Genomic DNA, 72,089 nt, shown 5'->3' with positions numbered 1-72,089 from the left:
TGAATACAATTCAGAACAGCCCAATCTTTAAAAACAATCTGACAGATTGCTTTGGGAAACAGGATGCTAGACTGGATGGACCATTGGCCTAATCAAGAAAGGTCCTTCCTAAGCTCTTAACTCAATATGGCTGTGCATATTCACTTCATCCATATAAAACTTTAAAAGTTCCATCATGTGAAAAAAACTATACAGTGTACAAGACATTGCTCAGATAAATTTTTAAAAAGTGGGGGGAGGAGGAGGAATAGCATCTGCATACCTGCAGCAATATATTATGCCAGTGGTTCTTAACGTGGGCAATAATGCCCCCCAGGGGGCGATTTCATTTTTCAGGGGGGTGGTAGAACGAAAAGGGGCAGCGTGGGGGCGCTGGAGCAGAAGGGGGGCGGTAGGGGGGCACTGGAGAAGCCAAACCTGTGAAGATGGCTGCAGCCTTTTTACAGTGTGCATGAATATATATTTTCCTCCAATTTTAATTTAGTTTCAGACTTTTTGTCTTGAAATTTTTAGTTCCTGCATTTGTTTTTATGCCCTTTCTATATTCCTTTTTGCGTCTTAAAATTCACTTGCAACTAAATCATTAAATGTTACTTTTTGAGGGGCATTTCATTTTCTTGGAATTTAATTTTGTTTTCAGGGGTCATTGGATTTTACTGTCTTAAATAAATAAATAAATAAATAAATAAATATCATCACCGCAGGGAGGGGGGCGATGATAACTTCCTCAATGGCTCAAGGGGGCGTTTCTTTCAAAAAGGTTAAGAACCACTGTATTATGCAGTCTCAGCTACTGGGGACTGAGAATGCATAATATATTTGAAGTCATCCACACATCCCTTTTTGGCCCCCTCTTTATGGTATGGAGGTCATTTTGGCCTCTTGAACCAATGAAGCATAAACTCTGGCAAGTTCCAAGCCAGTAAGGCTTTGAGTACCACCCCGGGCAGCAGCACGCCTGCCTTTTGTCTCTTCCCTTGCCTATTTAAATAAAGAGTCATTAGTAGAGGGTGGCCACCAAGGGAAGCAATTTCCACACCACCACCATGGAATTGTTAGGATCTGTATCCTGGGGTCTGCCTGCACTGATGAAATCACAGGTATCCAAGGTACATTATCACTATTTTCCCACCACAGGATACTATCTCAAGCTGATGCTGTCAGCATTTGGACTGACAATTCTTGAGCAATTCAAAGTATTGGCTTATTAATATATAATATAATTAGAGAGGTTTTTTCTTAACATCTTACTTCATAGAGGAGCAGAATATGAACTGCCTAATTCACTTCAGCTCCACTTGACTCCAAATGGCTCCCCCCCCCAACCCATTACACTTTTCCTCCACAACTTCCCAACCTTACTTTTCTGACATTCAGGCCCAAATGACATGGTAGAAGCAAATATTTTGAAGATGCCTCTGTCCTGCAAGGAAGGTCATGGTTCCATTACGCCTGTGTAGTTACATCAACGTGCTACACCCTACATAGACATTTACTGCATGTGAATGTAGGCCTGAAAACACAGCCATCAAGTTTAATAATCAATAAAAGAACAATGTGGTCAGGCACATAAAATTGAGTGCTCCACAGTCGAAGTATCACTACAAAAAGCTTCCTTTCCTTGTTAGCCAACATCTAGCAATCTCCCGTGCCTGGGGCACCAAGGAGAAAGGAGCCTGATGATAATGCTAACTGGCTGTCTGATTCATGCGGAAGGAAGAAGTCCTTTAGGGTAACTGGACTTGTCTCTTCTTCTAGCACCTAAGTTTGAGAAACAGGTTTAAGCTATTAAAGTATAATAGAAGTCAGTACCTCTTTTAACATAACCACAATCATCTGGAACATTAGCATTAGGGCAGTGAAGCACATTAGGAGACATTCACTCAAAATTACAACAGACACCAGTAATGGGCAAAGTCCACACTACAGTATTTCAATTTTTTTTAAACAGAAAAAGTGAAGCCAATCATAAAGATCATAACCTTCCAAGGTACAGAACACCATTTTTGCATATCACACAGAACTTTACAAATTGCAAAATAAATGTCTAGTATTGTTAATCATTCAAACCATGTTCAGAAGTGAGTTAAGAAAAAGGAAGTGTGAGCAAACAAGGATAACCCTGCACTCTTTTCAGGTTCTCCCAGGCTCGAAGCTGGGTTTAAGCCCAGCTCATGGAGATGGGGGACCATTAAGGGCAGCCAAAACACAGCAAATAGAGAGGGGCCAGTACGCCTGGCAGCCACTTGTTTTCACCCATAATCAGAGTTCAAATTTTATTTAAGCAACCCAGCACCTACATTTGAGCACCTGTTCTGAATATCAAAGAGCTTTGCAGTGAAATAAATAACTTGCAAATATAGTGCCTCTGACCACATACAAAGTGCATTTCCGTCTTCGCTCGCTCACCCCAGATCCCAAACATCCAGAAGACAGGGAGGCCCAAAGGGTCCACATCCTGCCTCTACACACCAATCCCGCCCCACAGAAGGGACCCTTTTAAGCCTCAGGCGCCTATCGGCTGTCTGCTGTGAAGCAAGAAATGGACTTGATTCGTGATCCAAAAGTAAATCTTCCGTCATCCCCACCGTTGGCGGGGCTCAGGCCTCATCCAAAGGATAACACCCTGGAAAAGAAGGCATCGGCAACCTCCCTGATCTCTATCTAGGCTCCGGGACGAAGTCAAAATGCGGGGAAGCCCAGCCCGGCCGTAAGCCGTCTGCTGGCACACACGCCCTGGGCGACGCGGCCCCGCCTGCCAGGTGGCTGTCTGTCTGGCTGTCTGGCTTGCTCGCCCGCCCGCTCGCCCGCCCGGGGCCACTCACCCCAACGGCTGCAGCAGCAGCATCTCCATCGCGGCTCCTCCGCTCGGGCTGCTCCCTCCTTAGAACGCCGGCACCGAACGCCGGCGCCAGCACCATTCCAGCCGCGAACGCGAGGACACCCCCCGGCAGAACGCCCAGAGCGGGGCAAGGCTGGCCGGGAATGGAGCAGCCGAGCCTCTCCCGCGGGCGAACGAGGCGCCGAACGAGAGCCAGCCAGCCAGCAGCGCTGCCACCGCCACCGCCGCCTCTTTCCTTCTGCCGACCGAACTGCTGCTGCCTCCGCCCAAGCGGAGACGAGACGAGTCGCCCTCCCTGCTGCTGCTGCTGCTGCTGCTTCTCCCCTCACGTTCTTCTAAAAGACTCTGCCAAGCCGCGACTTCCGGGGATCGGGCGCGGGAGACCGAACCCTTTTACCCCCCCCTCTTAAAGCAGGTGGGTGACGTCAACACGCAACTTGTGTGGCGGCTGTGGGGAGGGAGGGAGGGACGACTGTCCTCCGGGCGCCCCTTTCCTCCTCTGCGTGCTTCGTCGAGCGCGCGCCGGCGGTTTCGCGTGGCGGGGGGCGGGAAACAGCTGGTGCCGGCGGGTGTGTGTGTGTGGATGGACAGGGCGGGCAAGGCGTGAGGGAAAGGCTGCCGTGACAGAGCGGTGAGGTTGGGGTTGCACTTATATGAACTGCGGGTTTGGGAATGCAAGCCGGCCCCTTTCGTCCTGACCCGTTTCCCCGTACCGACGTCCTTCCACATGGTGTGAACTACGATTCCCATCAGTCCCCGCGAGCAAAACCAATAGGGCGGGGGGGAAGCAACTCGGGAAGACACACTGGCCTGCATTATATTTGAACTGGGGGAAACTGATATAGGCCGGAATGGCTTTGCTCACTTTTGAACCGGGGCAATAGGCCACCAAGCTCAGCCTTGTCTCACCGGTAGCCAAGCGTGGGAATACAACCCAAGTACTGTACCAGTGTAGTGAGAGGCGGATTCCTGGGGAAGACATCATTTTCTGCTGTTACTTTTGGCTTTATTGTTCAAATCACACAGCAGTTCATTTTCCTCGTCTCTGCCTTCATTCCACTCCCTCTCTCCATGTGTCTTTGGGCCAGAGACTCACTTATTTAGAAGAACAGAGTGTACTTTTTCTTAGTAGACAAAACATTTATGCAAACATGGGGAGGATGGCAGTATATAGATATGTGACATCTAATGGGGGGGCAAACATCTAATTTTTGGGGGGGACTTCACATATTGGAATTACACCACTCCTTCCTCTAGTTTACTGTTGTCTGTAAGGCATCATATGTGCTTAAGCACACTCAAAATCGCTGTTGATTTTGCTCCTGTTCTCTATCCAAAGTCCTAAGGATTAAATACTGTATAGACATTAAACAATTTAAGACAGCATAAAACAGTTTGACAAGGTAGAGCAATAATATATTGGGTAATAGCAAAGAACTATAAGGAATAGGTGAAAATGTTCCTCCGTTTTATGCACAATCTAGTGAAATGCACATTATGAGACAGAGAGATTATGCCTTCCTGAAGGCCACCCACTTCATGGTCGAACATAAATTTGAACCTTACTGCAACTTTACACAATGTGACTGCAGTCATAAATAGTCTTTCTGTGAAGTAAGCCGGGCTGCCTGTGAGATTCAGTTTCAGGGTAATCGTGCACAGAATTCCATTTCACATCCGAATGAAATCGGTGGATCTTACTTTCCTAACAGCAGAATCTTCTCCATGTCTACTCAGAAGTAAGCCCTACTGGATTTCATGTGGCTTATTTTCAAGGAAACATAACAGTTTTGGCGCACCCACAAACTCTGTACTCCATGTTTTCCTACTCCCAGATGCAATCCCACTGTTGTTCACACCATGACATTGTCGATTGTGTAGGAATCCCCCCCAAAAGAAAGTACAGTGGACCCTCGACTTACAGACGGCTCGATTTACAGACTTTTCGAGTTACAGACTTCTCTGGCCGCAGAATTTAGATTCGACTTGCAGCCGGAGAATCGACTTACAGACCAGAAAAAAAACAAAATGGAACAAAAACGGGCAGTTATGGGATTAATTGGTTTTCAATGCATTGTAGGTCAATGGAGATTCGACCTACAGACTTTTCGACTTGCAGCCACCGTTCCAATACGGATTAATTCCGTAAGTAGAGGGTCCACTGTACAGGTTTACAGGATTTGAATGTACAACTGAGCTAATCAAGAGTCTCTTTGCGATGACTTTGCTTGGAACTACAATGGTAGCAGTGGACAATTACAAATATAGAGAACAATGGCACAGAGCATGATGAGAAGTGGTGGCCTTTGCATATTATCAAAAGGACAAGATTCCTTTATAAATGAAGAAAAACATTCACCAAGAGGTCTTCTTGCACAGGACCATTGAAATGAATGGGCACTGAACAGAGACAGTTCAGGTAAGTTTCTTGAGCAGCATTCATTTCCAAATGACTTTCAGGGCATAACTTGCAGGTGGCCTATGCTCTGGTTTAAGGGACAAACAATGAATATCAGGGAAATATTACTTTTTCCATCAAGGGAATCGTGATGGAAGCAGAGATTGAACTTGGATGAGATCCACTTTGCCTGTACCAGATTAACTGAAAATTTCAGCAACCAAATACTGTACAGGTAATTCATTTATTGCACTGTGAATCTGATATAATAAAATTGTCAAATCATTAATATTAAAATTGACATAGAATAGGACACAGAATAAAATGCAATTCAGAAACACTTTCAGCCTTCAAATAATACATTTATTGCATTCTGAAGTTGATATAAAATTTTCAAATCATTAATATTAAAATTGAACAGGACATACTATAAAATACAATTCAGAAATAAATTGAAAATAATAAAAAGAATAATTAAAAGCAGAGTTTGCATAAATATGGCAACGCCTCCTGTGGTGGCAGGTTCAAGACTAGATTTGGCATAACATTTCATGAACTGTATTTCACTTCTTCAAATGATTGGAGTGTAAACCCAGTGGACAGACATTCGTACAAGCATGGAGAGGTGTGCATTGTGTAGATACATTACTTCTTGCAAACATTTCTATTTTGCACTTCATAAGTACTGCCCAGATATGAAAATTACATCACTTCTCCCACTAGTTAACTGTTTTTATCAAGCATGTAAATGGTAGTAGCAGTATTCATTATTTAATGTATTCATGCGCCACATTTCTGGCATAGAGCACTTAGATTTGATTACATCAATGGAAAACAGCCTGAATACGACAATTATGTGACTAAATGAGAAAAACACATCAGTTAAAACAATAAAATAGGAAAAAAGCCAATAAAAATTTAATTCAAAAAGCCAGCAACAAAATTACAAATACATGCCTATTAATTTTTTTAAAACTGTCAAGAGGGTAGTGAGGCAGTCTGTGACATCTCACTGGAAAGACTATTCTCCATCTGCAACTCCATAAGGGAGAAGGTTTGGTCTCCTTAATGTTTCTGCTTCCTAGTTAGCATTGACCAGATCTCCAAAACAGATATAAACAGATATAGAACTCATAGTTCTATGTGGGAATAGCCGATCCATAAGGCAGAGCAGGGAAGTGTATTCTGGGGCAGTGAATCCCCTCCCAGTCAATATTTATTTTATTTATTTGTTTGATTTATATCCCGCCCATCTGGTATATTCTACCACTTAATATTTATTCCTAATATTTTGATGTTCAACCCCACTACCTCTCATATTAGTTTTCTTCATGAAGTGCCAAGGTATACCTCATCCCATATATCAGTGTTTTATAAACCTGTGTAATTGTGTTGCAGACCACCCTGAGGTCCAGTTTTCAGAGAAGACAGAATATAAACTAATTAGCTACCCATTGCAATAAGCAGCAGTAAAATTGTATTTGCAAACACTGCTCCAAATTTCACAAACCTAATGCATTATTTTATGTTTGTTTGCAAAGGTTTATTTGCCACCCATTTGCAAAGGTGCTATTGTAAGAAAAGATGGATTCGATTCCGAAAAAGAAGGAATAAAAATTGGTGGAATAAACATTAGAAATTTAAGATATGCAGATGATATGTCACAGGTAGAAAACAGCAATGATGCAAAACAACTGAGGAAGTGCAAAGGCAGGGTTGCAACTATTAAGGCACAAATAATGACTACAGAAGAAATGCATAATTTTACAGTTGACAATGAAGAAAATGGAAGAAATGCTCTGAATCTACTCTGTATTAACTCATATGGAGACTTCAGGCAAGAAGTCAGAAAAATGAGATTTAGAAAAGCAACTAGAGGCAACCCTTAAGAGTAAGAATGTGTCGCTGGAGACCCGGACCAACATCTTCTGTACTATGGCATTCCCAGTTCGTAGGGACAGATCAGAAAGCTATACAGGGAGGAAAACTCAAAGGGAAAAAGTTGATTCATTTAGAATGTTCTGTTGGAGGAGTGCTTTACAGATACCATGGACTACCAGAAAGACACATTTGTGGGTTCTGGAGAGCCTGACCTCTCTAGAAGTGAAAAGGACCAAGCTGAGGCAATCATATTTTGAGTGTATCAGGTGAAGATAAGACTCAGTGGGAAAAGACAATAATGCTGGAAGGGCTAAAGGCAGCAGGAAAACAAAATGACCAAATATGAGGTGGATCGTCTCAAGAGATAAGAGTTTGCAAGACCTGAGGAAGACTATTAATAATGGGACCCTTTTCATTCGTTTAGTCATGTCTGACTCTTCGTGACCCCATGGACCAGAGCACGCCAGGCCCTCCTATCTTCCACTGCCTCCCAGAGTTGTGTCAAATTCATTTTGGTTGCTTTGATGACACTGTCCAGCCATCTCATCCTCTGTTGTCCCTTCTCCTCTTGCCTTCACACTTTCCTAACATCAAGGTCTTTTCCAAGGAGTCTTCTCTTCTCATGAGGTGGCCAAAGTATTGGAGCCTCAGCTTCAGGATCTGTCCTTCCCGTGAGCACTCAGGGTTGATTTCCTTTAGAATTGATAGGTTTGTTCTCCTTGCAGTCCAGGGGACTCTCAAGAGGCTCCTCCAGCACCACAATTCAAAAGCATCAATTCTTCGGCGGTCAGCCTTCTTTATAGTTCAGCTAAAGAGTCCCCCTGTATGGGACCCTTTAGAGGTCACTAATTCATAGGGTCTCCAAAAGTTGGTGGTGACTTGACAGCACATAACAATGGTGAGTTTTGCATGTTCCGCACAGTAATCATATGCGTGCTTATTTGTAAATACAGTGGTGCCTCGACTTATGACCATAATCCGTTCCAGAAGATGGATGTAAATCCAAATGGTCGTAAATTGAAGCACCATTTCCCATTGAAATGCATTGGAATGTGTTCCAGCATTTAAAAAAAAATAACCCCCCCAAATGAATAAAATAAAACACTGCAAGCCCCATAGGGGCACGCTGGGGCTGCAAAAAAGAAACTAACGCCAAAAATAAACATTAGAGCAAGTCCCACGGCATCGTGGAGGGTGAGTGGCTGGAGCGTCCCAGTGCTGGGCTGCTGGCGGACCCCTCCCCCAGACCCGGTGAAGCCTCTCGCAGCATTTCGACAGCAAAGCAAAAAAGCAAAGCAAAGCGTGCTGCTTATATACCGCCCCATAGTGCTTCAAGCACTCTCTGGGCAGTTTACAAGTTAATTATACAGGCTACACATTGCACACACCCCCCAGCAAGCTGGGTACTCATTTTACCGACCTCAGAAGGATAGAAGGCTGAGTCAACCTTGAGCTGGCTACCTGGGATTTGAACCCCAGGTCGTGAGCACAGTTTTAGCTGCAGTACAGCGGTTTAACCACTGCGCCACGAGACAGCGAGGCTGACAGAGAAGGGGAGCCACCTCCACGGGGCCAAGCACTGACCTTTGGGATGAAAGAGCTACAAAGAAGCAGCCTCTTTGCCACCAACGGTTTGAATTTCCCGCCCTTTCCCCCCTGCCTTTTCCTGGTCGCAAGTCTAAGCTCCGGCCACAAGTCGAAGCAAAATTTTGCGGCCTGAGCTGTTCGTAAGTCGAAATGGTCGTAAGTAGGGATGACCGTCAGTCGAGGAACCACTGTAAATCAGATTTTACTTACTACCAGATACAGGTTCAAATGCTTGCAACTCTAATAATAATTATGTTCTGTCAGGTCAATTCTTACTTACGGTGATCCTTGCCAGAGTTTCTTAGATAAAAAGTACTTAGACATGGTTTACCATTTCCTCCTTCTGCAGCTCCTCTGGGACTGCATAGTTTACCCAAGGACATCCAGTCTGCTTTTCTCCCAGGAGGCACAGTAGAGAACTGAACTCTCAATCCCTGGCTCTGCTCTAACTCATTGATTTATCCAGCCAACTACTACCTTAGTATATAGGCATTTCTGGCACCATAAATAGGGTGTCACTGAAACAGTGATAGCAGAGATAGGATGGACGCTGATTGATTGACTGGACATTAGGCAACTGAGAGGAATGGCAGTATTTTCAACTATCGGAATGGCATCCAAACGGTTGGAAACAAAGTCCTCTAAGTTTCCAAAAGGAAAGGAAACCATCATTTCTATAAATGTATCTAGTTGTTGGTACCTTACTGTTCACTAGGCAAGGATGGGAAGACTTTGCCTATCTGGATGTTTTAACTGCACTGCTATAAGCTCTTACTTTTTACCCTTCTGGGTGGGGCTTCTGAGTGTCTGGGTCTAAAAACATTTGAACAGCTGAAGACTCCCAACTACTGATATAAGCATTTATTTACAATCAGTGCAGTTACTTATAATCCCATCCACATTTATTTATTTATTTGATTTATGTACCAGCCCATTAGTGCACACACTATGCTGGGCAGTTTACAAGTTAAAACTTACAAATTCTGGAGACACCACCCATTTCTTAGAATAGCTATTCTAAGAAATCAATTTCTTTTAAAAAAAGGAAAGAGAAAACAGGAAAAATAAAATATTAACAGCATCTGGGAGTCTCAATGTTCAAGGCAGCTTTGAATAGTTCTGTTTTTAATAGTTTCCTGAACATAAAGAGGGAAAAAGCCTCCTGTATCTCCATTGACAACCTATTCCAGAGAATGGGAGCAATCACTGAGAAAGCCTGATTCCTCGGCTTCGCCTTTCTGGACTCCGTTGCTGTGGTCACATTTAGCATCATGGATTGAAAAGAGTGAGTGAAATGGGTACAGTGGTACCTCGACTTACGAACTTAATCCATATTGGAATGGTGTTCATAAGTCGAAACGTTCATACGTTGAAGTACCATTTCCCATTAAAATGCATGGGAATGGAATTAATGCATTCCAGCATTTAAAAAACAAAAAAACAAAACAAAAATAAAAATAAACAGAGCAAGTCTCACGCTGGGACTGCAAAACAAAAAACCACACACAGAAACATAACCCCCCCAGTCCAAACTCACCCTCCAAAACCCACCCAGAACAGTTTTTTTAAAAGGACTTACCAGTCCGAAGCCTCCCGGCGCTCCGCTGTGGCCAGGGTCAAGCGCCTGGCCAGCTCAAGCCTCCCGGCGCTCCACTGCCTCCGCCACAGCCACGGGCGAGCCGCCAAGTGCCCAGCCAGCTCAAGCCTCCCAGCTAGCTCAAGCTTCCTGGTGCTCCGCTGCCGGGGGCGAGCGGCCAAGCGCCTGACCAGCTCAAACCTCCCGGCACTGGGTGACCGCTACCTCCGATCGCGGAGGCAGGGGACCCCTAGGAGGTCTCCGATAGCGGCGGGGAAGCCCTGGGAGCTTCCCTGCCGCCATTGGAGACCTCCCAGCGCCTTCAGGCTTTCCCAGGGGGTAGACCTTAGGAGGGCTTCCCCCAGTAGGCTCGGTCTACTCCCCGGGAAAACCTGGTAGACCTTTTCCAAACTGTTGGGGCGAAAGAAATGCCTCTTTGCCACCAACGGTTTGAACGGAACAAAAAAAGGCAGGGGAATTTTGAATTTCCTGCCCTTTTCCCCTGCTCTTTTTCACTTGTAGGTTGAGGCTCCGTTCGCAAGTCAAAGTAGAATTTTTCAAACGGAGCCATTCATAAGTCGAATCGTTTGCAGGTAGGGATGTTCTTAAGTCAAGGTCCCACTCTATCTGATCTCTAGGAGAGTCCAACATGCATAACCATACAATCCTATACTTGATGAATTAATGAAGGTGATGGTGGGTATGAAGGTTAATTTTCCAATGGATACAGAAACATAGATAAATTTGCTCTTAAGTCTACAATGAACTCTTACAGATGAAGGTATATTTTGTGTGCATGACACTGCCATCTCCTGGTCACTGCATCACAGTGCTCTTCACTGCAGCTGTATTCCTTTCCAGCCTTCGTTCTTCGGCATTTCTGGCAAAAAAAACAAAAACAAACCACCAAAAAAAAAGGGGGGGGGAATAAACGAGAGTGGGGAAGGGAAAATATTTGGCTCTTTAAATAGATATATTTCAGTATGAGCTTTTATGGCTCATAATCCACTTCTTCAGACACAGTAGAAATATCTTTTCTCAGCATTTATTGCCATGGTGGTCAGAGTCATGTCCAAGTGAGAGTAAGATAACAAAGGGACAGTGTTTCATTTACACAGGAATAGGACTATCAAGCAGTTAATTAGCAGATCCTAGCTACAATATTTTTGCCTTCTTCCAGGTATTTCCCTTTTTTAACTTTTGCCAAATTGTTGAGGCAGACTAAAATGGCGACTTGTTTGGAAACTGATATTTTCATATTCCCTTCCAGTCCTCACTCTTTCACTGATGTGTCTGACTCTAGATAAATAAAAAATAATCAACAAGCTGTAACATCAGGCCTATCCTACTGCCAATCTATGGCACATTAGAATTCTCAAAGAGTCAGAAAATATCACAGAATTCATTCAGTGCCAAGTTGTTATTATTCTTTATACTGGTGGATGAAGGTTAAAGCCAAAATAAACAAATTGGGACATTGGACAGTCTGTTTTTTCAGCCAGTTAAATCCAATGGAACAGGCAGTTTCAATAGCCAGACTTCTCTTTTGGGAGTAAGTTCCACTGAATGTTCTGAATAAACAAGCTTAGGATTTCATTGCAAATGGCTTGTACAACACAGCCTATATTAAATTGGCAAGACTCTGTCTTTAGAAAAACGTTGGTATGAATATGTATGTTCCTTATTAGCAACCCAGTGCTGGCCTCAGAGAGAAACTGACAAGGACTGAGTTTCATGCTATGAGGAGATTAAAGAATTATGAGGGGGAAATCACACCTGTCCTCATTTGAACTATGGATTTAACTGTGAATCCATATTTAAATTTAAGCAAAATGTTATTCATTTAGTCAACAAATTTTAAAGCCTCAATAAGAATACATTTCAGAGTGGTGTATGCAATATTTGTTTATTACACCTCTAAACTATCCACTCTAAACAATTCAGAGACAATGGATAATGTCAGTGAAAATGTCAGGACCAATGAATATCACAGTTGAGAAAAAAAGATATACAATCAATCAAAAATATAGTAGGACACCTGTTCCAGAGTTTTGAATTTCTGATAAAATTTTCTTTTCGCTACTCGGTAGAAGTACAGAGATATACAGAAGAGAATAGCTACAAGTTCCCCAAAGTGAACCCCTTTCCCATTAACTGGGACTTAAAGTCTCAATAACTCCAAGTCACTTGTAGAAGGAAGAATAAAACACTCCTTATTTACAGTTGCTTGAAATTACAAACTTGTATATATTGCGTGTGTATACTACACCATTCCACCGTTGCTGCGGGCTCCGCACTCCCTTCCTATCACTCCGGAGCTCGCAGCCGACTAGGCACTCTTCGACCTGGCAGAGAGGCTCGTCATCGTGGCTTCTGCTAGGAGTGGCTAATCCACCATGAGCTCCAGAGTGATAAGAAGGGAGTGCAGAGCCCGCGGCAGCAGCAGAATGGTGAGTAGTTGAGTAGTGCGTGGGGGGATATTCATATACAAATACCTCCATCTCTAATGATCACCTAGCTAAGAAAAGCACCTCCTAGTTACTCAAACCACAGACAGCATGCAAGATTGTAAATAAAACGCCAACAATCCCAATAACCACAGGATCAGTATCTGTGGCTTCGGTTACCTGTGGTTTACTGCAGCCCTGTATACAACATAAAAGGGAATGGGCCTTGTGGTTTTTGTCCCACCTCTTTGTATGTTGTATATAGGGCTTGCTGTTATCTGCAGTTTCAGGCATTTGCAGTATAGAGTGACTCTCCAGCAGATACAGAGGTCCTTCAGTACTGTACTTTTAAATGCTCTGACTTTAGCACTGAGTTGGAGTATTTTTTTTTCTCCTTTGTTTGCTGTGATGTTTGTTTCCCCTTTCCTGATAAATAGATCTTGTAGGCTTTCTACAAATTTTTGGATCCCTTTGATAGTTTAATAGTGGTATTACTAATAGGATTTTTTCTTGCTCCCAGCACAAGTACCATTATTTTATTTATATATATATATATATATATATATATATATATATATATATATATATATATATATATATATATATATATATATATATCCAATAATAGACTGAGAAATAAGAAATATATGTATCTCACAACAGAGTGCTAACTTATGGGCTTTTTTACCTTACAGCAATGACTAAGCAATAAGGCTATTTAGATACAGGAAAAACGTTCTGTGATTGTGCATGAATTCAATCAATGCAGCACTTACATGCATGCAATTTATACCCCACCGCATGTACCAAAAAAGGTCTAGCAAATGGCCAAGATAACGTTGTTAAAGTAGTACACTTCTGTTAAAAAACAAAAACAGTCAAACATTTCTTTTTATTACCTTTTTTCATATACAATTGTGCAATGTTTGATACAAATAAAGATTTCAAAGTTCTAGCTAATCTGCATTGGCTTCCTGTGCTTCTCTGAGCCAAATTTAAGGTACTAGCACTTAGGTACAAAGCCACATTGCCTGTCAAAATGCCTCCCCATTAAGAACTTTTGCTTATCCCAACTGGTCTTCTCAAGCCTTGTTATTGTGGTTGAATACCCCTAGGGACTCAGGTGGTTGTTACTAGAAATCAAGCCTTCTCAGCTATGGCCCCATCCTTATGGAACAGACCCCTCTGGAGATCTGTTTGGCCCTTTCTTTGATGGCATTTAAAGGTTGCTGAAGACTGTGCTTTTTAGGGAAGCATTCTTCCTTGATGTAATACAGTAGCGGGATTTGGTTTTACTCTGTTTTACCACCATCACCCTTGTTTGGGAGTAGTTTTAGGTTTCTCCTTACAGTATTTAACTTTTAGTTTGCCTGCTTTGGTTGTTGGGAACTGGGGGAGGGATGTGTTTGCTTTGATTGCTGTTAACTGCCCTGAATAGTGCATAGCAAACATCATAAATAAGATTAACTGTGTGTGATTTTGTGGATCAAAATCTACTTCTCCAAATGGTTAACATAGAAAGTGGTAGTGGTTTGTTTATAGGACAGAGGTCAGAGTGAATAAAATGACACAACCATTGTATACCAATAAGATGTTACAGAAAGCTGGGTTATGAATAGGTATAGTGTGCTAAGCAATCTTGATCTCTTTCAAATCCCTCAGAAATGCAATGCAACTTACTTATTCAGCTAGTTTCTGCTGTTCCCCTCTAGAGCCTGTCCTTTCAACTTCTCTTTTCTACAGTAGCCATAGCACCTATGATAAATAACTTTTAGCATTCCTATGACAGACAAGTCTGTGCGATATACAGTTTGTCACCCTGACTAGGGTCTAACTGACAGAGTGACAGTCCCATATCCATGTTAATAAACCGCTGCCATTTTGTCTACTATCAGTATCCTCACTTGGCAATTAACCTAAATCCTATGGGAAGAAATACTGGGCAAATATTTGCAATTCCTGTATCTGAAGAAGTAGATGAAATAAACCTTATTCTTTAAGGGGGAACAATAGTTTGTTTTTTTATTTCTACCCTTCGCTTCTGCATACATGATTACATTGTACATAATAATAACCATGTGCTTTCAAGCGAATTCTGACTTATGGGGACCCTTTTCAGGGTTTTCCAAGCAGATAGTATCCAGAAGTGGTTTACCTTTCCCTTCTTCTGGGGGCACCCTAGGATTGCCCAAGGCCACACAAACTGGCTTTTCTCCTGGGAGGCACAGTAGGGAATCCCAACCTCTTGCTCCAGAGCCAGACACATAAACCACTGAGCTATCCAGCCAGCATGATTAGATTAAATGGTTTTTAAACAGGGTTATTAGATACATTCATGGTTTGTAAATTTATCTGGGGATTCCCAGTGTGGTGTAATGGATAGAATGACAGACTAGGACTCTGTAGAAAAAGGTTCAAATCCCCACTGGGCCATGGAAACTGACTTGGGGAGTGGAGCTGGTAAAACCACTACTTAAATACAGTATCCCCATTACCTTGAAAGTCCTGTTAGGGTTGCTATTAAGTTGGTTCAGACTTGATGGCCCAGAAAAAAAAAAACAGACTTATCAATAACTAATTCCTATATGAAATCTCCCTAGCTTCATAGCTCTGACTACAACATAATTTTGTCCAAAGAAAGAGAATATAGTGACCGTTATCATATTCTTTTGATCTAGTGTTCAAATTCCTAGAAAAGCATCTATGCCTTTATCCACTCTACCCTCCTCCTATTCTAGGCTGGCTCCTATTTCCTGGATGCATGAGCAGAAGTCCTTCTCCACACCCAGAATAGTTATCTTCTTTACTGACAGCCAATCTACAGCCCCCCCTTCCCCCCCTGCTCTCTACTTGGCACAGGTGACACACCTGGCTTCCCTGCAGCTGCATCAACTCAGCTACTTCCCAGTGTTTCTGGCAAAAAAAGGATGATGGGCGGACCTATGGAGGGGAAGCGGCTCGTTTGAGAGTGACGATTCTCCAATAGTAGCTCGAATAAAGGAAAGGGGGTGGGGTTTTGGGCGGAAATAAAGCCCAAGGTGGCAGTGAGTAGAGGGAGACCGTTTCTTGCAGTTACCTGAGAAAGAGGGGGAAAGGAAAGCGGGCGTCGGTCGTTGTGGGAGACCGGAAGTAGTTGCCGAGGGCGACGATGGCGGGAGTCTTGACGCCGGGAGGGCGGCCGCAGCAGCAGCAGCTGGAGCAGGATAATGTGAGTTGCTAGGGTTTTCGTGCATTCAGGAAGCCTAGGAGCTCGGCTCTGTGGGAGCAGTTTGGAAAAATTTGCAAAACATGACTAGCAAGGCGGCTGGTTTAAGCTGTGATTCCCCCCCCCCAGGGTTCCTTATTGCTTTTATATGCTGTATATATGTACGCCCGATACTGGGAATGATGCTTTATGCGTTTACTAGAGTAGGGTGCTGCAAGACGTTCCTATTATTGCAGTGAATTAAAGCTGAAGGTGCTGCAGCAGGGGATCTTTGAGGTTTTCAGGGAGAACGCGTAGTTGTAGGAGCGAGAGGGGTGTGTGTTCTTGGTCATATGATGTGCGCTGTCTTTTTTTTTTTAAGCTCCTGAGCAGAGTAGTTTCTGTTCTAGAAATGGGAAACGAGAGCCCCAGAGGGGTGCATGTGATTTTTTTTTATTTTTAGCAATGCAAAATAGGTTGTTTAGGAAGGGTTTGGGTTCCCTCACTTCATTGGCCTTTTATTTTAGGGATGGTAAAAGTTTAGCCTGACACATTGAGGAAGCTGCCATGTGAGAATTCAGTGCATGATTTAGCTCTTGCCAGTCCTTTATTTCCTAGGGTGAAGGTTGAGTGTTAAGGTTTCCTTCAGAGTTTGTTCCCACCCTTCCTCCTCAGATGTAAAAGTCTTGCTACTTGTCAGCTATGTGGAAGCTATTTGTTCAAAATGTAAGAGAAAAGCTTCTTCTAATTTGAAAAAGCTGCAGTGGCTAGGGAAATGACCCAACTTATTTGCAGCAGTTTCCTTTTCAAACTAATCAGCAGTGAGTCTGCTAAAAGCAACATGTGGTATTTAGTCCCTGCCAATGTTGGCTGTGTGGATTAAATGCACTTACAGTGCGTAGTCCCAATTGCATGAGGTATTTTGAATTAATACAATGTTGGTAAGTCAAAGTTTCATTTTGATTTACCAAGACTATTCTGGTTGTGGCTAACAAACGGGATTTAGTCCACTCATATGTAATCACCAGGACTGAGGTGGGACCAAGAGCAGCGGTTTTCTACCTTTAAATTGTTCCTTTATTTTGAAGCTCTCAAAGACATCAAAGGGGATCCCTAAACCTTATGCCAGGGGAGACCAGAAAGCTTTTAATTACCCCAAAACACATGCAACATGGCTGTGACTCATAATGTCATCAGTTACTTGGCATCATTTATACCAAGTAGATTCTGCCCCATATGTGTAAAGTATCTACCATTACTATACAGTGGACCCTCGACTTACAGACGGCTCGACTTACAGACTTTTCGAGTTACAGACTTCTCTGGCTGCAAAATTTAGATTCGAGCTGCAGCCAGAGAATCGACTTACAGACCAGAAAAAAATCAAAATGGAATAAAAATAGAATAAAAACCACTGGTTATGGGATTAATCGGTTTTCAGTGCATTGTAGGTCAATGGAGATTCGACTTACAGACTTTTCGACTTGCAGCCACCATTCCAATACGGATTAATTCCTTAAGTAGAGGGTCCACTGTAGTCTTGTATATCATATGATAGACAATAGTAACTTATGGTAGTAGAGATAAAAGTTATAATGGAATTGGATGAGTTTAACTGAGTATAGATAGTCCATTTTATTCTAAAAAGCATAATCCCAGAGCTTAATAGTCTTTGTATTAAATGTTAACTAATTAGGTAATCAGAACACCCTTCAAAGTGTGGTTATTTATGGGATTTTGTGTACAATACAAAGAGCCTGTTCTACAGAAATTTACAGTGTTTTCTGTGCATATCCAGTAGGGTTTAATTCCTAGTATACCTGTGCAGGATTGCATTCTTACCAAGCTTTTTTAACAGTAGAGCTTCCATGCTTTGGGATCAATTTACTTTAATGCGATTGAGTTAATCAAAATGAGATGCCTGTCTTGGTTCTGTCTTGATTCCTGCAGAGGAAGTGAGTTAATCAGTAGCTAAATGTGATGGAAACCAGAAACAATTTACAGTGCTACACAGAGATATATTTGTAAGGTTTGTGAGCAAAACAAGACACAAGCTTCATATGCCCAAGCAAACATTAGATACATAATGCCAACTATTTTTTGAATATCAGGGACCTGTCTGCTGTGCTGACAGCTTTGTCATGTTAGTAGGAGGGAACCACCAACATTACTGTTTTTATATAATATTCGTGCTAACACAGCCTTCCCAACCTGATGCTATCCTGCCAATTAGGGCTATGGCTTAAAATGGTATGGTCAATGATTGATGATAAGTGTTTTGAAAGCATCATTCCTTTTACCCCAGTTAAGTTAGTGGGAAATTTTATGTTGTGTCATGAACTTTGAACAGAAAAAAGGTAATCAGGATGTGAAGTGTTTGCTCATCTATATAGAGGAATATGGAGATTTATTCAGTAGTGTGTGTAATATGCTGATAAGTTGCATCACACTTACAATGACCTTAATAAGGTTTTCAAGGTATGTGAACTTTTTAAGGACTGGTTTTACAAGTGTCCCCTCCCCCCATGAGTTTCCATAACAGAGCAAAGAATTGAATCCAGGTCTCCTGGTCCTAATCTGTCACTCTTATCTGTTACCCACTCCCTACTGTCTTTTGAAGTAGGGCTTACAAAAGGAATTGCTGTATGAACCAGAGGACTAATAAGTTAATAGTTTTGTTCTCTAGGGCAGAGGTCCCCAACCTCCGGTCCGTGGCCCAGTGGTGGTCCATGGCCTGAGCTGAACCGGGCCGTGGAGACAGACTTCCTATCCCTCTGCGCACGCATTCACCCCCACACAGCTGATTTGTGCATGCTGTGCACGCCCATGTGAGCTCCACACCGCTGTTTGCACATTTGCACAAGCGTAATGCACCCCATGTGAATGCCGCACCGCTATTTGTGCATGCGTACGAGTGAGCATGCATAAGCACTGTGCCACCGTTTGTGCGCGTACACGTGCTCATTCACATTCACTCATTTGCAAATGCCCACAAGCTTGGGGGATGCTCCACCTTCCGCAGCTGGTTCATGGGGTGAAAAAGGTTGGAGACCATTTATCCATAGGGAATTGGTTTTATGATCCAAATAGGTTTGGCTCCTGTGCAAAATCAGTGCAGGAAGCAACTGTTGTTTTTGGATGCTATTGTATGGGGACTGCTTCGTGAAACCTTCTGGAGGTCTCTTGACTGTTGGACCAGACCTTGATGGAAGTCATTCATGACCATTGTTGTTGAAGAGTGCATAGCATGGTCTCTGGGTCCCTCACCTGACCAGTTCTGGTGATGCAGGTGAAAAAACATATTCTTGGATTTGATTTGGTTTTTTGACCATGCTGGGTATAATGTTCACGATTATCCAGGGTTTTCAGCATCTGCGAGGGGGGCTTATAACCATTCCCCTGCAGATACAGGGGTCCTACTGTGCTTTCTGATCCAGAATCTTTACTTCTATAGTGTGTTATGCATACTCATACAAATTGCTTCCTTGCCAAAATGCTGATATCAAGTCACAGCCAGCTGAATTCACACACCTACTCACACAAGTAGAATAAATTATAAGGAGCTGAAATTCCCAAAGCTTCCCAATATAATAATATAGGCATATTCAGAGTTAACACCTCTGGAGTCAAATATTAATGATGTTGTAATCCCTGTCACCATGTGATTGTGGAATTCATAGAATCATAAAATAATTGAGTTGGAAGGAGTGTATAAGGCCATGGGGTCCACCCCCCTGCTCAATGATGTAATCCAAATCAAAGCAGATCTCACACACGGTTGTCCAGTTTTCTCTTGAATGCCTCCAATATGGGAGCACTCACCACCTGTCAAGGTAATTGGTTCCATTGCTGTGCTGCTCTAACAGTTAAGAGATTTTTCTTTATATTCAGCCTAAATCCAGCTTCCTGTATTTTGAGCCTATGGTTACATGTTCTGCAGTCTGGGATGACCAAGAATAGATCATACCTCTCCTCTGCATGATTGATTTTCAAGTATTGGAAAAGTTCTACCACATCTCCCCTCTATCCCCTTTTCTCAAGGCTAAACATGTTCAGCTTAAGTTTCTCCTTACAGGGCTTTGTTTCCAGTCCCCTGATCATCCTCAGGGGAGTAGAAACCATCATCCTGGACATGATACAACAGAACTCTTCAAAATGTTGAGAGAAAACGTCTTGCGTTGTGGGAGAAGAGTGAGCAGAGTGAAGTCTGAATTAGCCCCAGAATAGACCTGTAAGGGAAAAAATGGGGTGGGAGAGAAAAGAAACAGAGGAGAAAGGGAAATTATTGGGCATTCTAGAAGAGGAAAAAAAGATTCATGTCAGCTGAGTGGAGAAGAAGACTGGGTCCTGCTTTGCAGATTCTTTACCAGCTGAATTCACTATGCCACAATGATAGTTATGTTACATTTGCTACATTCATAGACACCTGAACCACTAGGTGCTCAGAGGCAGCCACTTGCCTCAGACAGCAGATTTTGCAGTACCAGTGTATTTTTGCAGTCTATCCAAGGCATGGATCCACATCAATTTTAATGTATGGTCATCTCCAAATTATTGCCTATCTTCATTTCCTCAGTTGTGGCACTGGCGTGAGAGTTTGGACTGTAAACTCCATTGAAGTGGCATATTTTCTCCCCACTTGTACTCTGCAGGCAGCTGTCCATGGAGTGCTCATGGTACTGATGATGAAGATGAGGCTTGCCAGGTCTCAGAGAATGCACTGTAGTGCCAGGAAGTGGCTATGCGTCCCTGAATCTCCAGGCCAGGCAGGAGCAGTGGTGGAAGGGAAGAAACAAATCTCGTTTATTGTTATGGGGTGGTCATAGTGTTTGGGTACCCAGCTCCAATCCTCTCCAAATGGCACCAGGCCTCACTGGCTTCCTGTGTCTGTCCAACATGACACATAATATACTTGCTTACGAGCTCAGACAGGGAAATCACAATGCCTAGCTCACTCCCTCAAACATGCGTGGAGAAATGTTATGTTCCCAATTCCTGCGACATCACAAGGCCCCATATCATCAAATCACAAAGATCCACCCCAGGCATTGGGCCTCAGATATAATGAGGGGATAGGGAATATAATCCCATGAGAGCCACTGACAAACAAGACAACACTTCAAAACCATTCTGGAAAAATACTTTTATTGGTTTTTGAAAAGAGATTGAACGGGTATCCCGGTGCTCAGCGAAGACAACCTGGCTCAGCTCCATCGGGACGCCTGCCTTCTGGTCCCTCGCATCACTGGGGAAGACACTTCTGGCCCTGCAAGAGAAAGAGAAAAAACTACTAAGTGGCGAGCTCATCCACATTCACACACGCATGCACACACCATCCAGCCCCCCGACACACACACACATTCACTCCCCCTCCAACACACACCTGGGTTTCCATCCACCGACATCCACACAGCTTCCGCCAGCTGGTTTCAGGACGCTAACGTCCACTGCTTCATCCGCCCACCTCTGCCGGCCTTCGCCTTGTGGCTTCAGCCAGCATGCGTAGGCAGGTTCCACCAGTTTCTATCTGCCAATGTCCACCAACTTCTCTCTGGTCCATCGCGAAAACCTCAAGCAGCTTCAAGCCATGGATCTCCACCAGGCTCGCTTTCTGAGCTTGTCTTGGGCAGAAGGGCTGGGTCCCTGCAGCAGCAGCAGCCTCCTCTCTCTCTGCCAGACTGCCCTCTGGCCACTCGCCGCCCTTCTGGTCTCTTGCCCTGCCCAACAAGCCCCTTTTATCAGCCAGCCGAGGGGTGGGGCCCCTGTGAGGTCACAAAAGACCCAGGAGGATGCAATTGGGTTCCCAAGGCAGCACCACCACCACCACCCTTGGGATTGGCTGAGTCATGAAGATGATGTCAACAATCCCTCTGATCATGTGATTCACCCACAAAAGCTTGCATTTTATATGATTTTATATATTTTTTAATTAGTGGCCTATAAATGTATACCCTGTCGCCAAACCCTCTGTTAAATCTCCCCATGTTGGCCTTCTAGGCTGGTGCTCCAGAAAGTTATCTTCCAGCATTTGCAACAAAAGGAACTTTACTAAGCTCTGAGCTAGGAAAAAAATGAAAGTACTAAATAAATAAGGATGGGCACAGTCACACAATGCAGCCTTTGACGCTTGGGGGGTTGTCTCTTTTTTTGCTTCTTTTTAGACATTTTTTTCTTGACCTTGCAATGAAAAAGATATAATAAGGAGCCTGTTTAAAAAAATTAAGTTTTTGAAACATATACCAGTATTTTAACACCATCCCTGCACTACCAAAGATGCAGCTGTGTTTCAAAGATGCCCCTATCCTTTGGAACTCTGTCCCACTGGAAGCCAGACTTGCTCCATCTTTGCTGTCCTTTCATGTGCCTGAGTTGTTCAACCAGAATGTACCCCAGCACTTCATCAATCAGCTACCCATGGCAAGTTAATCAAATCTTATGCAAGTGCCAATAAGATTTCAATTAAAATGTCTTTAAATAGAAAGTCCTTTCTGTCTCCCTTTCAGCGTTGAACACATTACTGCAAAAGTACTGCAGACAGTTGGGTAGACATCCGTTTCTTTCAGGCTGGGCGTACAGTAGAATCCCAGTATCTGCTGGATGAATATCCATGTTTTCACTTATCTGTGGTCTGAAATTCTGAAAATGATTGAAAGGAAAAACAAACAAACCTAGAAATAAGTATTTTCACAATGTATTTACCTGAACTGGCCACTACAGGGAGCCAGAGACAGTGCTATGTATTGTCGTGGTGGTTCAGTTGATGGCTTAACTGAAGTGTTCAAGGGAATCAGTCAGGGAGTGCATCTGGAAACAATGACTAATCTACAGAATAAAATCAGTAGAAACTGCAGATTTCACAATGGTCCCATTTCTTTCTTTCTTTTTTTTTAAAACCTGTCTAGTTCCAGAAAGTATGACAATGCAGTCAGCATTCCTGCTTTGCAGATTTTTTACCAGCAGAATTCACTGTGCCACAATCATAGTTACGTTACATTTGATATGAACTTTTGGAAAACTGGATGCCCCCAAGCTCACATCTTTGTCACTATACAGTAGGACCCTCTATCCATAGGTCAGAGGTCCCCAACCTCCAGTCCGCGGCCCAGTGCTGGTCCATGGCCTGAGCTGAGCCAGGCCACGGAGAAGACTTCCCCCCTGTGTGCATGCACTAACCCAGCACAGCTGATTTGCGCATGCTGCGCGCACCGTGTGTGAGCACTGCGCTGCCATTTGTGCATGCGCACGAGTGAGCGAGCGTGCATAAGCGCCGTGCCACTGTTTGTATGCATATGCATGCTCATTCACATACACTCGTTCACACATGCCCACAAGCTTGGGGGGTGCCCCACCTTCCACAGCCAGTCCATGGGGTGAAAAAGGTTGGGGACCCCTACTCTAGGGCAAACCCAGCTTCTAAGATCATATTGCTTGCAATTAGAGATAGGAGTATTTGTATATGATTATCCCCCCACAGGTGGAAATAAGAAGGGTCCAGCCCCATGGGGCTGGACTGTCCACTCACCATTCCTCTGCTGATGCCAGCTTGACGGAGCCTATCGCGCCATTGTAGGAAGTAGATTAGCCACTCCTGGCAGGAGGCTGGATGACAAGCTCCTTTGCCAGGCCACAGAATGGTTAATCCATTGCGGACTATGACACGATAGGAAGGCTTTGTTGAGCTGGTGTCAGCGAAGGAATGGTGAGTGGACCCTGGGTTACCCAAGATAGGAACCACTATGTTAGAGGAACATTTAAATTACATTACACCTACCAAATCATCGTGGACACAGGTACAAGCATGTCAGTCGTTTAGCATATAGCTGAAGCAGAATGTGAACATGAGTGCAATATTATACCGTCGTGATTCCCACCTTTGGGGGGATATTGGTATACGAATACCCCATCTCTACATGAAATGGTATCTAAAAGTGAAGGGTAGGAAACTTACTGGATTTCTAAGTACACACAGTAGGAGCTGCAGCTGCTGATGGACAACCTGCTGGTTTCATGTTGGTAATGTCTTGGCATCTTGTCAACCAGCTGTGGCAACTTCTGTGAATTTTCTGCTGTGTGCACTTGAAAGGATTTTGTTTCAAGTGTTTAAACTTCATTGTAAAGTGTGTATAATACGGCAGCCATGTTCACAGTCTGTCTTCAGCTATATGCTAAACGACTGGTGTGCTTGTACCTGTGTCCACGATGATTTGGTAAGTGTGATGTAATTCAAATGTTCCTCTAGCATAGTTGTTCCCACCTTGGGTAACCCAGATGTTCTTGGACTGCAACTTCCAAAAAATCTGGCCACCACATCTGGTGGTGAAGGCATCCAGTGAGGGATGTCCAAGAACACCTGGGTTACCTAAGAATGGGAACCACTGCTCTAACACATTCACTGAAACCCGCCTCAGCTGTGCTTCTGTCAAATTGCTCTAGAAAGGAAAGGGCCATATCTGTTACCTTGACAGGGTGTTGTGAGAATAGGTCTCTCTCTGCCCTGAAAGGATGTGGTCTAAAACATCCTTTTTGCCCAAGGGACACCCTCATAGACTTGCAGTATACAGATCATATACTTTGCCCATCATGTTCTGCTCAACTTTTAACTCTAAACTACCAAGAAATAGTTCTGTTTGGCAGGAAATGTTAGCTGGGCATGTTGCACTAAGATGTTTGAGGCAAGGGAAGTGTTCTAGAGTTGCATATGTTTGATCTATAAGCAAAACTGCTTATACTACTCTGCAGTAGGTCTGGGCAACCGTGTTCCTCCAGATGTTACTAGACTTTAGCTGTTATAATCTCTCACCATTGGTTGCAGGACGTGGTGGCTCTGTGGGCTAAACTGCAGAAGCCTGTGCTGCAGGGTCAGAAGACCAAGCAGTCGTAAGATTGAATCCACATGATGGAGTGAGCGCCCGTCGCTTGTCCCAGCTCCCGCCAACCTAGCGGTTCGAAAGCATGCAAATGCGAGTAGATAAATAGGTACCATCTCGGTGGGAAGGTAAACAGCGTTCCGTGTCTAAATCACACTGGCCATGTGACCATGGAAAGATTGTCTTCGGACAAAACGCTGGCTGTATGGCTTGAAGAGCGGGATGAGCGCCGCCCCCTAGAGTCGGACACGACTGGACAAAAATTGTCAAGGGGAACCTTTACTTTACCTTTACTAGGGCTGATGGTACTTGCAAGCAGAAAAAATCTGGTCTATAAAGTAAAAATGTAATAACTTTCAGTATAGATTTACAAATGTATTATAAAAATTAGTTTATACTGTCATGATGCTTGCACAACTAAGCTGATCTGGGCACTTTTCAGTTGTCTGTAAACTAATTTATAGCAGGGATGGTAAGATTTCAAACTTGGAGGACATAATGTATGTTTTCACTGGAACCTCAAGAGCCACTAGTTGGATCCTGGTACAGAAGACAAGTTTTTAGAATTAAACAAGGCTGTTGCTTAAGGAATAGAGCTCCCAGCCTTTTCACACAAGAATCTACATGCTTTTATTTCAGCAGTGTAAATTGGTGGTAGTTATAGTTGCTGCTGCTAAACATTTGAGTCAGAAATCACTCATTTAGTTTAGATGACGCAGAGATCTCTTGGTAAATATGAATCTATCTTCTTCCTAACATTGCTTCACAAGAAAATAGCTGTCCTATACATATGGGAGTAAATACCTGAATTTAATGGAGTTTCTGTCAAATAAACCTGCATAGGATTGTGCTGAAAATATACAAGTTTCTCCAGGAGGATTCTGATTTAATGAGTTTTTCTCTGCAATGTTAGCCAGTTTAACTGGTTTTGTAGAAGTGCAAAGTTTGTCTTGGCTTTCTGGTTTAAATACCACATTCTTCAATCTGTTGCAGGGATCTTTGGAGATAACACAGAGTATGGATGATGACCCTCTACTTGAAGAAGCCCTCCTTCCATTTCAGGCATTGAATACTACATCACTTCTACAGTTTTACAGAATCCCTACAGTCTGTGTTGCCAATACTTTGTTGTTCTTGCATGTAAGTTGTAAGATATTTAGGTAATGAGGCACAGAAGCCACCAAGCTAGGCACAAAGGGTCACTGTTCCTCATAGCTGAACAAGCAAATAAGTGTGCCCATCTCTTTCCAGCACCACTTGCAGTAGCACCTGAGCAACAGAAAAAGTGTTCTAGGCAGCTGTGCCAGTTCTGCTGCTTTGTGTGAAGATAGTAGGGAAATCTATCTGGATCTCCTTTGAGCCCTTCTCATTTTTGTACCATTGTAGTGCATCACTACTTCTCCCATCCTGCTTAAATCACAGGAGACAGCAAGCATCGCACTTGCAGACTGCAGGTCAGCAGCTGGACTTTAAAAAATTGAAACCATTCATCATTTTACTCTCACCTTGGAATCTGTGCTGGTTCGTTGGAGGGAAGACTTATCAGTTACTCAAGATAAGCACAATGATAGTCTTTTGTGGGATGTAAAGGTAGACCAAAAGGCTACAATGATCCCAAGGACAGAGCTTTGTTTTTCACATGGAAGAAAGAAAATGTTGATCAGTCTGTATACCGAGTTTCTAGATAACTAGTAGTTATCTCATGGGGCAAGATAGAGCTTAGAAGAATTTTTTTTGATGACAAAAGCCAGAATGCCCCCACTCAGTATGCCCACTTAAAGCTGTAGTGCAAAACAATTTTTTCCCAAGTTCAGAGCCTGGTAACGGACCCTAGACAGTGAAAATCAAGCTTGTACAATGCTCTGCACTTGGTGGATCCATACCAGTACTGTATTAGAAAGGTGAAGTAGAGCCACACTGAGTTGAGACAGTTACTTTTGTATGCTCAAAATTCCCCATACTGTACATGCCGAACAATGCTGCTTTGTTTAAGGGGAAAAACTTATCCACTCAAAATCCATCTTCCAGGAAGGGTTAGGTACAAATCCTGTCCCGTGAAAACAGAGCAAAAATGCTGTAATGGTACCAAAAGTGGGTGGGAATACTAATCCTGTGACATGCTCAAACTTGGGGACAAATGTTCACTACTTTCACTGATTGTCTGTGGAGCAAAGGAAAGGCTGAGCCCCCTGAAACTGACAGGTTCAATTAAAATTGTTTTTTTTAAGTAGCAAAACTTGGTTTTAGCGATGCTGTAGTTCCTGCAAACACTGATGTTTTGTTTCTCCTGTTTCTTATTCTCCCTTAGGTTGCTTTTGTTGTTTTAGCTTTTGTGGTAGGTATGTATTGTTATTCTGAATCAACTGCAGAGACGTGTCCTGGATATTACACTTTCCCACTTAAGGTGCAGACGGCTATCATAATTGCCAAGGTAATCCTCTGGATCCTTTATGTGTTCCTTGAAGAATATATTCATTTCTACCATCACAAGGTCAGAAGCAGAGGTTACTTTCATATTTACCGAACCACAAGACATCTTAAAAGACTTCCACTACTAATCCAGTCTACAGGTGAGCCAGAACTTTTTCTTTGTTCATTATTGCCCATGTCATGTCTTCAAAATGTGAATCTTCAAGTATTAACAATTTTCACAGTTGTGATAGAAGAGATCCAGTTTGATAGACGGTGCTCTTGTCTGGTTAAAATAGGTTGAAGCATCCAGAATGAAACTAGGCTTATCAGTTGCTAGGGTACTGCCTTCATTTTTAAAAACAAGCTTACATGGATGTGCTTATTATGATTTTGTTAATATCTTTCACATTGGAAGTTTCTATGTAGTTAGTCTAGCTGCCTATCTCTGTGTCAAGGCAGTAGCTGACCTTTCAGTTTACCTAAATGCATTATAGAGTGGTCACAAGACCAGATAGGTGGGATATAAATAGAATAAATAAATAATAGCTGGCTAGATAGCTCAGTGGTTGTAACCAGAGGTTGGGAGTTTGATTCCTCAGAGGCACCCTGTGTGGCCTTGGGCAAGCTGGTTACCCATGGAAGAAAATAATGATAAACCAATGGTGGTTGTGGGTTTTTCGGGCTCTTCAGCCGTGTTCTGATGGTTGTTCTTCCTAACGTTTCGCCAGTCTCTGTGGCCGGCATCTTCCGAGGACAACTCTCTGTGCTCTCCAGAGCACAAAGTGCTGTCCTCTGAAGATGCCGGCCACAGAGACTGGCGAAACGTTAGGAAGAACAACCTTCAGAACACAGCCGAAGAGCCCGAAAAATCCACAACAACCATTCGATCCCAGCCGTGAAAGTATTCGCGAATACAATGATAAACCACTTCTGCGTATTCTATACCTGGAAAACCCTGAGAAGGGTTACCATAAGTCAGAATTAACTTGATGGCATGATTTGATAGTATATAAAAATGATTTATAGAAAAGGCTTTTTCTTGAGTACCCTATTAGCAGCAGCTGGAGGTTTAGTAGGGCTTTAGCCCCTAACTGAAACAGTTAAGTCTTGAGCTGATGCTGCAGAAAAAAAAATAAGAAGTTCACTGTGTAGACAATAGAGTGGATAAAAATCAATTATTAAATTTTAAAAATCAAATTGATTTTAAAAACCATATTTTAAAATTTAAATTTTCAAAAAAAAACCCTCTGATTTTTAAATTTAAATCATGATCAGTGTGATTTAAATCAAATCCACCCTGGTATGCCATACATTCATTTTGACTAAATGCTGGCAGGACAAGGTGATATTCCTTGATTTTATTTAGTTAAGGGAAAATTAATTGGGAACAGTTTGTACTTTAAGTTGGCCTTTAAATAAGCAGCATTTCTTTGGTTATTACCGTGTTTCCCCGAAAATAAGACAGGGTCTTATATTAATTTTTGCTCCAAAAATGTGTTAGGGCGTATTTTCAGGGGATGTTCTATTTTTTTTCATGTACAACAATCTGCATTTATTCAGATGCAGTCATGTCATCTGGTTGCTGCACAGTGGTGGAGGGCAGGCTTTCACTTAACTAGGGTTTATTTTTGGGGTAGGGCTTATATTACGAGCATCCTTCAAAATCATACTAGGGCTTATTTTCAGGGAAACAAGGTAGTATTCAAAGGGATATCTTCTAAAAATACAGCAAACCCTTCTAGGGTTTTTTAGGTATAAAGTATTCAATAGTAGTTTACTGTTCATTTCTGGGGACACTTTGAGATTTTGCAGCTTGCCAAAAGCTACACAGGCTGGCTGTTCTTCCTGGGAGTACAGTTGGGAATCAAATTCTGGACTTCTGATTCTTCAGCCAGTACCCAGCTCCCTTCAGTATCCAGCCAACTGAAGCATATTTTAAAATATGACTCTCTGCATTTGCTACTTAACTAAAATATGACTGGAGGCTTAGTTTATTAATATTTATTGCTTAAATTTATGTTCCTTTACTTTTGCTATTGAGTTCAAGGTCATGTAGATGGCTCTTGCCCAGTCCCAGTTTATTCTAATGACTACAAGAAAGATTAGGCTGAGATTAGCTGATTGAAAGTCCCCTGGTGATTTTTATGGCTCAGGGGTGACCTCCCAAGTTTCCATCTGACATCCTGATCACTACAGCGCACTGGCTGTTATCTCTATTAAAAATTCCTTGCAAATTTGAGCTGTACACAGTACTGGTCAAGACAGTACTTCTCAGATGGGCCATTAGTGACAACTATGAATGAACTTTTTGATAGGTAACTGGATTGGACATATTAGAGGAACATTTTGTGCAAAGATGAACATGATAAAAGACAAAAATGGGAGGGACCTAACAGAAGCAGAAGACGTCAAGAAGAGGTGGCAAGAATACACAGAGGAATTATATCAGAAAGATTTGGATATCCCGGACAACCCAGACAATGTAGTTGCTGACCTTGAGCCAGACATCCTGGAGAGCGAAGTCAAGTGGGCCTTAGAAAGCCTGGCTAACAACAAGGCCAGTGGAGGTGATGGCATTCCAGTTGAACTATTTAAAATCTTGAAAGATGATGCTGTTAAGGTGCTACATTCAATATGCCAGCAAGTTTGGAAAACTCAACAGTGGCCAGAGGATTGGAAAAGATCAGTCTACATCCCAATCCCAAAGAAAGGCAGTGCCAAAGAATGCTCCAACTACCGTACAATTGCACTCATTTCGCACGCTAGCAAGGTTATGCTCAAAATCCTACAAGGTAGGCTTCAGCAGTATGTGGACCGAGAACTCCCAGAAGTACAAGCTGGATTCCGAAGAGGCAGAGGAACTCGAGACCAAATTGCTAACATGCGCTGGATTATGGAGAAAGCCAGAGAGTTCCAGAAAAATATCTACTTCTGCTTCATCGACTATGCGAAAGCCTTTGACTGTGTGGACCACAGCAAACTATGGCAAGTTCTTAAAGAAATGGGAGTGCCTGACCACTTTATCTGTCTCCTGAGAAATCTATATGTGGGACAGGAAGCAACAGTTAGAACTGGTCATGGAACAAGTGAGTGGTTCAAAATTGGGAAAGGAGTACGGCAAGGCTGTATATTGTCCCCCAGCTTATTTAACTTATATGCAGAATACATCATGCGGAAGGCTGGACTGGAAGAAACCCAAGCCGGAATTAAGATTGCCGGAAGAAATATCAACAACCTCCGATATGCAGATGATACCACTCTGATGGCAGAAAGTGAGGAGGAATTAAAGAACCTTGTAATGAGAGTGAAAGAGGAGAGTGCAAAAAACGGTCTGAAACTCAACATCAAAAAAACTAAGATCATGGCCACTGGTCCCATCACCTCCTGGGAAATAGAAGGGGAAGATATGGAGGCAGTGTCAAATTTTATCTTCCTGGGCTCCATGATCACTGCAGATGGAGACAGCAGCCCTGAAATTAAAAGGCGCCTTCTTCTTGGGAGGAAAGCGATGACAAATCTTGACAGCATCTTGAAAAGCAGAGACATCACCTTGCCAACAAAAGTCCGAATAGTCAAAGCTATGGTTTTTCCTGTCGTGATGTATGGAAGTGAGAGCTGGACCATAAAGAAAGCAGACCGCCGAAGAATTGATGCCTTTGAACTGTGGTGCTGGAGGAGACTCTTGAAAATCCCCTGGACTGTAAGGAGAACAAACCTATCAGTTCTAAAGGAAATCAACCCTGAATGCTCACTTGAAGGACAGATCCTGAAGCTGAGGCTCCAGTACTTTGGCCATCTCATGAGAAGAAAAGAGTCCTTGGAAAAAACCTTGATGTTAGGAAGGTGTGATGGCAAGAGGAGAAGGGGACGACCGAGGATGAGATGGCTGGACAGTGTCTGCGAAGCAACCAACATGAACCTGACACAACTCTGGGAGGCAGTAGAAGACAGGAGGGCCTGGCGTGCTCTGGTCCATGGGGTCACGAAGAGTCGGACACGACTAAACGACTAAACACACACAACTGGATTGCTGAAATAAAATTCTGCAGTCATCCAAATATGCATACTTTTAAAACATCAAAACTAATATTTGTGGTGATATATTTACTTAATTGGTTAACAGTCCCATCAAGAGTTTACTTCCAGTCTCTTTCCCAACTGCCTATTCTCAAGTGGAAGAAATTAATCATCCACCACATATGTGTAAGGAAGAAATAGGTGTAGTTCTTCTGTGTCCCTTCCGGACGATGTGTCAAGAGTCCTCCCTCAACTTTGTTCTTTGAAGTTTCCTTTCTTTGCGAGAGTATAGTACCATAGGAGCCTTGTGGTGCAGTGGTTGAACTGCTGTACTGCAGCCAAAACTGTGCTCACTACCTGGAGTTCAATCCCAGGCAGCAGGCTCAAGGTTGACTCAGCCTTCTATCCTTCCAAGGTCGGTAAAATGAGTACCCAGCTTGCTGGGGAGGCAATGTTTAGCCGGCATAATTAACTTGTAAACCACCCAGAGAGTTCTTGAAGCACTGTGGGGCGGTATATAAGCAGCACGCTTTGCTTTGCTTTAATTTAATTTAACTTGATTCTGGGGAAATGTTAGTGCAGACATGCACATGCAATTCATTTTCATTGAAAAAGAAATTGGATTAAGTTGCCATTTTCTGTTAGTGAATTTCCCATTTACTTGACAATTTCATTGATTTTAACAGTTAGTTCACATTACTGCTCTTATTCTATTGTCTTGTTAACAGTAATTCACTTCATGTTTCTTTTGGAAGAGAAACATGATTTTAGGATCTGTGGTAGCAAATGGGAGTAGTAGGGGGGCAGTTGCCACCCTACCTTGCCACACTTGTTGAAGGTCAAAATGTTTGCATTAAAGTGGTACTCATACATGCATAATAGAGAGTCTCTTTACATGAGAAGTATGGTCTCTTTTGATGGATGTTGGTTAACTACATGGGAATTAATAAAATCCAGGCATGAAGCTGTTCTCTGTAATTCTTTTTTTTTTTTGCTAGCAAAATAGATTATTTGTTTAGGGCGGTATCCTATTACTTACATATACGGGCATAATTGCAACAGCATAAATCTCAGTGCTGAATTTCTACTGTTTAAGGATTCACTGTTTGCATTCCTTGTTGTGTGCCAAGTCATATAAATGGAATATGAAGAGTATACCTGGCATCTCCTTAACTATGGACAATTTATCACATATTTATGCCATTGAACACATGGCAGCACAGATAAGTAATAGGATTCTTGTCTTATTTATGTAATGGAGATCAATAGTCACAACCTTGAACAGGGCAGAACTTACAGCAGGTGCTTCAAATTAAAGGATAGCTGAATGAATAGTGAGACAAATCTTTGATTTAACTGCTGCCACAAATAATGCTAAAACAGAGGTGTACAGTTGTAAAGGACCACCAAGATCATCCAGTTCAACCTCATATTGTAAGGGTGACCGTCTTGTGTCTGCTTAAATCTAAGAATCTACTGCTTTTTGTGGCAGTGTTCCATTATTGAATAGGCTGTAATGTCAAGAAGTTTTCCTAATGTTTAGCAGATATACCCTTTGTTTTTAACTAAGCCTACTAGTCCAAATCACACCATCTCTGGACCAAGAGAAACTAAATTTTGCTCTATCACTTATCCTAGCTCAGTGATCTTATCTCCAAGCATAAAAAATAAGTCAGCTCCATCAGTGTATAACAAAAGGTAACTGGAATATCAGGAAGGAAAGAATTTTTAAAATAATGATTCTCTTATGAATATTATATTTTTAAGAATTAATCATACACAATGTATATTTGTATTGTCTGGCCTGTTGATTGTAATAATGGAATTGGATCAGGAAGGAAATAATATTTCAATGATAATTCTTCTGTTAGAGCAAATTACCTTCAAGCACATGCTGTATTTAAACATGATGTACCATGGTATTGATGTGGTTCCAGGAAGAATAGCAAACTCATACTGAAAATTCCTCAGACTTTAGTTTTGAAGTGCAGCTTGCCCAGTACACCTGATGCTACAGAGTTCTGGATCAATACTGTCCTATATCTGAAGTTTTTTTTCCTTATTGGTCTTTCAAGATGAAGTATATGGTGTGATATGTCAAGAAAAATGGTATTCACTGTGAGCCTGCATTTATTACTGTCATGTAGTTAAGCAGTAATTCATGTTATCAAACTAAAAGGCATTTAAGACATTTACAAACCTGCCTTTTGTCCGTGACTCTCCTCCAGCCAAGTTTTATCCACACTAGAACCCTATGAAGTAGGTCAGGGTAAGGGAACAAGTGGCCTAAAGTTACTCAGTGGATTCCATTGCTAAGTGGAGACTTGAACCTACACCACATATATCCTGGCCGAACACTAAAATAATGATAAAATATTCAGATTGCTCTGCTGTAGCTGCACTAGTAAGATGTGGCCACTAGATAGCGCTCTGTTTATGAAAGATAAAAGAGGATGAAGCAAGCCACAGCACACAGATTTTGTAGAGGTGATGGATTTTCTTGCATAATCAAAAGAATACTGCACAGGGCAGTTGACAAACCATCCAATGCATCTGTGAAGAGGCTAGCCACCATTGTTTTTTAAAGTAATATCAGCCCATTCTTGTTATGGTTAAACACTAACTGGCATACAATAGCCTTACTTAGCGTGATGCTTGTTACTTCTGAGAACTTCTATATGGTACTGTAACTCAAACTATCAAGAACAGCCAAGCTATTCATGGAGTATGAGCAGCAGAGAATACTTCTGTACAATGGCCCCCTTTCCCATCATGTAGATGGATAATAGGTGGTGGTATTGGTGTTACTGTTTTTTTTAAAAAACAAAATTAAATTGTACTGGTTATTTTAAATTCAACGGGGGGGAAAACAAAAATCCATATTATGACCCCCAAGTAACTTACAGGCAATCTTATTACTTGCAGTTCTTGCATGCTCTGGTTCCATGTATAGCTTTTGGGGGCCCTTTTTGAGCCACTTTTAATCATTCTCTAGACATTTCCATTTCTGATGTGCTCCTTTTCTTTTCATAGGTAATGCAGCATTACTCCTGGTTCTGTCGGCACAACATTCCTTTCCTAATCACAATAAAATGTATATTTATCTCATCTTGGGAATCCTGAGCTTGGAACTAATATGTTCAATGATTTGTGTTGTTATCTATACAGGTAAGAATTGTGTCCTTGTCTTGCCTAGACAATATTGCTTATAATGGCAATTCCCCTCGATTCCTTTTTTCCCTTCTCTGAGGTGCACTGTTAGGAAATATAATATGCTATTATGGGTTAAGCAGTTGATAGTTAATGTTGCATGAGACTGTGATACCAATCTTCCTCCCTTATTCTGTGGAATATCAACTGAATAAATGCTAGTGTGTATTTAAACGTTTTGAGAAGAAAACAAGGACACTAATAATTTGTTCAGCATTTATAATGTTGGACAGTTGCAATAATCTTTAGAAATACTCAGGCACAGTTGCTTACATGATGCTAAAATATCTTCTCTGCTGCTCTAGCCCAAGGGCTTGGGGCAGTTTTGAGCACAAAAAAACAGAACTCACAAAATGCAGCTGTTGATATAGAAATCCCACGCTTGGCAGTGAGAGCCATCTTTTGTGGCAGAGCAGCTGTTTCGAGGGGTTTCTTGCCTGGCACTGATATGCAGCTCCGTCTCTGGCTCCATAGTGTAAAGCTCCTCATTTTTGTACACATGGTTGTTGTAGAAAGGGAGCAACTGCTGCTTATAAGAGATGTGCAAAATTTGCTGGACCAAATGAAACTGAAGCCTGATGTGAGAGTTTTAAAGTCTTTCAGTTTTCTTCTTGGGAACAAAGAAGCTAAAGCTGCCAAACAAGACAAGGTTGGCAGTGATACTGAATCTTGATACAGTATGGAAAAAACAGAAGGCATGAACATCGTAGTTTCTGGTTTTTAAATAAGGGCTGTTGTCTTCTAGCAGGCTGAATTTGATTTAAATCTCTTTGATTTAAAGAAAATCATTGATTTTTATCCACATTGGTTTTGTGTAAGCACAACATCTCTGGGTATGAGTAAACAATTTGTAAAACTTTTTCTGCTTATGTTAAGACAAAATAATTGATTTTATGGCTCTGATTTTTGCTGTTCTGAGGGTTCAGCACAGATTTAGATCTACATGCTGAATCTCCTTGCTTCCCAGTAGAATATACCAAACCATCCTGTGCCATGTTAGACTGCCCAGCCTTGTCAGCCTTCAGTCTTGGGGGCTCTCCAACCACTTTCAAAAGCCAGCATGATGTCACAGGGAAGACAGACATGCCTGGCTAGATAGAGGTGGGGAACCTTTTATCCTCTAAATATTTTGGCTTACAGATTTCATCCCCAACATAGATGGCCTATGGTAAGGGATTATGGAAATTTTACTCCCAAACATGGGTGTCGATGGGGAGGGGCCAGTATTTCCTTTCGTTAAGTTACATGCATATGTAAAATTGAATCCTGTTCACCCAGTCTGAGTCTTGTCTTTGATTCAGTACATTAGGAAAACGGGAATATGCAAGACATTTCTGAAGGAACGTAGCCATTTTCCAGTTATCTTTTGTTTATACATATTTTAAAAGTGGAATTGGAAGCTCCCGCTTTCATTTGGGCTTAACCTCAAAATGTCTGTTTTTGACTTGTGTTGGCAGCACCATTAATACTACCCCTGGATCACAGCATACCAAGGGTTTAGAGTTGGTTCTATAGAGTTTTGGCTATATAAGGCTTCATGCAAAGTACTTCGCTTTATTCCAGCATTGGAATGGTTACTTGTCTGTTTTACTTTGTATGGTCACTGTGCCCCTCCCACCTTTCCAAAATTGTTCAAAATTGCATATCTGATTTAGTATATCTGTCCTTTGGGACACTTGGTGGTTTCCAGTGGCTTGGGATGTATGTTGCAGGTCTTGTTTAAGTGACTAAAGAAGCTTTACATTATAGCTTCTTTGACACATCTGCTTTGGCTATGCATCTGATCAGTCATACAACCTGCTTGTACACAGCAGGTGGGCTGGTAGAGGAGTTCTGGGGGAGAGAGAGGAAGAAATGGCCTATTCACAAGGAGTTGCTGACTGAGTAAATGAAAATGAAGCACTGTGTTGACATGGGAACTCTTTTCTTTCAAAGGCAAGAAGCTGTTCCAGGATATTCACTTGTTACCATCTTCTGCTTAAGAAATCAACCGAATTCAAACAACTACATTTAGAATAGGAATTCCTTCCTTTTTGAGGAAGCGAAGTGGGGGTGCAGTGAATGATAGCCTATAAACGTAGCCTTATTTTGCCTTTTTATTATATTTTCAATGCTGTAAGCCACCCAGAGACCTTCTGGTAGTGTGGGCGGCATATAAGTTAAACAAACAAACAACCCTTGAGTCTGTTGTTGCTTACAGTATATATGTTGATGCTTTTATTTTGTTACTCTTCTTTTAATGACTGTTCTTATATTATTTTAACCATTAGTTATTCTGTTTTCTTGGTGAATAGAAGGATTCAAAATTTTGCATCTAAAATAAAATAGTTTTTATTTGAATCTTTGGTTTCTGCAATGTCAAACTACACAAATAATTTTTTTCTTTTCTGCTCCCAGTAAGGGTAAGCAACTTTAACCGGGCAAAACCAAGACCTGATGTAATAGAAGAAGAGAAGAAGTATGTTTATCATGAGCCTATCATCTCAGAAGTAGGATTCAGGTAGTCTCTGCTGTTGGTCATTATTCCTATAATACCAGTTAACATATGCCATTTAGGGAAATGTGATGGTTGAACAACTAGAAACTTGATATCTTTGTAGATATCAGAGTGTTGTGTTACATCACTATTAATCCTAGTGATATGTGTGTAATCTAGTCCTGTTGTGGTTAATAAGTCATTTTGGACTACACTTGTGTGTTTTCGCAAACTGCACCAAAAGAGATGGTAGGAACTATGAGTGGACCTCTGTCCAAGATTTCTGAAGCTACTTTAGCTGCCTCTGGGGTTTCATGGCAAGTATTGTTGCTCTTTGTGATGCAAGAGGTTGACAGAATGGCACCTTTTGTGTCTTCATGCCTTCTGGAAGGGCAAAGGGACATAAGGGATTTTGCAGCAGCACCAAAGCTCAGTGGTACTGGTTTCATGAGGAAAGAATGAAAAATGGCTGGGTCACTTACATACCAGCTACATGTTGCAGGCCAGTATAAAACCTGCTAATCTCAACTAATTAATTGCTGGGCAAAGGTTCCTGTATCCTTCTGATCCTGATGGTTTCATGTGATATTGGCAAATGTAGGGTTGGAGAGCTCAAAGGTGAAGACAGTAGAGCAAGTGCTGACAATCACTTTCAGATGGATAGAAAAGTGAAACGTAAAGCTGCAAGTGACTTCCTATGGGATTTTTGCCTTTCAGGGCTACCTCAAGCTTGGAAGAAATAGTTGAAAAGCAAGGAGATGTGATTGTGTTCCTTCACCACCACAATGCCTTGCTGAGCAAGAGATTGCTGGCATTAACATCTCCACAGAGCAGACGCTGAGGCGACGAGAAAATTGGCTGAACAGTGTAAGAAGCGCTGCACCTACGGACACCTTTCTGAAAGTAGAAGACATACCTTCTCGAACTTTTGGACAGATTTTTTTGGACCTCTCCTGGCTTGGTGCTAAAGCCTTGATTTTTAAAAGACACTTATTTTAATTCCCCCCCCCCTAAAATTCCTTCACAACAAAGTGATACAAGGCAAAGGAAACTTCTCTTCCTGAGTTCAGTTGTTGCTGAACTGCAACTAAATTGCCAAAGATCTTTGTGGTGGTTTGGGATTCAGTCCATTTCCGAGACAGTGTGAAGAAGTCTCTGTGTTTGTACTGTCGTTAATGGAGCCATCACATAAAGCATCCAGAAAGAATTGTACTTCTATTGAGAGGGACAAAATCACTGTGACTCTTGTAGAGAGGTTAGTGGGAAAGTGAGAGGGGTCATTACAGTACTGTCACATTTTAAACTTTATGATTCGGTGAGATTGCGCCAGTGTAGACAACAGGTAGCACGAAAGTCAGTGGGCCCATCCAAAAGGGAGAATGGAAGGAAGGCCCTATACAAGTAATAAACAGAATTGGAAGATTCAGTAGCTAGTCCAGAGCAGTTGTGTAGTTATGTGAAATATTTCAGTCTGATGTTTATGATTGTGCAGTTGATGAGCCATGGAGTAAAGAAACCTCTGGTTATAAACAAGGAAGTATGACTCATTTTCCACCTCCCAGTTTTCAGTACCTTTTTTCAGTTCTTTCTCCAGCTTCAGCAACTGCTTTTGAATCTTTGCTCTTTTATCTTTGAGTAAGTTTCTCCCTCTGGTTAGAAGTCTGCTTGGATCTGTTTCCGCCCCCACCCACCCAAAATCAGTGACCCAATCCTAGACAGTTTTCCATTTGTGGACATTATCATAGAGATTTTTTTTCAGAAACATCTTTCATTTTCACAAGAAGATCCTGGATTGTGCAGAATTTTGGAAATGTATTAAATCAAATTAAACTTTTATAGAAAAACCTCCTTCCATCACTTAAAATTTCCTACATTTGTAAAATGGACATATTTTAGTGTACATTATAATGTTACTCCTTAAAAGCCAGGTGGCTCTCTCAGCCCACACAAAGTGTATATGTTCACGTCTGCTTTGGCTGCATGGTTTCTCAATTCCACTGAAGTCTGCAAGGTGCCAGTTGTTGGGCTTTTGAGTTTCGTATCCAGCTTGAAACAGCTGTCGTTTCTCTGCTGCACCTCTGTACTGCTGATAGGCTGTGTTTCGTTGTCAGTATTACAGCAAGATGGCTAACATGTAAACAAACAGAAGTATCTGAACATATGACCTCATCCATATTTTCAGAAAAGCAAATACATGCCATCCTGCTGTATTTTATATTAACTACTTGTTGATTCGCTGTTCAGTGAAACATCTATATCGCACTCTGAGGGACAACCCAGAAACACTGCTTCTAACACTAATATGTTCTTGGTTTTTAAGCTGTGCATTAAATACAGCTGTTATTTTTATATGGAAACTGAGGAAGAACTATGCATTACTTTCCTTTAAAGCTTACTCAGGTTTTGATATGATTTGTATGTACCTCATCCTATATTTTGTAATAAATGTAACAATAAAAGCAAAAAAAAAAAAAACTCCACTGGTAGTCATTAATCATTAATTATTCCCAATTAGAGCTGGAGATCTTTGTGCCCTTGCAGCGAGGTGGAACCTAGAAAAAATGTCCTTGTCGGTAGTAAATACAGATTTGTACATTAATTTTGATTTTGCTGCTGAGCAGCAAAAGTTGAAGATACATGCCTTATAGAGGTTCTCAAACTTTTTGTCATGTCCTGGCTCCTTGGTTTTCATGAATCCCTTATGCCCCCATTTTTAATATTTATTTTTCATGAGCACCTAACATAAGTTTATTCACATATTTGGTACATATAGGGAAATAGAAACATTCATAAAAAACTTTAGTATTGTATTTTATCGACACTGTTCAAGTCAGTCATAATTTAACCAACACTTACATAATGTATATCACAAAAACACATTGTAGTTGAATTTTTTAGTTTCAGCCGAGTTAAACTTGAAAATATATCCTCATAACCTCAAGTTACCCAGTTACCACCTTCTTGTGTGTGTGCGTGCAATTTCAGAACCAATGCATTAGAAAGTCAACATTACTTTCAGTCAAGGGAATTTAGAGCATCTAGCCAATAACTTGTCCATCATGTGTATCTCTTCCGTGTGTTAGTTGCTTCTTAATATCAGTGGAGCAGCCGTGTATCTTCTAGAACAAGGGTCCCCAACCCCCGGTCCATGGCCTTGGCTGGACCGGGCTGCAGAGACAGATCTTCTGTCCCCCTGCACACACTCCCCCCACATGCCCACCTGCACAGCCCCTTTGTACAGTTGTGTGAGTGTGTGTGCATGCCCCACAAGCACCACCACCCATTCGTGCATGTGCATGAGTGCCCCACCCCTGTGCATGGACCCCATTCCCTCAACCATTCTGCGGTATCAAAAAGGTTGGGGACCACTGTTCTAGAACTTGTGTTCATCCCTTTCAGTTGCTATAAACCAGATGCCTTGGTGTCCTTTGAAGGATGAGACAAACTGAGATTCCTCCTGAACCAAACTGCAGGGCCACCATCCTTCCACTGCAACCATTAGAGCAGAACTTCTGTTTGTGACACATCATTATTAATAGCCTGACCATTCAAGGGCTTCTTCCCTTAAAGAACTGTAGCAGACCTGAATCCTGAAACATTCCTCCTTAAAGTTATTTTTCTTCCAGGTTATGTGAGCCAAAAAGACTTTGTTGCCTGCAAGAGAACAGCAGAACATATCCCTGAAATGCAGATAGTATTTAGACAGGTGATCAAAGTTGTTTTTGTATGACCTGAGAAATCATATGAATTAAGGTTGGAAAACAAACATGAGATTAGTCTGCCTCTTTAGCCTTATTTTTGCTCTACTCCCAGTTGAGCTGTCCTAGCTAAGTGAGTTGGAGTGCCTGGCTGTAGGGCTGGGAGTGGAAATCCCTGTGGTGCTGCCAGATCAACTGAGATCACCCATATGTCTGATGTGGTTACATGAGCTTCCAACTGCATCCTTGAGGCCTGCACCAGTCCCAGGGTGCCACAACAGGGGTTTATGTGCTGCCATCTTTGAATTGTGGTGATCAATGAATCGCCTCCAGAAGACCCTACCACCAGCCTCTTTATTCATGTTTTGCAAACTAGAGGCTAAGATTTAATTTTATTGAGTCAATTGATCTCATGTTTAAGTATTTTCTTGTCTTCAGTGTTTTCCCACCATTCTTGGGTGAAATTTTATTAGCATAACTTTGCACCGCATAATCAGATCAGATGCCAGAAGCATTTAAAAGTAATTAAAAGGTGCCCTGTTTATCACTTTAACAGTTAATCTGGCACATTATTATTAATATCCTTACTTTTTTGTACTAAGGCCATTTAGAGAATCATTTTTGCCCTAGGGAAGCATTTGGGAGTCTCAGAATAAAAGAGGGGGACTTCAGTAGTAAAAAAAATTTGCCTGATCGCTGCTGGCCTTATTAAATCTGGAGGCAGCAATCTACCCTATTTCCCTTAAAATAAGACCCAACCTGAAAATAAGCCCTAGTATGATTTTTCAGGATGCTCGTAATATAAGCCCTACCCCAAAAATAAGCCCTAGTTAAGTGAAACCCCGCCCTCCACCATTGTGCAGCAACCAGAAGAAGATGACATGACTGTATTTGAATAAATGTAGATTGTTGTACATGAAAAAAAATAAAACATCCACTGAAAATAAGCCCTAGTGCATTTTTGGAGCAAAAAATAATATAAGACCCTGTCTTATTTTGGGCGGAAACAGAGTAGTAGCATTTTTATTATCATTATTAAAGCCCCCCCCCCTGCTGCTTTGAACTGTCAAAGACTTCCCCTGTGTAAAAGAGAGCTCTAGGGTGTCTCAGAATCTTGAATTTAAATGCTTCCGGCACCTCATCTAGAATATACCAGCACAAAGTTACACGATCTAATGTTACTTGTTTTCCCAGTGGGTCATGTCTTATCATGATATGCCCAAAGTGCAATAGTCAGTTTTAGCTTCTGATGAAAGTTGAAGCTTGATTTCATCTGGTACCTATTTGTGTCTCTGAAGGTCTAAGATTTGCTCCAATACCACACTTCCAGTGCATTGTCTTTTTTTGGTTTCCTGCTTTCTTCATAGCCAAGCTTCAACATTTGTACATGGTAAATCAGAATGCCATAGTGTGGATGATCTTGGCTGTAGTCTCCAATGTTACAGCCACCAGAAGGAGAGACTCGTAAACCACCTTCGAGTACTGTACATCTAGAAAACCTTGGGACTCGCCATGATGGAGTCAACCTTGCAGCACATGGTTATTATTGTACCCATTTAGGTTACTAGCAATTGAAAGCCAAAATTCTCTAAACCTGACTTGTTTGGTACATAAATGCTGGTAGAATTTCATCCCATCTTGAATTGGTGGAATTAAAGAACAGAGCAGAACTGAATTCTTGCATTTATTGACTCAGGGACACAAGCGTTTAAATAGGTTTTGTGCCCTGTAGATGAGTATTGTGTAGAAATAAGATTTAGCAAGGGAAATAGTTCTTTTCATGGGAAATCTTTCATATGTAAATATGAACAAAGTTTTTTCAAAACATGGCCTGTCTTAATCTCTAAGATAAATATATAAAAAGATGCAAAGATTTTTTTTTTTCAAAAAGGTGACCCAGTTCATTTTAAGATCTTTTTAAAGGATGCTGACAATTCCTTTAGGAAAAGACAGCCTAAAGAGTTGACATTTTTGAAGCATAGCATTGGTTAATGTCAATATATATATATATTCTGAATTTTTTGATGTTATCTTTCTGAGTCCCCCCCCCCCCTTTGTAAATTGGTGCAGTTTTTGTTACAGGACTAATCTTCCTTTAAAAAAAAAACAGCTATGCCACATTGTTTCCATGTGAATGGAGTCTCCTCAAGATGTCTCTTTTCCATGGACAGGTCATTAAAGAGACATGCTATCTGGCAGGATAAGGCTATCACTAGTCTAATCCTGAGATAACCCAAGAGGCATAAAAGTAGTGTCACTGTGGGAACCAGTTAAGTGCTGTGGATGCATTACAATGTCTTTGGAAGCAGAGCTGGCCAATTAATTAATTGCTCTTCCTGTGTGTAAATATTAGACTATGGAAACTCAATAGGGAAGCAAACTGAAGCAGGTGCCAGTTGGATTTTCCTTGGCTTGGTGGCGGCTGGGGGGGAGGGGGGAGATATTTGATGTTTTCCTCCCCTTGCTTGTCCCTCTGTACTGCTGCTGGGGGTTACATCCCAATACAAATCGCCCCTTTGACCCCAGTTCTTCAAACATCTGGATGCACACTGTGTGTGTTCTGTGCCATCAAGTCAGAAGCAACTTCTAACAACCCTAAAAGGGCTTTCAAGGCAAATGAGATATTTAAAGAGTGGTTTTACTAGTTCTACTCGGCCACTGAGTTTCCATGGCCAAATGGCGATTCAAACCCTGTTCTCCAGAGTCCTAGTCTGTCACTCTATCCAGTAAACCTCATTGGGAATCCCCGGCCACATACTAGCTGTATTTAAATACATGTAGTTTGTTATAGCACATATAGTGGATAGTGATGGATAAGATGCATAATTTTTTTTTTCTAAAAGGCAGAATCATTTTATTTTTGGCAAGAGATACATAGGCAAAAGCCCTGGTGTAGGTGTAGTGTATCCTCTGCTGAAAGAGAAACCTGTTCTCTAATATGGTGCGTTAGAGCAAAGCATGACAGAAGGAGAACAAAATGCAAGATTTTCTTGTTCAAGCAGGAGCGTTGCTATGGAGCCTGCTTATTTTGAGCAATGTGTAAACACCATGGCAAGCTTCTGTGGATAGTTCTCACTGTTATTTTAGTTTAATGCCAAGAACCTTGTCGTACCTTGCAGACTAACAGAGCACTTACCTCTGTGGTCATCTCTTGGCATATGGAGATAACAGCTGACAAAAAAGTATTTTTCTCAGTTCCTGACGAACATTTGTTAACTAGCAGAAAGCATGTCTTTTTCTAGAATAAGGGCAGGCAATATGCAACCCCTTCAGATGTTACTGGAGTGCATCTCTCATCAGCTCTGGCCATTATAGCCAATGAAGAACACTGGGTGTAATACTTCAGCCCTTAACTGGAGGGCTGCTCTTTGCTCATCCTTTTCTGGATGCAGGAGATGTCTTGGCATCAAATTATGTATTTATGTGTTTCTGTTTCACACAGAGTAGGCTGTAGTTCATCATAACAATTTCTTTTTTAAAAATTTTTATTAATTAAATTTCATACAAAAAACCATAAAACACTAAAAAATAAGGAAAATAGGAAAAAGACAGAAACAGGGAAACAAGAGAAAAAAAACCAGACTACGTATACAGGACAAAGGAAAAAAAACCCTAACTTGAAGTACCCCCACCCCCCTTTGGAGTCAAAGATTCCAGCCTCATTAACCCCTCTATTCTCCCAATATCAGTTTGTAGTGTGTACTAATTAGTTTATACATATATCATCAATTTCACCCTAAAACTCCTGTCTTCTTCTGGGCCCATCATAACAATTTCCACAATGCAGTTGATTTTGTTGCAGCTACCTAGATTTTGAATGCATTATCATGGAAGACAATGAAATGTATTTTATTTTATTTTATTTTATTTTATTTTACATTCAAGTCTTCAAAACCAAAAACCAGAATTTACACTGGCCTGGAAATGAAAAGTTTAAACAGTGGAGAATATATGTAAATGTTACACGTCTGCCTCATCCAGCTGAATTTTTCAACAATTGTCCATAACCTCAGCAGCAGAAAGAATACAGAGGGTACCTTACTATACTTCATTTCTACATCATATACTTTCAACAGGCACACAGAATTCAGTGGGACTTGGATTAGTCACAGTTCGGCTGTGAGGAATATGCACAAAATATAGCAAGCTGCCACACATAAATCAACGTATTTTTTCATTTCAGCATATACTTCCCTAAATGGAGAATGTTGCCCCAGTTTTTCCTGGATGTGGACAACTGCACTTGTAATATTAACTGTCAACATTACAGTTTAAAATAAAGCAAAATGTGTCATTTAAGGTAAATTTTATTTAGCTTTATAGGTTATAAAAGTTTACATTGATCTATTATGAAATTTATAAACAAATTAGGAAAACACTTCTCTTTGGATGTGAGCCATTTCCATGCACAGAATACAAAAATTAAAAAATGTACAAAGATTTAATATGACAATGCTATTTGAAGGTACAGAGGGTTTTTTTTACAACATATACAGTTGCTAACATGCTTTGAAACAAAAAAAAAAAGATTTGATCTAGATTGGCTATGAATTGTGTCATAATCAGTACAAATAACCATCAGAAATCTGTTTTCATGGAGGAAACTAAGATGGTCTATTAAGACTCTGATCCTGCAGTCTCATCAGCAATATCTTTTATTTGGAATGAGTAACACTCCAAAGGAGAGTTCAGAGATGCTTGTAAGGCTTCCCAGTTAGGATGAATTAATATTTTACAGGGTTTCCACACAAAAGAAGAAGTGTGGGCCTAGCAATGTCAATAGACAACCATCCTAGTCCTTGAGATAATGCGAAAGTTGAATGAGTAACTGGCTTTCCAATGTGCATTTAATATGAATATTAAGTGATCATGAAATAACTGCTTCATCCACCAACATCCTACCTTTGTGTTAAAATATGTGAATGGTTAATAAACACTTCATTTATGCTAGTAGTTCTTTAAATGACACTAACAGTTCTAAAATCGAAATATCTACTTTTTCTGGTTATTTGAGGGCCATACTGATCAGAGAATAGCTTATATTGCACAGATGATTTTCCCCCATAGTCCCCAGACATAATCACTTGGTTCTTTGTTGTTTTCTCCTTGATTAAAGAGAGTCACAGTACCTCTGAAGTTTGTTCCAACAGGTTACTGTATTTTCGAATGTTTTCTGATAGTGGCTAATGCGATACCTGTGTAGCTCACAACAGTGTTGCTCTCCAGTTTCATGGTTCGAACTCTCCCTCATTCCTTTTTCCAGCAGGCGGTTGAAGCTATATTTGAGGAAAGAACAATCGGACAGGATTTTGAAAGTAATTGTAGTAAAAAACAACATTAAGAACCAACATAAAACATCACTGTTGAAAATTTAGGGGATGAGTGTAGATGTAGCTAAAAGAAGGCCCACAAAGATAGAAGGAATAGGCCATGATGGTCAAGTGTTCAGAAGTATAGGGTGACCATATGGAAAAGGATAAGTTTTTTTAAGAAAGAAAATTTCAGTAGATGCAGCTTTTAATGAAGCTACACCTACTGAAATGTCCTCCACACAACTATTAAAGACACAATAACCCTGTCCTCTTTTTTTTTAAACCAACAAAATGCAGTTATAGAGTAGAGTGGTCAATAACCAGGAGAACAAAGCTCCTATACTTTTCACAACTGTATGGAGAGCAGGAATTTTGGCATGTGTAGCTGGTCATGCAAGTTACATCTATGGAAATTCCCTCTTCTACATGACTATTAAAAGTGCATGAGCCTTCTCTCTTTGTCATGTTGCCTCCCTAAGATGGAATTGAGTTTCTTGGCATTAGACATGGTTGACTTGCTCAATGTGCATTCCTCTTAGAACCCAACAGTACAATGTAACATTTTGTCACATACTCAGTTTAAATACATGTTACAATCCTGCCTTGAGCAGCCTGTGCTTAATAGAACCTAAAAAGGAAGAGAATGGTAACCTAAAGTAAACTAGAGTCATTGAACTGTACTCACATTATGTTTTAAGAGCAACAGTCAGATGTGCTTGCTCTCCTTGATTTAGGTCAGGTAAACAGGGTATGTTTACTCAACCCTTTCCTTAGTTTGTTTGCAAACCAGTTAAATAGGTAAATTATTCAAACAACACCTGCTTCTTTGCAAATGCTTATGAGGAGCCTGAAAGTCTGACTGTGAACAGCTGGGACCCTCAAAGGGATAATACTTGAGCAAACACAAAAATTGTTGCATATCCGAAAGAGTGTGTTAGGCAGATGGACAGCTTGCAATGTGTATAGGACTGGGATTTATTTAGGGGCTTTGGCCAAGCGTTCTATTGAAACTAGCATCATGCCCAGTTTTCTGTTTGTGAAAATGCATAATGCATGCTTAGGTGAAACAAGCTCTGCAAGTGGGGTATATTGGCTAAATGGTCATCTAGGTTCCATATAGTGCTTATACAAAAACAAACAAATCCGTGAATAGGGTAGGATTGACTTAAGGGCAACCTCATCTAATCCATCCCTATAAAACTGTGGTTCCAACCTTGGGTCCCCAGGGTTCTTAGACTAAAAGTCCCAGAAGCCTTCACCACTGGCTGTGCAGACCAAGATATCTGGGAGTTGTGGTCCAAGAACACCTAGGGAACATTCATTAAGGCATCAGGTTGTACATATAGCAGTAGATTCTAAGCTTTTCAAACCACACATTTTTAAGCCCAAGCAAATAGAGTCCTACTATGTTTTTCCCAGAGTGAAAACTGCATATGGGGTGTGTGCATGTATTTTTAAAAAATGTGCTTAAACTTAGGGTCTCCCTGGGGACCACATGAGGCTCATGCCTGCCCTAAAGTAGAGGCAGCTTCTGATGGGAGCAGGGAAACACACACTTAATTTCTGGATACAATACCTCCCTACCCCACTCAGTCCATGAACATATGCCCTAAAGTATGCTAGCTACTATAATTAATGTGATAGATGGTGGATACAATGTTCAGTACATCCAAATGCATTTTGGGAGATAGGGATGTCATTATAGTTAAATACAGAGCTAACAGAAATTTGTAAAATAGACTTTCCCTCCACATCTATCTTTCTCTTTCTCATTAAATGTAGGAAGCATCAAGTGTTATAAACATTTGGACTGAATACTGGAATGCTATAGTCCAGGAATTCATCCTATATTTGTCTCCTCTATTTTACAGCTGATAGAATTGCAAGTGATGTTTCCTGGGGAGAAGAAAAAGCATGCTGATGTTGAAATTTATTGAATGAACAAAGCTTTTGACATTTGATTGGTTGAAACAAACCACAAGAGCATGGCTGTTTCTGTTCTTTAAGTGAATGTTATGGTGCTACTGAAGGGATCTGTCTGTGTTTCACCCCTTTGGGTTAAAGGGGAGTGATTTAGACTCATCCTCTAGAGATGATGGATTACAATTCCCATCATCTTCAAGTGTGACTGGCAGGTGCTGCAGGCCATTGCTTCTGGAGGGCACAAGTCTGGGGAGAATGGGTTTTTGAGTACATGAGGATTTAAATGAATTTCTGTACACATTCCTATACATTTAAATAATTGTTTTAGCTACTTTTGCAGTGTAACCCCTTCTGGATCATTACATAACGTGGTCTATCATGTGTCGAGAGCCTTTGTTTAAGCATCCAAAAGGAAAGATGTAATTTTATGGCGACTACAGAATTTTCATGACCGGGTACTTGAACACAATATCGTCTTGTCAATAATTGAGAGTTCATTATATTGTAATACTCCACGGACAAGGATGACATGGAATACATGCTATTACTCTTTCTTCTCCCTGTTAAAGTCACTGGGCCTACTTGCGTTTGTGGGCCAGCTTATGGCTCTGATCTTTTATGCCTCTTATCCTTTCTGCAGGCAATTCATCCTCATCCCACAAGGCCAGGATTTTAAAGCTGTGTTTGAAGCTGCAGCTGTGGTTAAGAGTCTGAGAGGAGAAATGTAGGCTCCTTTTATATAATTGTAAAATTAGGCCAGTGCAATGACTGAACATATCAGAAAGCTGAGCTGATTTTTCCATTATCGGTTTAAATGTAGCTCCTACAAAGCAGATGATGAAGTATCCCAAAGGCACTCCTCTTTATCATTGAGCTGCTGTGCAACAGATTCAAATTTTTCAATAATCCCCATGTTGACATGTAATTCCACCCACCCAAATTTGATAATTATTGTAAGAATTGACATATCTTTATTTCTAAGTACCTAAATGGGGGCTGGGGTTGGAGAAGGGCCTCATGAGCCATCAGTGGACTGATATGGACTGTGATGAAGGAAGTATACAGGCCAGGCATAACTGCATTTTAGTCTGAGGTGCTACTTAGGGTGCCCTTCTATGTTACTTTACATGAGACAGTCCCCTCTTTGAAGATGTCCTCTATTTGAAGGGCCATCCAAGTCCTCACTTGAGTAAGATATAATTCCTTTTAACTGGTAACATTATGAAACATTTCTAATTTCCCAATTGCATATAGATCATTATATACCATGTTATGCAAATTACATAATTTAACATTCAGTTTAAATTACATGTTACTCCTTCATTTATAGAGGGTACTGGCTGTGACCTGTTGGCCAGTTAAGAACCACAGACATATCCCAGGGGTGTCGATTCCTTCTTTTCCTGTTCTTGCACATGTGAATGAGAAATGGCACATTTTTTCTCCTTTCCTTTTAGAGGGTGAACTATTGGATGGTACTTGTTTACAAGGGTTTTCACATTAGTGGAAATGATGTCTATGTAGATTGCACAAATTGTTCAAAACTATGATAGTTGCCACCTTGCTGCATGGGCTTTCTGAAATTGGAAGCATTGGGTTGGTTGTTCTCATCTTTCTAAGCAAGCAGCTAGTGCTTCTGTGCTTGCTTTGTGTGTGCACATGTATGCACACACTTTACTTCACAAACAAGGCAGTAGTTTTGCACAAACATTCTAGGCAAATTATCAGATTTTCATTAAAAAACACACCTCTCACTCCTTGTTTCATTCTTATGCTGGAAGAACTCGTGGAGGTAATGAATTTCTTGACAGGCTATCACGGGAGTATTTTGCACAGCCTAGGCTAGCTTTCTCCAACCCTACATCCTCCAGGTGCGTCGGACTAAAATCTAGGAGTGATGGGACTATGCAATAGTTCCACCTACTTGGAGGGTGATTCTGCAAATGTTTGATATATGAGGAAATTAGTGTTCTTCTGAATAGTTACTTTAGAAAATATATGCCTCCCAAACAAGTCACCTTGTTACTAACACACATGCAGAAAGCTGCCAGATCTGCAACTCTGTACAGAAGCACCAAGAAATCTTTACAAGCACATCTGAAATGTTGAGACCCAGGCTACCCCTTTCCTGGCTTGACATGAAAAACAGATAACTTCTGCAATTTAGAATGATTTGTCCCTACTAGGTTATGGTAAACGCCATGTGTTTGCACTCAACAGTCTGTTACGAGCATGCAACTCCCTAAATGGAACCAGCTACAAAATTGCTTTTAGTTCTGCAAATAGATATCGAGTATGTGGCACAAGGGGAGGGAAAATCCATCTAAGTGCATATTTATCACCCATGCTTAGCGGTATCAACTCCAGTGCATTATATTTTCAAGACACATTAGAGACTGTCTAGATTGCAACCATGAAACACTGGGAGTGGGGCTGATGGAATCACTTTTGAAGTAGTACCTAAGGGAGGTGTCTTTCTCCAGATTCAGAATTCCACTGTGCTCCCATATCCCTACTGTATGTTGTGAGAAATTGCTATATAGCTTCCTGTTGATACCACCTGAGCTCTCAATAATCTGCCATGATTCTGAAAACATCACACACATGAAGTTTGGCATGCTGTACTAGTTTAATTGTCTCTATATATGGATACTACAGACTTCTCGAAAACCTAACAATAAGATTTTTTTAAAAAAATCTTGAAGAAGTCATTATGCAGGCAGTGAGAAGGCTTTTAAATGTATTATTTATAATGTTGCACATACGGTTTCCTGCAATCTCTCCCTCTCTTAGGCCAGGTAAGGAGTCATAAACAGGGAGTCAAACAAGAGCATCAAGAAAGACCACCTAGATTAGGTGTAATGACCAGATAGGCGGGTCGTGATGAGCAGATAGGCAGGGAATGAATGAATGAATGAATGAATGAATGAATGAATGAATGAATGAATGAATGAATGAATAAATAGGCTACTAAAAAGAGAGCATGAATTTCTATGTGACTCTGTGTGAAACTGGGTGCTAGGGCTCACCATTGATTCAGATGGGCTTAGCTGCACCCTAAAATGGAACTTAGAGAGGAATTAACTCACTGAATCCCCACTGATTCAATAGACTTACCCTAGTGTAACTTACTATACTAAGCAACATTTTATTTTTTTATTTACCAATAAAATAAATTTTTAACCAGGAAATTGATAAAAACAGTTATTCAAAGCTGCCTTCAACAACTGATTCTCCCAGATGCTGTTAATTTTTAATGTTAATTTTATTGTTTCCCCTCTTTTTGTATAAATTTCAGTCCTATATTTTTAGATTGCTTTATTGTTGAAGGTAATTTGTGAGCTGGTTTGTGGTTTAAGTTTTAACGTGGAAACCACCCAGTGCCTGCACTAGTGGGGGTGGTCTATAAATCAAAGAAACAAACCCCAAAGCTCCTGCTCCCCCGTGGCATCAGTTTGCTACTGACTCTTTTGAACAGAACAGGCCTTGCTTTGGTTCATAGCCAAAGAGTACAAGCTTCCAATAGGCTGAGGGGAGACCCCGGTGGCAAAGGTCATACCACGGAACAGCTTTTCCAAATAAACAGCTTTTCCGAATCATTTATTGGTTAAAATCTGTTGCTTAGTATAGTAAGTCACACTAGGGTAAGTCTATTGAATCAGTGGGGATTTAGTGAGTTAATTCCTCTCTAAATTCCATTTTGGGTTGCAACTAAGCCCATCTGAATCAATGGTGAGCCCTAGCACCCAATTTACAATTCCTTGTTTCACACAGAAATACACAGAAATCCATGTTCTCTTTTTAGTAGCCTAATCTAGATTTTTTTTTTTTTTTTTTTTTTTTTTTGCTGATGCTCTTGTTTGACAGTCAAAAGCATGTGCCATTCTTCCACAAATTACCAAGAGACAGGTTACCTTTTTGGAATACCAATCTCAGAATTCCCCCAGCTAGCCTAGACATTGTAACTTCTCTAAATACTGTCTTGGAAACCAACCAGTAGAACCGGATCTATGTTCTGCTCTCGCTGAGTCTACTGTTACTTAACCTAAGTGTCTACTGGTGAAATAATACCCATTCTTTCTCTTCTAATCCCTCCCTCCTCTTCTCTCTCACATCCTTTATCTCCTCCCCAACCACCTACCCCCAAACCAGTTTTGAGTTGTAGATTGTGTCTGCTTGGGATACAGAATGTAAAGTGCCATGGAAATGGAGGGTTCTAAATAAATAATAGGTGAAGAAAAATGACTGTCATATATTAGAAATATTTTGGGAAGGTCATAGTGCACCACATCTGCTTTGTGTAAGATGCTTTTTTCTCCCAGCTTCTGCAGGGACAGGAGTCATTTCTGAAAAAAAAATCACAAGATACTAGAAGAAACAGTGTTCTGTTCTTCCTTTAATCAAAGTGCTTAGAAAAGCTAAGGTCGTGCTTGATGGATAGTTGCTATCCAGAGCTTGAATAAGTTAGTTTTGGGGATTGCAACTCCCCAAATCCTCTAGCAAGCATGACCAGTGGGGATTTTGGGAGTTGTCATCCCAAAGAGTAACTTTTTTCCAAATTTCTATTACTGTTAAGGGAGCTAAGCAGCATGGACAAAGTGGAGTCCTTCAAATATTGTTGGTCTATGCAGCTGATAGTGAGGAATGCTGAGAGTTGTATTCCAATGCCAACTGGAGGAATACTTTAATCACCTCTGCCTTAAAGATACTCCAGATTAGCCCAGCTCTTTTCAAAGATATGATTCCTAAGAGAATGGAAGCTATATTATTGGATCTGCCTTTTTGTGTGTGTTTACTATAGCCTAATTATCTAAGACTACACCATTATCCATATATAACAAAAGAGGTTGCCAGATGCAGAGCTATCTATGACATGTTTTATTCATTTGTAAATGACGTGCTTTGATTCTTGCTTTTAAATATTTGCATGCTCTGCCTGTGCACCTCCAGAGCAGCTGTGTTTGCACTTCAATGCTAGCTCGCTCCACAGATGATAAAGCAGGACTAAGGAGCACATGCCCCTTCAGATGTGGGCGCACAACTCCCATCTTCTCTCTCTACAGGCTATGCTGCCTAAGACTGATGAGAGGTACATTCCAACAACATCTGAAAAGCCAAACCCTACTGCAAACCCCTGATCTTTTGGATCTCATTACTAGGTTGCAGCTGAGTTTAAATGTATTGCTTCAGCTTTAGACAGTGGAAGACAATCCGAATTCAGTTTCTGTGTTCAAGGTGCTGATTATGACCTATAAAGCCCTTAATAGTTCAGAACCTCAATTCTTGTTTGAATCTCTCTCTCAGAAATCAGTTACTTGTTTCAGCTGCTCTTCTCAGTCCATGTTGCTAAAAGTGGCCATACCAAGGGAGGTCAAAAAGATGATAACAAAGAATCAGGCCCCCAATCTTTGAAATAAGTTACCAACAGAGACATACCAGGCTCCTTCCCTCCTCATGTTTAGGAAATTGATAAAAACAGAATTATTCAAAGCTGCCTTCAACAACTGATTCTCCCAGATGCTGCTAATTTTTAATGTTAATTTTTTTTTGTTTCCCCTCTTTTTGTATGAATTTCAGTCCTATATTTTTAGATTGCTTTATTGTTGAAGGTAATTTGTTAGCTGGTTTGTGGTTTAAGTTTTAACTTGGAAACCACCCAGTGCCTGCACTAGTGGGGTGGTCTATAAATCAAAGAAACAAACCCCAAAGCTCCTGCTTCCCTGTGGCATCAGTTTGCTACTGACTCTTTTGAACAGAACAGGCCTTGCTTTGGTTCATAGCCAAAGAGTACAAGCTTCCAATAGGCTGAGGGGAGACCCCGGTGGCAAAGGTCATAGCACTACCCACTCAGCTAAGGAGGCGGAGGCATCAGAGACAGTTTAAGAGACTGTACCAGATGAGGACGGAGTCACGGGTAGGAAAGTTGGTTCCATGAGGTATTTGCCTTTTTGTTTGTACGTACTTGAGATGCAGTGGCACTGAGGTGTAGTGGAACCACCCAGAAAAGACAAAGGGGTTGAAAAATTGAGTGGCGAAAGGTTAGGAGATGGGTCCACAGATCCAATGACCCTTTGTCAATAGTTATGCAATAAAGCTTTTGTTTGTTATGAAAGCTGTTTGACTTTCCTTCTGATGACCAACAGTTCTAGTGGTCTATTTGATGCCTATTTGTCTATGAATGCACTGAGCACCCCCACAGTGCCATTAAATCTCTTCCCACTTAGAGTAACCTTATACAGTTTTCAAGATGTGAGATATTTAAAAGGGCGGCTTTCTCCAGTGCTACCCACCCCACTGAGTCTCCATGAACAAGCCGTGATTTGAATCAGGGTCACAGTCCAACATTTTACCCACTATACTAAACTAGCTATTGCTAACAATTATCTAGTTACTGTTCACTGTAACTTTCTGGAAGCATTTTCACAGGAAGCTTTTAGGTCTTTTATAATTATCCATATCATTATTTAAAAGAAAAAAAAAACATACTGGAAGAGTAACATATACCACAACACGATGGCCAAACCTCTGTTGTGCAGTTATGCAAACAGTGTAACTGTTGGAAGAGAACATCTGTAAATTAAGAAATCTGTGTAGACATTATCTGTTACATATCGAGTCGCATAACTCAACATGAAACAGATAATACCTACAGAGATTTCTCGATTTATGGCAATTCATGTTTAAGAGTGAAACTGTTTGTGTAACTGCACAACAGGATTTCAGCTAATCTGTTACACTACAGACATTGTTAACAATTTGATCATTCACCCTTTTAAAACTTCAAGTAAAGTGGACCCTCGACTTACAGATGTCCCCACCTACGGACTTTTCGATTTACGGACTTCTCCGGCCACAAAATTTCCCATCAGCTTGCAGCCGGAGAATCAATCTACGGACTGGAAGGAGGAGGTGCGGAAAGCGCCAAATGCAAATTTGGAGCTTTCCCCGCCTCCCCCTTCCAGTCTGTAGGTCAATTGTCCGTTGGTCCCCCCGCCGATCATGTCTGTGGAGGCCTCCCAGGGCCAAACAATAATCTAATATGAGCTGGACAGTTTTATTTTGTTTATGCTTTGCATAAACAAAATTTACCAGATGATAAAGTATTTTAAATTATTTGTATGCTTTTAATCTGGTTGGTGTTCATTTATTTGTTTATTTCTGGATTTTAATGCACTCTTAACTGATTGACTGGTGTAGCTACCCAGGTCCACAGATGTAGCTCAGTGAATGTGACTCTCAAGTGCGTGTGGAGTACACATTCAGGAAAGCTGGCTAACATACAGCTTAATCATAATGAGTTTTGTGGTACCTCATATGTGAATTTAAATAAAGAAATTAGGGAGCAAAGCTTTTGCCATAGAAATATCTTCATGATGAAGGAACATTTCTGTATGTAATGATGTGTGTCAAAGCACAGTAGGAGTCCAGTGAGACAAAAGGAGATAAGGAAGATAGCAATCTTATCGAATGAGATTATTAGACATGGCATCAAAAGATACCTGAAGTAGGCCATGCAAACTGATATCATCTCAGATGTACTGAACTACCAGTACTGCTGGTTAGGATAACTAGATTCATAATCCAATCCATTCAGAAGGCACCTCAGTGTAGGGTGGACTAGACAAAAACATTGTGATTTAGGAAACTCATGTGGCTTGATTGCCATTGGTTGTTAACTTTTTTATTTTTAACCTATATTGTTGGCTACAATTCTGATTGAGGGAATCCCCGTTTAGATCTCATGGTATGGAAATATCTTTAGTGTTGTTTGTGTGGCAGGCGGAAACGTTGGCCCTTGGCTAGCAGAAAGCTACAGCAGGATGTCAAATGAGTCCCATTATCTGTGCAGCTTCAGAAAGTGAAATAATTGACAGAGAGCCCAGTGCTACTCACTCATTTGGAACCATGCCCTGGAGTTCACATAAAACAAGTACTTTTATTGTGCTGCTTCCTCCTCCAGTTCATTCCCCCTCCTCACTGCTCCCTCCTCCTCAGTCTGTATTCCAAGCAAATAAAATCACCAAGAATGGAGAGCCCAAAACAAATTGTTTGTGGTCTGGGGTTAGGAAAAAGAAATAAGGACCCCAAAGTTGTATGGAGACAAAAACATTCCTTGTAACAGGGTATATTCTGGAGAATGCATTCAAATATCCCACACGGTGCTCCTCTAACCAAGGGCAGTCTGGGACAGTTCTGTCCTGCTGGCGCCTGATTTTATTACCAAACATTTAGGAATGACCCTGACCCTAAATTTAGCTTACACACTATAGAATTTTTAGTACCTCAGGGGAAGGGCACTCTGGAGTGAAGAGGCATGCATCTCCGGTGGGAACAGTGATGTCGGTGCAGTTTTCGTCTTGAGGCCAGGTTAGCTGAAAAAGAACAACAGAAGAGAAAGAAATCAAAACAAACCCTAGCGAAATCCTGAGCTGAGAAAAATGAGACTCCCAATTCCCAAAATTCCTCGACTAGCATGGCTGCCGACTCCACCTACACCTCAAGCTTTGGGAAAAAAATTACATTTAGTTCCAGAACCAAAAGTGAGGCTGCCTGGAGGATTGTGGGAATTATAGTAAAAATGTAGCTTTCCCAATATCTAGAGTAGTTATTATTGGAAGTCTTTGGATAAAACACATCTGTTTGTTGCAAGATGGCACATTGCTTGCCAGATTCTCCCGAGACAGGAATTCTTTTGACATAGTATTTTCAAATTTAACTTCTTAATCATGTGCTGTCCTGTCAATTCTGACCTATAATGACCCTTTTCAGGGTTTTCCAAGTAGAGAATACTCAGAAGTGGTTTAACATTTCTTCTTCAGGGAGCACCCTGAGATCATGCAGCTTGCCCAAAATCACACAGATTGCCTCTCCTTGCAGGAGGCACAGTGGGGAATCAAACTCTCAACCTCTTGCTCAGCAGCCAGATGCCTAACTCACTGAACTATTCAGCCAGCTTTCGACTTTATACTGGTTAAGAAATATTACCTGGGAGGAGTCGCCACAAGTCACACTAGATTACCTTCTTCAAGCAAAACTACAGAGTAAGATTTTTACCATTTTTATAGTTTTCAAAGTTGTAGCCATGTTAATCTCTGCAAGTATTAATCATTGTGTAATTGCTCTGCAGATTCAAAGGGGCAAACCGGACTGTTGTAGGAGGACAGCAGCTTTGCTGTGGGGAAACTGACAGATAGGTTTTATATTTCCTAACTGATGAGGTGGTTCCTCAGTTGTAATTAAGAAGTTCCTTTTTGGATTTTGAGGCATGCACCAATTTGCCATGCAGGCTTATGTCATAAAATCCAAGTAAATACTTGTTAATTAGCAATGAAAAGCCACTTCATGTTACACCATTTGCCTTCCACAGATGTAACTCTGCAAAAAGATTTTGGCCATTGTATAGTAACAAATAACATAATAAGCATTTTTACATGAAGCTTCAGTTGTCCAATCCCATGAAGTTTGATCCACTTGCAAGTATTTTCACACTGCAGGGTGAAGTATGTCTACTCACAAGTCTGCACAAATGGGTTCAGTGAAATTTACTTCTGAGTATGAATGCACAGCATCAGCCTGTAAACGGGAATCCTCGATTTCTCACTTACCTTGTAATAAATAAATCTGTGCTTGCTTAGCAGTCAGTGTTAAAGCTGCAATTCCTAAACCTGCTAGAGAGTAAGCCTTATTGAACATAATGGGACTTTTGATTTGAAGTAAACTGAGCAGAATTACTTTGAACATCTCAAACAATTCGAATTACTCTTTTATGTTTCCTGGAGTACACTGAATAAAATGATTAAATGGAAAAGCTCTTCAGACCATTCAGAAAACAGTAATGATTTAGGTATTCTCATTGTTGTCTCTTAAATTTTGTATATTATCTAGTACATGATTGCTTGTGTGTAGAGACAAGAGTAGTTAATTACAGTATATCAGAAGAGTTCTGTGAGAAAATATGAGCCCATGGAACAACAGAAATAAGATGAGTTCATGGGCAATAGAAATAAAATACCATCAAGTTAGGATGTTGAAAACAATACCCCCTTCTGCTTAACACTCAAGATGTTAATTCTCTCTGCCTCAGTTCCTTGCCTTGAATAATAATGGTGGTCTGTCTCACAAGATTATTGTATGATAGTAACATTTTCATCTCCAGATCCATCAGCTCCACCCAGCATGGCTGATGGAAACAGGCTGGGGGGAAATGGTTAAAAACACCTGGAGGGCACATGAAAGGGATAAGGAGAATGAAAGTGCTGTGCCTATTTACTGAGCACTGTTGATGGATCTGTGAACCTTGAGTTCCTTTTACAGGCAGTGTAGTAGTTTTGGTTTGTATTTAGGAAGATGCTCATGGGTGGCCTTAGAAAGCTGCTGTTGTATCCTGGTCTCTCAAGAGCCACAAAGCTCAAATGATGGTTGCTGTTCCTAAAATTCTGGAGTTTGATATTCTAATGGCAATAATATTACCAAAGCCGCTGGATCACTGTTGCCTAATAAAATGGATAAGCAATCTGGCCCAGAGTGACTCTTCTCTATTTGTATAGGTCTGAAACAGTTTAGGTTGAAGGAGATACATGCTAAGGGAAACTGCATTATCTCAAGATGCTGGGAAAGAAGGCAACAAGTGAAATTTTATGCAAGTCAAGATGCTGACCACAAAGCAAGCATTCCCATTAAGTTCTGTACCTAGTATTGTGACTTGCTCCCAAGGCACCCACCTACTTACTGACAGATGGAGAAAGTTACTTTTTTGAACTGTAACTCCAGAATGCTCAAGTATCTCCCCTCCCCATCTACATGCACACACACACAAGTTCTTGCAGGGGACATCAGCACACATTTGTGACAGCCCCAGAAACTTTCCAAAAAGAACAAAGGAAACAACCCAGAAAGGTATTCTGAGCAGGTATGTTCCTATCTACACCCACGCTTTACTTGCAAGCCTTGTGATGCAGTGGTTAGCAAAAGTGTGCTCACAACCTGAGTTCAATCCCATGTAGCTGGCTCAAAGGTTCATTCAGCCTTCCATCCTTCCAAGCTTGGTAAATGGGGAGGGGGAGAGAAATGTGTACCCTGTGTAATTCAATTGTAAAATGCTCAGAGAATGCTTTAAGCGCTATGGAGCAGCATAGAAGTAGTACAATTTTCTTTTCTTAATTTTTGCAGGATAACTCAATCTTTTTGTACAAATAACGATTTGCCCTTAAAAGAAATATCTCTTCAGCTGGAGCAAGGTGGCTTTATTTGTGCTCTATCTATCTATCTATCTATCTATCTATCTATCTATCTATCTATCTATCTATCTATCTATCTATCTATCTATCTATCTATCTATCTATCTATCTATCTATCTATCTATCTATCTATCTGTCTGTCTGTCTGTCTGTCTGTCTGTCTGTCTGTCTGTCTGTCTGTCTGTCTGTCTATCTGTCTATCTATCTATCTATCTATCTATCTATCTATCTATCTATCTATCTATCTATCTATTTCCTTCTGCTATTTCCTTCTATCCTTACTAAACATGATCTTTCTCTCAACTTAAAGTGGGAGAGGCTGGAAATGCAGGCTCCGCCAGCTGGTAGACAAGCAATGCCCCCTCCTGAAGCCCAGTTCAAGCTATTAGCTTTATTAATGAGTCGTATCAATAAAGTTAATGAGACCACTGCAGAGTTAGCAACTGGACGGATGTCTATTTTAATAAAAAAAGTGAAACTCCTTACTGAAACCTCTGGTAAATGGACACCACTTATGCAAATCCTTACTCTTCTAATAAAATCATTCAGTTTCCTTCAAATCTTGGCTAAAATTCATTGACAGAAATAGAAATCCAAGAGATTGAATTTCTGAGTCAGCAAAGGAAAATTAAGTTGACGACCAAAACTGCACGCCCTAGGTGCTAAAGGTGATCAAAGAATTGTTAAAACCATCACAGCAGACAATAAAGCAGCTGTCCAATCGGGAAATAGCTAAATACGACTCGAACGAACACACACGCACACATTTCGGCATATGTGCATTAGCACACAATCTTTGCTCCTTAGTTTCCATAGCTTCCAAGGCGAATTTAATGTGGCAAAAACATCAATACCCGCCTAGCCATACGTTAAGAAAGCTTCTGTACACTTCATCCTAAGAAATTTTGCTCACACAAACTCACGCGCGGATGCAACCGACAGGATCCATCCCACAGGATGCTGAACTGGCCGTCTACTTAGGAGCTGGATAAAAGAAACGGGCTTGCCCGTCTGCAGCTGGAAAGTAGATGCAACATCTCTCAATTCATAGGTCTTACGGCTTCAACGATACTAGCCCTAGAGCGTGTGCGCGCCTGCAATTTAGTACCAGAAAATACTGCACGCTGTACAGGGAAGTAGTTACTGAAACAAGGGGAAAAAAAGAGAACATCTTCCAAAAAGAGAGGTCTTACCTGGCCTCTGTCCGGTGATCAGTAACGTCCCGGTCAGGAGCAAAAACCAGGTCAACAGGAGTCGTTGGAATCTCATCTTTGCAGGCACGGATCCAGCCCGAGCGGTTCCGATCTTCCTAACTCTTGGAGCAGCAAATTGAGACTCCCTTCCGGAAAATGTGTTTGCAGCCGTGTCTCCCTTGCCTCACTCGGCTCCCATTCTGAGGATGACAAGATCTGGAAAGCCTCGGTCGCTCCCGGTAGCTAAGCTAGCTGCCTGCCTGCCTGCCTGCCTGCCTCTCTCCCGCAAGGTTAATGATCACAGAAGACAAGGTGACTCTTGTCTGCAACTGTGCTCAGGGCCGCCCTGGCTTTCCCTCTTCTGCCCCTTTCTTTTATCACTCCCCCTTCGTTTCCACAAGCAAACAACAGGAAGGAGGCGGGAAGGGGGGTGCCTTTGGGGACAGCCCCTGGAAACCGCAGCTCCTGTCAACGCCCGTCAAACAATGAAGGGTCCCGCTCCTCTGGATTCCTGCCTGCCCAGGATCCCATATGCAAAAGGAGCCACACAGCCTGGCTTCTCCACCCCATTTGCAACTGTTTATACTTTGCTGCCTGGTCCCATCTTGAGCAACCCTCCCCCCCCCCGCCTCCTGCTCCCACCAGGAGGAAACGGGGAGGAAAGGACAGGAAGCTTTTCCCTTTGTCCCACTCTGAAAGGGCCATGCTTAAGAGCATCCCACAGGGGCCCCTCGGGTTGATCCCCCTCTTCACCCACCCCCACCTCCCAAATCTTTGTCCCTTATCAATTAGCTGCAAAGTAGCACTGATTCAAAGCAGAAAAAAAAGAGTAACAAGCCTAATGTCGTTTGTTTTGTTCTTGTTCAGGGGTTAAGTATTAGGTAGGATATTCTGTGGTGTTTGAAACCAGGAGAGAGGGGTTAACTCTGGAACTACCCATAAATAATATTTTGAGGGGGGGGGAATGGGATAGAGTTATATCCAAATTAAAACTTAAATTCTTGTACAAATCCACTGCTGCTGCCTTATTGTATTGTATTGTGCACATCATCACAACCTTACCACATATTTTAGTAATGATAATGGACACCACTCTTTTTAAAATTAACTTTAGGAATGGCTTTTTAAAAAATGGCATTTTACAAGTCCCAGTGAAGTGACTATATTGTTAGAGAAGAGTTGCTGCTCCTGTAACAAAAAAACGACAGATTGGATTATCATCAACCTTAAGGCTTCTCCAGCCAAGAGAACACAAGATCAAGCTTTAGGAGCAACCTGTGGGGACGCCTGGGTCGAAGCGAAACGAAGCAAAGCAAAGCGTGCTGCTTATGTACTGCCCCACAGTGCTTAAAGCACTCCCTGAGTGGTTTACAGTATTATGCAGGCTGCACATTGCCCCCTCCTGTGAGCTAGATACTGTACTCCATTTTCCAACCTAGGAAAGATGGAAGGCTGAATTAACCTCCAGCTGACTACCTGAGCCTATTGTGATTGAACTCAAGCCATGGGCAGAATCTTGGCTACAGTATAACCACTGCACCATGAGAGTATGACATTCCTTTGCAGGTTGTCATGAGGTATGTGTGAGCACAAGTGTTTTGAGTTGAGGGAAAGCAAGATATGGGGGAAATGTGAGACATAAGGAGAGCCAAGTAGAGAGATAGGGCAGGAGAGGTAAAACCATGCAGAGGGAAAGAAAGAATGCTAGACTCAAAGGAAAGCAAGGTATTGTCAGCGCAAAGGGATCCAGTGCGTCAAACGTGTGTGCTAGAGAAAGACAGGGTGAACACAGGAAGCTCCTGTATCCTGAGTGAGCCCTTGATCCATCCAGCTCAATGAACAATAGGAGGATCTTTCAGAATGGCCTTTCCAGTTTTGAACTCCCACATAGTAAAAAAATGAGGAAATGCTAAAACAGGGTGATGCAAATTATAATATATTTTAAATTTGAGGCTCTCCATGAATGTGGGGTCTGAAGCAAATGCCCCTCCTGCTGCCTCCCATGTTAGGCCCCATCTCTCCAGCATTTAAGGCCCTGCTGCTTTTTTAGGGTTTTAAGGGGCTTTCCCAGAGATGATAGTCCCTCTCCATGTCTCTGCAGGGTGGATGGTGAAGCCTAGCAGACTCCCCACTCTTGCCTTCAATCTTACCCTTGATGTTGTTGGATCAAATCTCCTGTAATCTTGGCTGTTTGGCCATTCTGCCTGAGACTGGGGGAAATTTGTGTCAATTTTTTATCTATTTTTTATTTAAAACATGTTATTATTTATTTATTTATTTATTTATTTATTTATTTTATTTTATTTTATTTTATTTTATTTTATTTTATTTTATTTACAATCTTTTTTAGTCACACCATTACCAGCGGCTTCTGGGCGGCGTACAACATTAAAACTTAAAAACATTAAAACATTTTACCTTCTCTTCTTAAAAATTTATAAGGTGGCTTACATCATTTACTGTATAATGCTAAAAAAATAGGTATATAAGTACTAAAAAGGATCAAACAAATACCACCAGAATAACGTCTGGAGGACCACCGGTTTTCTATTCTTGTCCTGAAGCTGTAAATTAGGCTTCTTGAGATTAGCATGTTCCCATCACACCAGCCAGTGCTGAAGAGGACTGGGCTGTTTGGAAAGTCTAGTCCAGTGCATCTGGAGGAGACCATATTCAGGAAGGCTGACCAAGAAAAATAAAAGTTATAAAGTGAGAAAATACAATACACCCCTCCTGCGCTACCATACTGATAAGAGAAATATCAGACTCTTGTCCGATGATCAGATTTTTCCAAAATTAGCTGACTGTTATTACCAAATGTCATTTTAAAATTAGCAGACGGTTGCTAGAAATGCACAAGCTGAAAGTACAAGAAGGGCCAAATGGTCAGTTTTGCTAAATAAAACTCCAGGCTGCTGTTGTTTTCGAAGTTCAGCAGTCTGTCCAGAACACTTCTGCTGAACCAACATGTCTTTCAGAAAATATAATATAACCTGGTGTTTCCTCTCCAAGGTTCTGTGGTTCTTGCAGCTTGAGGAAAGACAGGTATTCAGCAAGGGAGGGAGATTTCCAATCACTGCATTGTCATCTTGGGACATCATCATAAACGCTGCAGCTGCATTTGAGGGCAAGAGAAACCTCACATGCAGAATTGGTTCTCAACTCCAGCAACCTCACTTCTCTTTTAAAAGCTTATTTCCTGTTTTACTGCTTGTAGGGGACTTCTCCCACCCTGTATGTTGGTCTACAGTTTCTATTGTTTTGTCTGGCACAGCCATTGGATGTGCCATCTGGGGCTGTTGAGAACTGTAGTTCAAAACACCTAGAGGATAGAAAGTCATGGAAGAGACTGTGTAGAAGGGAAATGGAATATTGTACAGGCTGACCCACAGACTGGAAATGTTCAATACACTTTCCAGTCCCCAAGAAGGAGATGCCAATGAGTGAAACAACAATAGGACCATTGCTTTAGTTTCCCATGCAAGCACAGTGATGCTCAAGATGTTGCAACAAAGACTTTTATCTTTTATAGAGTGAGAGATGCCCAATGTTCAGGCTGGATTCATAAAGAAAGATATCATATTGCAAATAACTGCTGGCTATTGGAGTGCACCAAAAAAATTCTGAAAAAGATCAGTCAGTGTTTTATAGACTACAGCAAAGCCTTTGACTGGATGAATCATGTGAAGGTATGGATGGTAACTTCTGAAAAAGGGAGAGCAAAAATACAATAAAACATCAAAAAGAATTTTAAAAGTTATATATCTGTGAAGAGTCTCATTCATCCAGATTAGGTTATCTGAAAGTTGAGTCATGGCAACTGGACTTCTTTCTTGCTAGTTTCAAATGTTTCACTACTCATCCAAATAGCTTCTTCAGTCTATTTTTTAAGTTACATACTAACAATTCAAGAGCTTATAGCCTAGTAAGGAACATTTAATCAGCAGAAGACAAAGGATACATTTCTTAAAACATTAAAGTTCTTAAAAGTCTCTCTCTCTCTGTATTCTTAGCCTCTAAGCATATTTAGAACACACAGAGAAAATTTATTTAAGTATTCACCCAGTCAAACCAGTGTTGTGTCACTTCTGTGAAGGGAAATCCATTATGATTTCTGCTGTTTGATATCTGGTGCTCAAATCAGCATGAAGTTGTGATGATAAGTTGAGTGAATGAAAGTTTGTCTTATCTCCCTATATTTATAATTCTCGCCAATTGTTTTCATTTCCTCCTAACTATAAACAAAATCTATCTGCAGTCCAAATGGTTAAAGGTCCAAAGAAAAACTTCAACTTATTAGTTCCTGAGGAATTTAATGTTTTTATGCTGATGGTACTTAGCTGTACCTTTCAATCCCAGATTTTCTTTCTGTGTTCAAACTCACATTTCAAATTGTTTATATGATATTTCATCTCATATATCCTTTACTGGAATTTAATTAAGCTAAGACTGATTTGCTTATTTTACTCCCTCCAAGTCCTCTTTTTAAACATTTTTTAAAAATAACATAGCATGCATGTATTCTTGGTTTTATTTTGATTCATCTCTTTTGTTCTTCATGTTAAGATTTATCTTCTCCCACTTAAGTTTGCTAGAATTCATCATTTGTGTATTACTGGGTTGTTTATGTGGTTCTGTGTTATTATTATTGTCTTTATTTTCCTTCTTTCTTTTTTCTTTTGGTCTTCTTTCTTGTACCTTCTTTAGTTTAAAAAAAGAAAAAGTTAAAAAAGAATCTATCTTTTTCTTTCTTCTTCTGTGAAGACTTTAATTAATGTCTTGTGTTGCATGTTTGTATATCGCTGATTTTATTGCAGCACACTCTGGTATAGAGTGTAATATAAATTATAATCATCATCATCATCATTGATTCTTGCTTAGATTACTGTACTCTTCTTTCAGTTGGTCATCCACAAACTCATATTAACATTATTTTTTGTTATTCACAATGTAACAGCAAAGGTTTTGGGGGGGACACATAATTTTGACCATTTTACTTCCCATCTGAAGGGGTTTTTTTTGGCTCTCTTTCTGTCAGTTCTAGGATTCAATATAAATTTATTGTTCTCACTTTTAAATGTCTCCCTTGTCTATCTGTTTCATATTTTTCAGCCCTAGTTTCCTGCTGTAATCCCAATTGTTCCCTTCTTTCTTCTGGTTCTGTACTTCCTACTGATCTGGGAGGTGTCCTGTTCTTTAACCTTCCTCTGTCAATTCTTTCTGTTTGCTCTGTATGCCTGAAACCATCTTCATGTACATTTGTACTCTGCCTCTTCATTTAGTGCACTTAAATCTCTGTTAAAAGCATATCTATTTTTTAAGTTGTTAAAACTTCTTTAGTTTTATTATATTTAATTTTTTTATTTAAATGTGTGTGTTTTGAATAATTTAATCTTTTTTATATATATTACTACTGTTACATTCTCCTCTTGCTTACTGTTTTGTGTTTTAGACTGAATGTTCCATGGTATAGTTTTCTTATTTTTTAAAAAGTTTTCTCCACAGAGCCATGTACACTGATGGTTCTGTAGAAGTTGTTGTTGATGATGATGATTGTCTCTTTCACAAAATTAGAAAGGAAATGTATCTGTTTAAAACATGGATTGTTAGTTTTTTAAGTTGAGTCTAGATAAAACTGCCGTATATCATGTTCTACCATACCATTCAGAAATTGTTTGAGCAGTAATTTTTAATGTAGTTACATGCATTCAAAGCAAGTACACAGAATTCCCTTGACACATGTGCATTTTACAGCTTCCATTTCTAGAAAATGATCAAGAAGATAAAACTCTTAGCTTGTAAAAATTGGGCCGTACTTCAGTATAACATGGATCAGAACTTTCGACAATAGATAACATTTACAGTGAGGAATGGGAGTTCACTTGTCCTGCTTAAGCCTCCACTTCCGGCTGCAACTTTCTTCTTCTTGTTGTAATATTATGAGATGTTACAGTAGGCTGATACAAATGCTCTTGACAATTCCAGCTCTTGGTTTTCTGCCCAAGCAGGAAGGGAAATAAAAGAGGCCTATAGATGTAACTGAAATGTTTGTATGATGCTCCAAATTATCGTATAACAACACTGTTATTTAGAAATCAAGCTTGCCTTGTTGAGCCAAGTATAATGGTTGCCTATTAAGATCACATCACAATGTCTACATTTGTAAAAGTTTGCAGTCTGTCACTCTTAAGCACCAACTTTTTCTGAATTCTGAAAACCATTACCATTCCTACTTTAAGGTGTGAAACACATTTTACATATGAATCTCTCCTCTGGGTTTTATTGGGAGTAACCTCCCATACCTTCCTCTACTGAACACTGTCTTCTACAAAAAGTGAAAATCTGTCTCAGCCACTGTCATAGGCAGAGGAAAAAGTAAAGGCAGTTAGAACTTCTGGCCACTGCTAAACCTTTATCTATGGTGACCATGAAGGTCCTGGCTTTCAGGAAAATACTGGACTAAACTGAAGCATTAGTTCCATCTGGAGTATACCAGTGACATTTAAGTTACTTGTAACCAGCAAGTTCTATTCATCTCAATATTTTACATACAATAATTTTCAGGATTTTCTAGTAGAGAGTACTCAGAAGTAGTTTACAATTAATTTTCTTCTTCTGTAGGCATCTTGGGACTGTGTAACTTGCACAAGGCAACATTGGCTGGATCTTTGGGGATGCACAGTGGGGAACTGAAGTCTCAACTTCTGGCTACAGAACCAAATGCCTAACTTACTGGGCTATCCAGCCAGATAGACCAAATTATGTACACCAGCTGATAATATACTTCACATGTAGGGTGAATGCTCCTGTTAGTTTGGATCTCTCATGAAGGATCTGTGGCTTGCAATTAGGGCATTCTAAGCCACTACTCAGAGGTTGAGTTTGAGTAATATTTTCTATGACTAGCTTGGTACACTTTGATATAATGATTATTTTGGTACCGTTGATTGATTTGTCAAGAGATAGAAACATGTATGAACACTCTCTGTCTTTTTTAGGCGTTTCCTTCTCCTTTCACTTCATATGGAGCTCTAGCTAGGCTTTGTCACGGGCATGTGGAATGGAGTTCTAAATATCCATACCTGTTTTCATTTTTATGGCTCCATCATCCAGTGATTTATCAACCATACTGCACTGCTTCTGCATCTTTCCTGTCCTTCTTGTAAATAGTCATGAAGGCTGAGATGGGTTCTATGTATCTCCTAACATTCTTTCTGATGCCTCTATGTTTTTGGGAGATGCTGTGTTGCAGTGTAGTTTATGTTTTTCTTCTCTATTATTTGAAAATAGATGGACAGGTTGAACTGGTATTAGTCCTCTGATTACCACTTGTTACATTTTCGTCCAGCTTTTTCTCTGAGGTTTCTGGGATGGTTCATCCTACCATCCTTACAACAGTAGGTTGTGATTAAGTAGATTACTTTGAGCAAGGTCATTCAGAAGGACCTGATCTTAGATCTCTCCACTTCACCTAACACTCTAACAATGACATCACATTGACTTCTAGTATAGATTTTGTGAATTGAACAAGTAAATTAAAATGACTTCTAGTTTTTCAGTGTACAGTGATTAGCTAGTGTGGCCTAGAAATAGATTGCTTTTTGCCTGCTGAAATCCCCTCTTCTATATAGCTGTCAAAGGTATGCTAGCCCTGGCCTCTTTTGCCACTGGCTACCCAAGAAAGGGTTATTTTATTTGGCCAACAACATTCCATCCCATTTGCCAATGTGCAGTGATGTCTACTCTATTCTTGAACTAGATGTACCACTAAATCTGTGCCAGCTCCCTCATTCATTTGGAATCAGTGGGAGTTGGTATTCACTGTGATTGGTGGGGTGGAAGACACAGCAGCCACAGATGGAGGAAACCAGAGTGACAGGCAGTGCCAAGGGCAAAAGTGGGTATTCATACACATGCAACAGACATGGAGGCAGGCATTCACTCAGAGACGGTCATACCCTTGCCTCATTCATTCATTGTACAATTCAGCTGAGAAGCAGAAAAATACATTGTGCTCTAAAATTAGAAAAGTGCCCAGCAGCTGCTGGTTTCCTCTGTGCTGGGGTTCAAAGCTGAGCAATCGACTTATTTACAATTACATTCATTCTCCCAGTCTCTCTCCCCCCCCCCCCCCCAGTGTGATGTGACTGGGATTCTGGCAGGAGGAGAACACAAGTAGACCCTGATCATTTATCACTCAAAAGGAAGCAAGCAGGAATAGGCCAGTGGTACAGGGTTGGTAGCGTCAGTCTGAAGTGGGGCAATTCCTGTTGGCCCAAAAGGACCAACCTTGACTGACTTGGATTTTTAAGGATCATTACTATCCTTCATATAAAACATATTACATATATCTTTGAATACATATGGAAAGTGGTGATAAACAGATGCCTAAGAAGTGGGGGAGGTATCAAAGCATAGCTCCTTCTACTGTGTGATTTCACTTTGTGTTTTCAGTTCACACCCATTTGTAAGATGGGCACATGTGCCAGTGTAGATGTGCAGTTAAGAATTAAAACCACATTGAGTTGGAAGTGAAGCAAAATTAAAGTGGATACAAAGAGCGATTTTTGGTTCTAAAAACCAACTGCAGAAAAGCCTTTGTGTGCTGGCCTTTTAAGGAAACATATATATTGGGCACTGTTTTCTAGCTGAGTCTTTCCAGCTGGCCTGTATGCCTAGAACAACTGAAGACAATTATGGTGGTGAAATGTGAGCTGAGCAATTCTTATAAATGCTTTCACTGCACTTCAAAACCTCACCAGATTGAATTTTTTTTTTTTTTAAAAAAATTTCCCTCACAACATGGCCACCAACAGGAATGTGTGGTTTTCAGTTGTTGGACAATGGCAGGTGGTTGTTTGGAGAAATTTAACTTCCTCCTCCTTCAGCTTTTATTTCCCAGGTTCTTACATGTCACTAACCACTTGGAAAAACAACCACATGGAAGCCGTTTCCCATGGCTTGCCATTTGTGTGAGCTGATTCCCATGGAGTTTGACAAAGGGAACCAGTTTACTACGAAATGCAAACAGACCAAAAGGGAAAAAAATCCTTATGCTACTCTTCATTATGGACTTTAAAAAATACCAATACAACCATATTTAGAAATCCTACCATCTTTGGATGACAACTTCTAAAATCTCCCAAGCGCCACAGTCATGGTAACAGAAGAATAGAATGGAATAGAATGTTGCTGCTTCTGTATTTATCTTCATGACTTTCATATTTACCTTCATGACAATTCTCATGGCGAAGGTGAGCAATATCACATTCTAATTGGGAACTTGCCTTCTGGCTTAAGACAAAAACTGACCCACTACCTCACCGCTGGAGAAGTAACAACAGAACAAATCTGACCCTGCTTTGGATAGCAACCAAACCTTAAAGGAAAGATAAGTAATTTATTGTGCCAAGGGAGTTGTGTGCTTCATCAACTAGCCTTAGTTTGAAAATATTTTCCCTTTCTCCCTCATGCAACTCTCCTCCAGAAACATATCACAGACAAATATGGCACTGCTATCTCCACTTCCATCGCACTGTTGTATCTCATTTTCGATTCTATTCAGACTCTGGCTAATGCACGAGTATGTATCTAGATCAAGTGCATCTGTCAAACTATCAGGGGTGCCATCAAGTTGCACTGCAGATATGCGTCAGTAATATTTTCATCTAAGGCATCTGTCTAGAATAGAGCATACAAGATATATCATAAAAGAGCAGCAGATAGTGTAGCCTAAATCCAACCATGTGTTCCAAGTAAATTAAATGCATTGAATTAATGCACCTTATGTAAGCGTTGACTTAACAACTTTCCATTCATGCAATGGCTCTACTGTTCTAGGGGCTAACAGCTCTATTGCAGCATGCTTAGTTGTAGCAAACAAACAAAAACCCAAAACAAAACAAAACAAAACATCATCAACAACAAAACAGAAGCCAGATACTCAAATGAGCCTGAAAACTACTTAATTTTTATGATGCATTTATACTTCATTTTTCCCCCAATGTAGAAGGGCAAACATGGCTTTCTTCCTACCCATAATCATCAATAGCAACCCTGTGAGTTCAGTCATACTTAAAGCATGTTGATGCTAGCTGAAATAAGTTTCCAGTCAAGTAGAAGCAGAGCTTGGAAATTTTAGCTTTTTTGGACTACATCTCCCAGAATCCTCCAGCCAACTAAGCTGAAGCCTAAAAAAGTAATGTTTCTAAGCTCTGAGTAGAAAAATCTAACTCCCATGCCATATATTAGGAGCAGAGTTTAGAAACTGGAGCATTAATGCTAACACATTAATACTGATATTAAATTGGAAATTAATGTGTGACAGTTAATCATTTTACTGAGAATTATAAACATTATTTCATTGCATTAATAGTTATAATAATACATTGCTTTTACTTTTAAAAGCTTAAAATTATTAAAAATGGCCAGAAATGGCAAAAAATACAAGCCCATAATACCCCCCTGAAAAAAATGAATTAAAGTAATGTGAAATGTTAACTGTTATTGAGATCATTAACATTGTTTTCTCTGCAATATTTTAAAAATGGAATTAAAAACCATTTTAAAAACAAGTCAACAAATTGTAAGACATTAATTTTTGATGAATCATTCCCAGCTCTGATTTAAAACATTGTCAGATTTCATTACCTTGGCTCCAAGATGAACACAATCTCATACAACGTAATGTATTAGGTCATTCTTCTGTTCTTCTGCCCCTTAAGCAGATTTGGATTCAGTAAGAAGTCAGCCAGCTAAGGTGGGAACATTTTTACTCCAATTTATGAATGGTTGTCCTTGGAGTGCCAACATGAACTTTTGCAGCACAATCTGACCTTGGCTTTATTGCAGAATAATAATAGCAGATATTAATGTATGTGATGTTTCCTCTTCCCAGTTTTTAAAGGACCACTGATATAAAATAAGTACAGGTATTTTGAATTAATATGCAGTGTTCATGTTCATTTTATTGTAGCCTCTTAGCTTTTAAAACCTTTGAGATTTAGAGAAATCTTTTCCCTTTTTTTGATGTTTTTTTTCCTTAAATGATCGAATGCATGGCACAATTTTATTAATTTTGTAATTCCAAAGTCTTCGGCTGAAGTTATGGCAGCTGTTGAAAGCTGACTGAAAAATACCACTTACATGTTATCCAGTAGTACAATAGCAACAACTATGTAAGCATTCAACAAGTGAACCAAATTGTGCTGACATCACAATAACTCACTGTCAGCATATCCTATAGTACAGAGATTCCTTTTCCGTCTTTAAAGCAGTACAGTAAATATTTTTGAAGTCGCTGGTACAGCTTGGAAAAGCAAACACATTTTAAAAGCTGACTTTGCTAACGTAAATGTAAATGTAAACCTCTGATACTCTAAGGGCAGCTTCAGATGTGACAAGGATAGAAGACAGTGCCCAGTGGTGTCCACTGAAGTAGGACTAAAGGTACAGCAACTAATGATGGACAGAATCACCAGCAAGAGTTGGATATACATATTGGCAACAAGGCAGCCAGGCTTTCACACATGTTCATGCACAAAGGCCTTCTGCTTCTGACAAGGACGGAGACAGAAGTAGGGATGGCCTGAGCCTGAAATATGGCAGCACCTCACTGGCCCTAATGGATGAGCTGCCACTGTGGAGAAGCAACCTTTGTTTTAAAGCAGAATCCAATCCATGTTTATTCAGATGTAGGTCTTTCTGCGACTTGTAGAGCTCATTCCCAGGGAAGGCCAGTCAAAGATGTTTTCCTGTCTGAGAAGAACAAGATGGTGCTTCCTCGCCAGTCCATGTACTGAAGCTGACTGAGTTGGATCTCACTTCAGT

The 72,089-nt window shown here is 40.8% G+C and overlaps 3 protein-coding genes across 6 annotated transcripts in view; 1 reads left to right on the top strand and 2 right to left on the bottom strand.

The window, feature by feature from the left end:
- The window catches only part of KLHL2 (kelch like family member 2), a 51,174-nt gene extending 47,914 nt beyond the window's left edge, over positions 1-3,260 (bottom strand). For 2 of the 4 annotated variants that reach the window (XM_073001487.2, XM_073001486.2), the window contains exon 1: positions 2,826-3,260. Coding sequence is in view for 2 of the 4 variants with exons in the window: in XM_073001486.2 (XP_072857587.1) it covers positions 2,826-2,854 (29 nt within the window). In the remaining 2 variants the exon portion in view is untranslated. The remainder of the gene's footprint in view (positions 1-2,825) is intronic. The other 2 variants (XM_078376678.1, XM_078376679.1) reach the window with 2 other exon arrangements.
- A 12,467-nt stretch (positions 3,261-15,727) lies between these two features.
- TMEM192 (transmembrane protein 192) lies at positions 15,728-39,372 on the top strand. The gene is made up of 6 exons (XM_020801956.3): positions 15,728-15,939; positions 25,776-25,922; positions 27,091-27,352; positions 34,245-34,379; positions 36,819-36,921; positions 37,615-39,372. The coding sequence occupies exons 1-6, from the start codon at positions 15,880-15,882 to the stop codon at positions 37,736-37,738; spliced, it is 831 nt and encodes a 276-aa protein (XP_020657615.3). The 5' UTR covers positions 15,728-15,879; the 3' UTR covers positions 37,739-39,372.
- Positions 39,373-44,062: 4,690 nt separating this feature from the next.
- Positions 44,063-60,838, bottom strand: APELA (apelin receptor early endogenous ligand). The gene is made up of 3 exons (XM_020801955.3): positions 60,261-60,838; positions 56,113-56,202; positions 44,063-45,871 (listed from the first exon to the last, which is right to left on the bottom strand). The coding sequence occupies exons 1-2, from the start codon at positions 60,334-60,336 to the stop codon at positions 56,114-56,116; spliced, it is 165 nt and encodes a 54-aa protein (XP_020657614.1). The 5' UTR covers positions 60,337-60,838; the 3' UTR covers positions 44,063-45,871; position 56,113.
- Positions 60,839-72,089: the final 11,251 nt, after the last annotated feature.

This window comes from Pogona vitticeps, chromosome 5 (genome assembly GCF_051106095.1).
Source record: "Pogona vitticeps strain Pit_001003342236 chromosome 5, PviZW2.1, whole genome shotgun sequence".
Classification (NCBI taxonomy): Eukaryota; Metazoa; Chordata; class Lepidosauria; order Squamata; family Agamidae; genus Pogona; species Pogona vitticeps.
The sequence above is the reverse complement of the archived record's forward strand: the minus strand, read 5'-3'. Positions and strand labels throughout refer to the sequence as shown.

Coding starts and splice junctions, on each gene's coding strand:
- TMEM192 (XM_020801956.3), top strand. CDS start 15,880: ATGGCGGGAGTCTTGACGCCGGGAGGGCGGCCGCAGCAGCAGCAGCTG. Junction 27,353..34,244: donor ACTACTAATCCAGTCTACAG/GTGAGCCAGAAC, acceptor TTCTTTTCATAG/GTAATGCAGCATTACTCCTG. Junction 36,922..37,614: donor ATCTCAGAAGTAGGATTCAG/GTAGTCTCTGCT, acceptor TTTGCCTTTCAG/GGCTACCTCAAGCTTGGAAG.
- APELA (XM_020801955.3), bottom strand. CDS start 60,336: ATGAGATTCCAACGACTCCTGTTGACCTGGTTTTTGCTCCTGACCGGG. Junction 56,203..60,260: donor GATCACCGGACAGAGGCCAG/GTAAGACCTCTC, acceptor GTTCTTTTTCAG/CTAACCTGGCCTCAAGACGA.